The sequence below is a fragment of the Puntigrus tetrazona genome, chromosome 17, assembly GCF_018831695.1.
Source record: "Puntigrus tetrazona isolate hp1 chromosome 17, ASM1883169v1, whole genome shotgun sequence".
NCBI lineage: Eukaryota > Metazoa > Chordata > Actinopteri > Cypriniformes > Cyprinidae > Puntigrus > Puntigrus tetrazona.
In genome coordinates, this window is record NC_056715.1 from 5,904,613 (window position 1) to 5,976,701 (window position 72,089).

A 72,089-nucleotide genomic window follows, 5' to 3' on the forward strand; every position below is an offset into this window, starting at 1 on the left:
TTAGGAACTTTTTTTTACTTAAAACTTTTTAGGAACAACTTTTCAGTGCAGAATCAACCAAGCATAGCATGCCGGTTTTAGTTCAAAAAAGGTCTTTTCTGTTAATGAAATGGGTTTTGTAGTTTATTTTCATTCACCTCCTTTCCTTAATTAATAAGATTGCCTTGACTGTTTTACTTACATTGTTGTTGATTTTGATGTCATGTTTAGTAACTTCTTGTCTTGTGATGTCAGCCTGAGTGTTTTCCTCTACCCAAAATTGTCAGTACGCCAGTCGTTACCCTTGTGTTTCATGCACCACGTTTTGAAGTCTGTATGAGCTGATTTAAGGCATTTCATGGAAGTTTTTTGTTGTATTTTTCATGCGATGAGAAATTACAGAATACCACCATACAAAACATTCGGCATCAGAAATTTTATTTAGCATAGATCAATTAAATTGATCAAAAGTGACAGTAAATGCTTTTACAAAGTTAAATCTAAAAACTGTTTCAAATAAAAGCTGTATATAATCCTTAAAAAAAAAAACAATACATCTCTCAATCTCTGGTTTCTCAAAAGTATTAAGCAGCACAGTTGATTTCAACACTACTGATGAGGAAATTTCATATTTTCAATCCCGGGAATAAATTCAATTTAATTTTGACAATAGTGTAAGTTATTCTTTCAGTAGTTTAAGACAAGAGGAAACTTGAGAAATCATGTCAACGTGATTTCAACAGGTGAAACATGCTTCTGAATCATCATTCATGTTGATCCCAGAACAACATTCCAGTTCACCAATCAGAATTGAGGAACGTATTTACAGGAAATGTCGATTTTACAAGTTACATGCTGCTACATCCTTGTTATTCAACCGTTGTTTGCCTCTGATTTCAGGGATAAATTATGCCTATATTTGTGAAATCATAGTGACTGTGGCAAATAATGGCCCGCACATTACTATTACCTTCATTTTTAGGCCTATGTTCCATATTCTTTACAGTGTCTTGTATTAAATTGCTTTGTTAATACACATTTTACAGAAGTTCATATCTTCAGTTAGTTCACATAGGCCAGCAAAGGGAATCGTGGGTTAAAAGCAACCGTCCTCGTGAGAGAAGGGGAACTATGGTGACTGTGACACTCCCTCAGTTGTGTCCTTTGGCCTTCCTGTTAGCAACAAAAGAGGGGACTTGTCGAGTCAAACAGCAGGCTCTAATCATATACTCAATTAACAGAACTGGGGAGAGAGATAAGATGCCCTTTCCTTTGGATGAAAAAAAAGGTTAAACATTTATGAACAGATATAAATCAGTTAGCACCTGCGAGGCTCCAGGGGTGGCAGAGGCTTTGCCAGCGCCAGCCGGGCACTTGTAGGAGAGGGAGATCTCCTCTCTGGCCGCTGCCTGCCGTCCTCTTTCCTGTCCTGTGGAGTGCCCCCTCGCGTGGGTCTAATTATCCTCTTAAATTTATATCTGCAGCCACAGGAGGCCCCCCGGGATTAGACTGTGTGTGTTTAGCAAATTGATAAAGAGACTTGCTGTTTGGAGGAGACTGATATCCACTCCTATATGTGATCTCTCCACCTCGGCGAACACAAGCAAACAGTCTTTGACCGGCAAGACGTAAGGTTTGCTGAATACAAAGTGGCTTCCTGTGAGAGGACCGTCATTTTATGAAGAACGGGAACATCGTATGACGGTCTTTATGAAGATGGTGTTCTCCTGGGCCCCTGTTTTAAGACACCGCAACGTATCGTTATGTATGTCTCTTGAAACAGGACCTTCATTTAGAAGAATGATTGTCTGATGCGGTTGGAGACTGTTGGTTAGGTATTAATCTCAAACACGAAACCGTAAACAGACCTGGCAATGGGTTTGGAAGGGAACCAAGAAACATTTTAGCTTAAAACACACGGTTTCACTTCCTATTGGGAAATAAGCAAGGCTGAATGGATATCAGTTAATAACTTAAATTGTGGTCGTTTTGGTTGGATACAGACAAGTGAAACTTTCATAATGGAGTTCTTTAACTTTTAATTGGATATGAAAATGACGATGGCTCTTTCACGGACACAAGTTAAGGTTGACAGGGAAACGGTGATAAACCCATGCCACGATCCAATTATATACGATGTCATGAGGAAGTAAACAATGAAAACATGAACAACATTCTGTCACAGCTAAGGCTAAAATAAGGTAGTCTTTTGAGACATATGCTCTCTGGAAGTCTACTTCAAAAAGTCTTCATGTCGAGATGCAGGTCACGATAAGGCCTGGTCTGGTTTCATTGTGTTGAACTAATTGTGTGCCGACCGCAGCATGTTGACCACTATCAGGGCCAGAACCTCAAACCCCAAAACTATTAAGTGCGTTCCTGTGGTCATTAGAAATACCAATGACCACAGAATTAAAACATTAGAGATGGTAAGGAGACCCAGCCGCCTTGTGGGCTTTGATTGCATGCTTCTGCTCCAAAACATCAAATTATGATTTAACTTTAAATTAAACCTAAAAAAAACCCCCATTAAATATTAATGTTGATTAAAAAATTTTTTGTTTATAAACAATTAAAAAACTAAACGTTTTTAGAATCAGGATTAATATATTGATTTAACTGAATTAATATTTAACCAGGTATAAGGTTGGCGGTTTGATATGCTCCTTTTATGATGGTCATTTACAAAAGTATTTTTTATTAATTAGAAAATAGTGCAGAAATGATCCATCACCTTAATAATGTGAAGCATGAGCGCTTAGTAATGTAAACCTACATGCATTGATTTGTTTAGCATTTGCATTAATGTATTGGCCTCTTTGAAGCGCTTGCACAATTCTCCTCAAATTATGTGAATAAATGGCGAATGGAGGGAAAGAGCAGGGAGAGAGAGGGAGATAGAGAGAAAGAGGTCTGTAAATAAGCATCCTACATCCTGCTTTAACTGACTTTAGGTCCCTTTGTGGTGATTAGCTATCTCCCATGGGGCAAGTGAGTTAGCAGAAGCAAAAGCTTTCTAATGAGCTGAGCTCTCGCGCCCCTCATCCCCGTCCTCTATCCACACACTCGCACACACACAAACGCAGTCCCCGAAGAAGGGCCAGTGGCTGTCTGAGGGTCCCAGGAGTGAGCTCGCCCGCACCTGTTCTCCTCATAATCAGAACATTTCTCTACTTCATGTCCAGACCCAGCCAATTGTCCAAAGATTGCAGTTTTTTTCTTTTTTTCTTCCTTTCTTTTCCTTCTCTCTTTCTTTTCATGGCACTTTATATACCTGTTTAATAAAAATAAAATACGGAAACCTATATAAACCACTATTAGCCAGTAGATATTCACACAATGGAAATGAGAGGTTATAGTCTTTATAAGGAATCAGTATGCTTGTTTGATATTTTGTTAATACAGCAGTTCAATAAAAAAAAAAATTATATTCAATCATCCACAGTTGAGGCACATTTTTGCTAGTTACTTATGAACGAGGGATGATGAATGCAAATGAATGGCAACTGAATAGAACTTTAATGTGTAGTATTTCTAGTGTTTGGGTCAAAGTTCTGTGCTGGTGGCTAATTTCCAAGAAATAATGTGGCAGGGAAATGCTGCTGTTTGATGACCTACTCTAGTCCTGTCACTTGTTTAGTCCATAAATATTTAGATTTTTGAATGAATCAGTTAAATGAATGATTCAAGAACTCACTCATAAAGTAAGTTGTTATGCTCGAGAATGAACCGTTTTTGAAAGAATCTACTGAATCGCTTAATCGTTTTATTTGTAAATTATTTAACATGTTTAAATGAAACAATTGAATTCAGTAACTCACTTTTAACAAAGTAATTTGTTTCCACCTTCTGGCATAATGATATGTAACCTATAGATAGTCACTGAAAAAAATAAGTATAATAAAAATTATGTTATATAATTATTATATTATATTATATTTATATATTTGAGAGGATTTTGAAGTAAATATTTTATAAAAACTACTGTTAGAAAAACAGTATATTTGTCCAATGATATAATGCGGAATGATAAAATGACACATGTGAAAACTAATTCTTATTCTTAAGAAAAACTTTTTTTTCATTTTTGAATAGCACACGTTGTTTACAGCTCTTCCAGGGCTGAAGGCAACAACGGCCAAATATTTTGTGAGGCGGCACAAAGGGACGCAGAGACGCAAAGCATTGGCAGATGGAGAGAGGCATGATGAGGACCTCTGTGTCAGGCAAACAACCTCCATGCTGCACAATTCCCTCAGCAGTGCTTGACAAAGGCTGTACCTGCCTCCTGATTGTGCACATGTTCCGTCTCCCTGGGAGATCCTCCTCAGGGGCGGTGCGTGGACGGGAGAGCATTCCGAGCACAAGTGGGAACTGAGCATTTATACAGATGATTATCCAGACTGCAGTCAGAGAACAAATAAACAAAATACAGGTCGGTCTCAGGAGCCCGTGTTACTAGATCGCCCAACGCCCTCGTCTTTTCTGGTCCCTTGCACGGCGTTAGAAAGATGCCCCCTGTGGGACCAGATAGAGCGAGTGTCGAGCATATGCAAAGGCGAGCAGTCGCATCCTAAACTTTCCCATTATCGCTTTCGAAACTTTGCAAACATGTTGTCATCGCCACATTTTAATCCACATGTTTCGGAAGGCTCATAACACATCTGTCATAGCTGTGTGTTGCAGCATACTACAAGATAGTTGCTGCCATATGTACATATTCACATCTTGGGTGTAGGCTGGTATATTATATCATGTTTGAAATGGGTAAAATTATAATTCCTAAATTGATAGACCACTCTAATGTTTCATGTTTCATAACAATTCATCCATTTAAATAAATTTCCATTGACACCCATTGCCTTTTTTTTGTTCATGCAGAGGAAGATGTTACCAACATTTGTTACCAAGATTTAACCACACTTGTCTGGTTCTCATTGACGTTCGTCATTTTTGTCCATGTAATGAAAGTCAGTTGTTACCAACATTACCAAGATGTGTTTTACAAAAAAAGTAAGTCATAATGATTAGGAATGTTGTTTTTGGGTGGATTATCCCTTTAAAAGGCAAAGAAGTTCATGCAAGTGACTCGAATTGATGGAAGATAGCAGCTGGGCTTTGTTGTGCGAGTTCAAAAAAGCTTGTTATTGAAACGGCAGGTCCATTACAGTTCTCCGCCGCCGCGTTCTAGGGCACACGTTAAGTGGCGCTGGTCTGTGAGAGGTAAGTCTGATAAAAGGGCAATTGCTGCCTGCTAGCTGTCCATCACGGCTCAGAGTAAACAGGCCAGCATGGTGCAATAATCTGGGGAAGTGGCCCTGTTGCTCTCTGCATCCCTCTCTTGTTGTTTTCTCCTCTTTGGCCCACAGGGGGTGTTTAGACCAGGCCGCGTGACCCAGCAGCCTGGGGAGGGCCCTGGGAGGGGTTCCTGTGCCACAGGTGAGGCCTCTCTGCAATCTGCCCCTTTGCCCAGCAGGCCAATCAAGCCCGTAGTGCACGTAGCAACCTGCAGGCAGGGAGGGGCCCGAGAGGACCTTCTGTCCCTCTGAAAGCTCAGAGGAGCCTGTCACCACCTCGTTTAATTACCTCTGTGTTCTTCATTAATTCATGGGCATCTTAATGCCCTGCAGGCCGGAGAGAGAGAACGAGACAGGAGGAGGAGGAGGGGGTGTGGCGTGAGGGCGCTTCCAAAACAAAAACAATCCCTTCAGGAGCCACACCGGTCGCTTAGGACGCTCCGCTGGGACTTCCTGGGCGACTTTAGTTAAGACCTTCATAATCATCTCAATATTGTAAACAGGACTCGAGGGTCAGTGTTCAGGACCGGGGACATTTTGTTCCTGAGAGAAAGAAGCTAAACAAATCCCTCAAGTCCGGCCTTATGGCCAAATTACACCTGTGGTTGCTTCTATTAGGCATGTGGTAAGTGATTTGAGACGCTGAGAAGTGGCAGGAGTTAAAATGACCATAATGACACCAGAGATTTTGCCCTCAGCTTGAGACCACAGATAGTTGGAGATCTCAAAACAAGTGTATGTATTGAAAACATAATTAAATAAGTTTAATTGCTGCGTGAGTGAAATGAATGTAAGGAAAGATGTTTGTGAGTAATAAACCAATGCATTTTAATTATAGAAACGTGCTGCATTAGAGTTAATAATAATAATAATAATTATTAATATTATTGCTTATATATATATATATATATATATATATATTTTTTTTTACATTACATTTATTTTTTCCTTTTTATTGTTACTTTTCAAATGCATTTTATGCATGGATTTTATTGGTTCAGATTTCTATTTGGATCATAAAAATCATCACACATGACATTCTATGGTAATCTAAACCTAAAACATTCTTGAAATTAGTCCTATTTCCACCGTCATAAATTTCCATCACAGTATGTTATTGAACAAAATGCATAATTTGGCACATGCTAAAAATCAAATGCATGTATATACTTTATTGTGAATTGTTGGTTGACGATTGAAACTACCGTTTTTTTTTTTGCCTAGCCCAAACGTGGCCATGGTTGAACAAATATCTTGCAACTAAATATTTTTTTCTCCCTCTGCTACACCATGAACAAAAAGGTAAGGAATAAATCAAATAAACAAAGGCCCAAAGAAACCAAACACAGACGTCTGTTGTTGTATCATTATCTATTTTCAGTAATGGCTGGACGTCTGACTCTGTAGGTGCCGTATGAATCTCAGTATGAAAGCTCTTGACAGGTGTTCATCAGCCAACAATAGGCAGCTTTTGTATTCTATCTGATGTCATCAGAGTGTGTGTGGAGCTCACAGGGGCCGCTCCTGACACTCAGGTCCCAGGGAGTGGAAAGTTAATCCTGTGACAGATGTGTCTTCTCTCTCCTGGCTCCCGGTCATGCTGCAGCGGCAACATCGGCGCCCTCCAGCCCGCCTCCCTCTCTTTTGCTGTCTCTCTTTGCCTATAAATATATAGGAGAGGTAAATGTTCACTCAATGCTTGGTAGAGTCCCAAGAGTCAGGCGGCCATAAGCAGCGTAACGGCGAAACACCCCCCCCCTCCCACTTCCTCTCCCTTCCCTTCCGTGTCACATGATTTCTCGAGATTGACAGCCTCCCCAAAGAGTGAGAGCTGGAACAGATGGAATATGAATGGTTCAGTCGTGTATGAAAAAGGTGTCTGGGCAAAGGAGCGTCGATGGGGGAACTGCAATTGCAATTTAAGTGTGGCTAAATCTCTTTGTCTTCCTGTTCTCTGATCTCTCAGAAAACACACAGGAAGGTCTTAAATCAGTTCTGTGCACAACAAAACATTCCAAACAACTTACTAGATACGATATGGTGTGATATTGCACATTTTAGGCAACTAGATAGATCATTTATTTCCTTATTTTCCAGTCAAGTCTGAGGCATTCACATTTTTAAGAGCCGATTTTAAAGTTGGAACGCATTGTTTTATGCCTTCACATATTATATGTTTAAGCTCCAAACACAAAAGCGTTTTGGTTCAAATTAGGAGCTATGTTTCTATCCCATCACCCAAAAACAACTTCTCATTTAAAATGTAATGGAATGTTTCCGCATCATAAAAGTCAATCTGTGAAATTTCATTTCCATTCTTCTACTTTGTTGGCGTAAGTCATAAGGGTTAAGTTTTGTGGATTCGATTTCTTCCAATTAGAAATACAGCCAAATTCTCATTAGAATTATGGAGAAGTAAGATTGTATCTCCAACTATTTTCTCAACACAGTCAGCATGTACTTTGCTCATTAGTGACTGTCTCAATCATGTCTTTAATAGGCATATGGTTATTATGAGATGCCATTTCAAACCATGTTAAGCACAGCAAGGAAACCCATTAAAACATAAGTAGGGGGATTTTTCCCAATATGAGGTCATAAAGGGAAATGATAAGACGGAGGGTCTTGGTGAAAGTCATAACTCTTTCAAGACTTTTTCTGGGAATGTCTTTCCAGAAAGGACAAATTCAAAGCCTAGGCACTTTCGCTGTGCCAACAAGGGTCCTGTCACAGTTTGTCAGTACACGCATATATAAACATTAAATATGATTGATAAGCGTTTCTTCTGCTCTCCCAGGCTTCGATTCATCTTCTGGAGTCAGAGTAGGGTAAGAGCGTCTGTCTTGCCGGTCCCTCGACATCTATTTGCTTTTAAGCGCTAAGTCATTATCAACTAATACATGTAGATTGTGTTAGGAGCGAATGGTGTGCAGTGGAATGAGGGAAAAATTAGTGAAGTGTTATGGAGGACAGCAGATGTTAGGCTGGAGTTATTACAAGCTGAGATGATTAGCTGAAAAACATTACTTGACAAAGTGGTGGCATGCAGATGACAGCTGAAGTATTTTACGCTGGAAATTTGCAACATTTCTAGAGGCAAGACAAGCGGAGACCATCAATGCAGCACTGCCTTAAATGCGAAAAGCTGTAGTCGCTTTTGTCCTGATATCATTACTCTCTTGTTATTTGACCTCGTATTATGTTGATGTTTTCTAGGGTCGCTGTTGCTTACGTGAACTCTATAAAATCATTTCTGCACGATACGGCTCTGACATGACATGCCCAATTAGCTATGCGGAAAAAACTTCCTGTATTTACGCTGAACCCGAGCGAGCAGGTTTCTCCGCTTATCGTGTGACAGAGTTTACATATTAGGCGTGATTATGTTATGGTTGCCCAAGCAAAAAGATTCCCTTTACTGTCAATTACGAAATAGACAGAATGGAACAAAAAGGGGGAAATTTAAGCGTCTTCAACAACTTCCTGTAATTTCAATTTATTGAGAATGAAACAGAGGATAAAGATTTTGAAATTATAAGCTATTATGCGCCAGCGAGAGAGCAGGGCTGAGGGTGACTTCATAAAATACAGCTGACAAGCCTAAGCAAATTACCCAAGACCATTACAAAAATCACTTAATTGCTAACCATTCTGTCAGGTCAATTGACGCTAAATGAAAAAATAACAGAAAAGCGTTTATGCCGCGAAAGGCGGGCTCTGAGAATGAGGTGAACACTTAGGAAGGGGGAATGGGTGGAAATGCGCTGCGTAAAGTGCTGTCGTAGCTCTAGTCTTTTACAGAACAGCCAATTTACCTCATAGATTCTACTGCCTGGAAATATTCACAAGTATGACCCATTTTTAAAATGTATCTCTTTTTGTTTTAAACTATAATTATCTTGGATCTTTGCTCTTGCATATTATTTTAAGTGAAGTCAAATATGTTTATAATATATATATATATATATATATATATATATATATATATATATATATATATATATATATATATATATATATATATATATTTTTTTTTTTTTTTTAGTTTTGTTGTTTTTCTGTTATTACATACTCACCACCATGTCAGTTTTTGTTTGGTTTTCCTTCATGTGTGAAATGCAAAAGCAGCTTGGACATTCTGATAGATAACTCCTTTTTTTGTCGCTGTATGAATGTAAGATCAGTTTGGGGCAACTCGAGGGTGTGCAAATGATGACAGAATTTTCACTTCTGTGTGAACCATTAGTGCTTTATGTTCTGTACGTGTTTCGCCAATTCAGTTCAGTTGGTTTTCATTTTCCTTCTGTCCTGGCTCGCCGTTCAGCGCCTGCAATTCATCATGGCGTGAGTTCAGACGGATCTGAGAGGTATTATCGTACAATCACAACATGTTACCTACCACAGGATCTAAGGGAAAACGGTGTGATTGAAAACACGGCCCAGTCTAGAGCTTCTCCCCGATCTGCAGCGCATAATGAATAAGGAGCTGCTGATTAGTAGATAAAAAGTGATTAATAGCCGCACTGATTATCGAATCAGGCCCCTCACCGGAATAATCAGTTAATTGATCATTATTCTATGGGAGCCGTCAGTATCCGCCATGGTGGTGGTCTTCGGAGAGCGCTGAAATTGAAGTTTACTTACCCTGTCAACTGGAGAGGGAACAGAAGCTAAATGTTATCCTTTCGGTCAACAGTGTGTTTTTTTTTTTTTTTCCTTTTCCTTTCTTCATTTTTTTCCTCGTAGGTTCTCTAGTCATATAATATACAATAATATATAACCTAAAAGCCACTTTTACTAATTCTAAAGTTAGAAAAGATATTAGATTTTTTTTAATTAGATATATATTTTTAAGTTATATACATATGTTTGTGATATCTATTTAAAGATTTACTAGTTTGCCATTTTTATTAAATAATAAACTATGCTGTATAACAGCATAAACCAATATACAATATATAGTATTACAATATATTACAATATACATTTGTAAAAATCACTTTTAGAGCACAGAATTATATAATGACTGTTAGACATTACATTTTTAAGATATGTATCTGCCTAATAATATTTAATGGCTGTTATTCAGCTTTCACATTATAGACACATCTGTATTTACCTGCTTGTTTCTATTGCATGTATTTTGACCTGTATGATGAAAACTGAACAGGTATTTTGAAGTGATTAAGATAATGAGATCAGTCTGAAACTCTGCAGACAGATTTGCTAAGGAAGATGCACATCTTATCGGTCTATCCAGAATCCCTCCTGTATCGATGTCAGATTACACACCCTGCATGCTCTCCTGTTGTGCTGTGCTGTTCTGCTCTGCTCTGCTCTGTTCTACAAGAGAAATCACTAACTCCCAAGCGTACTTGCATGGACCTTTGGGAATCAACCATCGAGAGTGGAAAAGATTCCTCTAGAAATGTGTTAGAGATGCAAAGTACAGGGGATTTTACACAGTGTGGTCTAAAAGTCAGAAAGCTCATTCTATATCTATCTATAGCATCTAAAAAAAAGTTGTTGAATTTCGAATAAATACATAAATTAAAAGGTACAAATTTTCCATTAAATTAAGAAATGAATAAATAAAATGGAATTTTCACTATCCACCCTTTATTTTTCTTTGCCATATTTTTTTTTATCCTGCTGTAAATATGCATAGTGAAAAATCTGGCGTTGGTCCGGATCTGCCGGCCTCTGCTGTGGAGTACAAAGCGGGGAAATTATTTTATATCCATTACATTTATTTGTTTCATTTGGCCCATCTGACTGGATATTACAGTGTTGTTTATGTGTGCGAACGAGAGAGAGAAAGTGAGAGAGACTGTGTGCATTTGCGTGCTCTAGGGGTCTGTGCCATCCATAAATAGTTACAATGTCACAAAATTGCTGTTCAACTGTATGTTCCCTGATACATACGAGTGCTCAAAGTGGGCTATTAAGATTTCAAGAGGAAAAATACACTAATTGGTAAAACGCCGTTACCGCAAACCAGATACACTGTGAAAATCCTGGATACCGAGGGCCATTAATTAACCTTAGCGCAACGATTACTGCTTACATTAGAGAAGAACATGCAAGAGACGGTGGTTTTTTTTTTTATTTGGCTCTTCAGAGACCCTGGCGGAAGGCCCTGCCCCCGTGAGCTGCGATATGTTAACCGAGAAGCAACTAATTAGATGTCAAAAATTCATAAGGCCCCTCTTTAATATTGCATATCTATCCCGGTATGTCATTTGAAAACAAGGGACTGCACAAACAGAGCGACCGCAACACAAAACCCCAGCAGGGACGCTGACAGGAGAAGAAGGCCGAGGAACACGAGCGAGACGAGGAGGAACAGAGAAAGCGCGAGAGGGCTCAGAGAGGGAAGGAGATAAAAGAAGAGGAAACGGGAGGTACGGTGGAAAAAAAAAAAAGCAGGAAACAATCAAAGAAAGTTCCTTGATAAGCCCCAGAGAACGGCACCTGTGGAAAATGTAATCTTACAAATTCTAGCAGAGGAGGCGGTGGGGAAGCTCATGATAATGTGATTGTGGGCAGAGGAGGGGCGCTCGGAGCAAGCGAAGGCAAGCGGCCCGGGTCCGGCGGAGGGGGGGGAAGGCGAGGGGTTGGGGGCACGAGGGCCAGCCGAGAGGGGACTGACTTATCAAAGGCACTGGCAGGTAAATAGTCATTTACTATGCATGCACAATGAACGGTACACGGTGGCTTGACACAGGCGCCGGGGCGATAATGAAAGGCACTGCTATTGTGGCATCCGTCAAGGGACTCTTTTTAATATTGCTTCCCTCTCTCAAGTGACGGAGCGCTGATGCTTCTTGGCGCCAGCCTCCTCTTGTAAGTCACTTTGCATAAGATGAGACGGAGTTGAAGTGTGATGCATTATCGGAGCAGAGGGGCTGTGCAGAATGAGCTTTTTCCCTTTTCCTTTTTTCCTCCTTTTTTTACCTTTACCTCCGTATTAGTGGGTAAGGTTAGGATATGTCGCCCTTAGCCTTGCCACTTCCCTGCTAAAAGACAAATTAAACCAAAAAAATATGCATAATACAATACTATTCTTGTTTTTAAAACTATTATTACAAAACTGATACTGACAAAAAATGTTGTCTTTATGCTAAATTTTCTGTGAAAATACCAGTCAGTTCTATAGAAATAAATTAAACTACATTTTATAAATAAACATGGGATCTGCTATAAACATTACAATAAAGGTTTCTTTCATTGTACTATATTTTGTTTAATAATTGGGTATTACTATATAAATGTGATTAGGTGTATGCAATTAGTTTTTTTATTAAGTATCAGCTTTAAAAAATTAATTAAGCAATTAAAATCAATTGTTCAGTTTGAATCTGTTCTATATAGTGTATTTGTGTTGGAACTATGGTTACCATAGTAAATGTTTGCAAGGATAGACTTTGCAGAATTGTTAAAGGTGAGATGATGTTATTTGCATAAAGAAGAGCATCTGAATTAGACACGAGGATGACATTCTGATCAAAGATATTTCTAAATGAAAGGAAATCTGAGACTGAAACAAAGGGAGATAGGAAAGCAAAATAGTTCAGACAGTGACAGTTAGTAGGAGGGGGTGTTAATGAGGAACAGTCCTGCAGATTTTTACTGTAAGTGTGTCAGAAGATTGAACAGGCATTAAATGGAAGAATTCTCAGAATTCGTTGAGGTGAGGTTTTCAAAAAAAAAAGAAAGAAAAGTATGATTTAATTATTTTTGCTTCTTTATTTGGCAATGATTATGTCTGCTTGTCTCTAAAAATATATTTTGATGAAAATCTCACAATTAAAATGCATACCTACAATGCGTACGCAAGCATCAGGCCATAAGCTTTTGTGTCACAGACAGTAACTCTCTCCTTACACATCCTTTAACACAAAACCACACTGGTTGTGTCATGCATACCTGTATTCATTCCAATTTGAATTAAGTGACATGTTCTGATTCTTGGCCATCGAAGCAAAAAATTAGCTTGCTCTCCCTGTTAAAGGTCAAATTACTTAAGAAGGTCTGGAAATAAAGAGAGAGGGAGAGAATGAAAGGGAAATCATTTATGCACCCATGCACAAATATTTGAAGCTGCTACAAAAAGATTCCAGCATTGATGAGGAGAATATGACTGAGGTGAACTACTGAAGAATCTCAGATGAATCTATCAGGTTTACATTATTACCATTATTTATTATTATTATTATTATTATTATTATTATTAGTGCATATACTATGAGTAATTAAATATTAACTAATGTTTATGCATTAACAGATCTCAAATAAAAACGTATGTACATTTATAAAATATGATATAAATGATATTATTTTTCATATATATAAATAATAAAATCCTTGGTATTTGCTTCCAACTTTTCTTTTCTTTTCTTTTCTTTTCTTTTCTTTTCTTTTCTTTTCTTTTCTTTTCTTTTCTTCTTTTTTAAAGTTAGCAAATAAATACATGACAAACTCAGTCATGGTTTAATAGACATGGCTTCCATATTTGTTTATTTAGCAGATAATCAATCCTTCTGAGCATAAACTCTTATCTCTCTCTCTCTCTCTCTCTCTCCCTCTCTCTCTGGAAAAGCCACAAGATAAGGGAGATGTGAAACTTTGAATTTGTGCGCGATTAGCAGATTAAATCTCTCTGTCACTCTGTTTACCGCCCCCATCACATGCCCCTGTTTATCTTCGCAGGTCACAAGACTAAAAGCGGATTGTATTCTGCAAATTTAGTTTGTTGCCAAACTGGCACAGGAGAGTGATTTGTTCAAACAATCTTCTTTTCTACCTGGTTACAGAGAAGTGATAGCCAGCATTTTTTTTTTTTTTTTTTTTTTTTTTTTTTTTTTTTTTGCAGGAGCACAGTAGTCCAGTTAAGTGCTCATAAGATTCTGATTCCATTAATTTATTAATGTCTTTCTTTTAATGCAAATATTATTTATTTATTATTATTTTTTATATATATATATATATTTAAACGCATTGATTTGCCAGTGATCACCATTCATTTTATTTTATTTTATTTTATTTATTTATTTATTTTTAATTATAGCAAGTGCATCAACACTTTTGTGGGTGAAAAAAAGTCATAGGGGTTTTGTGATACCTAAGGGTGGGTATATGATGACAGCAGCCAACGATCTGCGGAAGGTGCAAACGGACTGACCAATTTTAGACACACAAATCAGCAGTCACTGCCACGGAAATCATCTTTTATTCCATCCCTCTCCCACACCTGAGCGTTTCCCTTACACCCATTTAATCGGACGCATTTCTGTTTCCTGTGCAGGAACTCAGCCCCATATAATTGACCTCATTAAAAGACAGCGAGCACATAATGAACGGCAATGCAAACAGCGGATCGGGCCTAGCTAAATAATTCAACAAACTGTCAGTCCCATGCGCCAAAGTGCTGTATGGCTTCACTTGAAGAGGTGTCGTAAGCGGCGCTGTCGAAACGCGCTCTGTCTGCCGGTGATACCGATGCGAGATGCTTTGGAATCCAGAAGTCCGTTACCCCCCTGCTCCATCCTCCGCCGCCGCCAGCCGTCCTCCCCCCCAATCAAACATCACGAGTCATCTTCCCACCTGTCACGGCTTAAGAGAGGGCCACTGCTTGCACTTCATTACCACTCTCTCACTTGGAGATTTCAAACAGATTTAAACTAATGAGGGAGCATTTAGAAACTCAGGGATGCCAATGTTGGAAGACGAAAGGGACCGGAGGGAGGGAGAGTTGCGTGTACACACACACACACACACACACACGCAGGGACTCTATACTTGCTTACACTCACTCTCTCACACACACACACACACACACACACAATCTCTCTGTGACTCTCTCTCTCACACACACAGCCCGGGATTGTCAGCGCAGGTGAACAAAGTGAATGGGAGATGTGGCTGACAATAAAGATTTCTTTTAACATCAGTGAGAGCAGGCTCTGGAGACAGGCAGCCAGGACAGATGCAGAAGACGGTGTTACTCTGAGGGCCACGGATGTTTCCCTGAGACCTGGAGATGCCAGCTCTAATGATGAGCCCAGGAAGTTGCAGGCAGGCAAGATGCCAGCCGCAAATCTATTATTTCATTCTGCTTTTTTAAAGAGGATCTTTAATAGACACCCTAAATTTCAGCGAGTGTCAAGGGCTGCTTAAAGTTTAATTCTCCCCCACTTCTTTCCCTATTAATAGGCCACACAGTAAGAAAACAACACATTATTTTTTAATATCGTGAAAAAAGAGAGCGGAAAAAAGTCTGCTTTTGAATAACAGTCACAATACGTTTCAATGCAAGCGCCATCTGCCACTTTCCGCTGATCTGCAAATAGTCCCCTGGAATTGTGACACTAATTTACCGCGGGTTTCCACCTCACTGTATATCCAGGCACTATTTTTTTTTTTTTTTTTTTTTATAGAAGGTGAGGAAGAGTTCTGAACCCAACTGAAAACGAGGTACAATATCTAATGAGACCGAATGAGGTGATTAAATGTGTAAGTTCAGGGAGTTTCAAACAGCATCTTGGGATGGGGTCACCATTCTAGAGACTGGGCTTTTTCTTCTTGTTCGTGTGACGGATACTGTTTTTCGTGGCAATTAGCACACGGCGTTCTTAACCGTTTGAATGATTGCGGCGTTTGATTTCTATTTTACATAAGTGGACCTAACGCTGCAGTTGGGAGCAGACATCTCCATTCGCCTTCCAGCACTCATTTGCTTGGTCTGTGCCTTTCTCTGTATAATTAGTAATTAACACATTCTTTTGTGTAGGCCTCTCTTTATTTATGGCCGTGAGCTTGCCAAATCCCACATTCCTCCGCCAGGATCAGATTAATGCCGGAGTAGGAGGAACTCAGAGAACAGGCCAACCTCCAGTCAGTAGTGCTTACACTCCAGAACAGGCACAGGACACCTGATTAAAAAAAAAAAAAAGTGTATGCGACTTTTATTGAAATTATACCTGTGAAAGAATCAGTGCATGAACTTGTTTAAGAGGCAGACACGTCATTAGTGCTTTTGTGTGCATTGACTGTGATTTAATGAAAACGTTTTTTTATGTCTGTAGAACTTTTAATTTATGCACAATTATCAGACATCAAGATATTTGATCATTTATAACCAGAGTTGCTAACTTTTCAACCACTGTTTTTTTTTTCTTCAAAGTTTAAGAGTTTGTATAAATAAAGGTACAAAAGCTGTGACTGCGGCGGTATCTTTTCAAAAGGTACACTTTTGTACCTATTAGAATCTAATACGTACCAAAATGGACCCTTCAGATACAAACTTGTACCTTTTGAAAATCCCAATGACACCTTTTGTACCTTTATTTCAGAGAATGTTCGTATATATGTATATTTAATCGTACCTGCTGATGCCAGACAGAAAATGCCACATAGCGCTAATCCATAAAATGCAAGTGTAGTGGATTTGCAAGTCAAATATTTCAGTAAAATATGTTTATTATGCTATTGAGGTGGTGTATTTACATTTTTGGTAGTTTTGATTTTTTTCAAGAATCACAAATCTGTTAATGTGGTTAGTTAAGGTTCACAGCAGAATATTGAGCCGTGGCACGGTGGTTAATATAGATGCCGAATAATGGTGCATGTGTAAATGCATGTAAATGTTTTCTGAATATAAGCTGTGTGTGTGTGTGTGTGTGTGTGTGTGTGTATATATATATATATATATATATATATATACACCACATATTCAGAGACATATTTATATTCATATAATTTATTTTATATATATAAATGTAACATAACATAGTTTTCCTAAATATAGTCTATAAAATCTATAAATATGTGTGTGTGTGTGTATAAATGTGTATGTGTGTGTTTATATATTCATATAAACAGTACACACGCATTATGTACACAAAAAGTTTTATTTCGGATGTGATTAATCGTGGCCCAGCAGACATTTTTTTAATATAATTTACAATTATTTATGTACATATGTATAAATATTATACATATTTATATAAACAAGAATTTATAGAAATACATATATATTTCTGGTACTGAACAAAAGAGAATGTAGTCAGATCGAGAAAAACATTCCTTCTTTTCTCACTGCAGCCACAAGAGGATGATGACACGTTCATAAATTTTACCATCATGTTATTTTAAGCGTTGCTGCACCGTGGCTGTCATTAAATCTCACTAACGTAGCTCATCTTCCAAACGTGTACCTTTTATGGCAGTTCTAGTCAGTCACAGACTCCAAATGCATCACAAAAGCGCGCAGAGCAGGTGCGGCAGTGGCAAGCGCTTCACAGACGGACTAATTCACTCATCACATAACATGAGCTAATCCTCTTCTTCCTTCTCTGCCTCATCTTTCCTTCCACAAAAAAGTGGGAAATAGTGCCACAGTAAACAAACAAACAAAAACGCATATTTGTGTTTTACCGCAAATTACAGCCAAATCCAATCTGGGTACGCCCACACCTGGAAAGTGGCGGTTAAAGTTTTTTTTTTTTTCCCCTTTTCTTACACTTCCAGACTTTTTGTTTTTTCTAACAGATGTGATCTGGCCTTCAGATATTCAGGATATTTTCGCCACGTCCTTGTTTAATAGACTGTCATTTCGTGCCTCGCTTCCATTGTTCCCGTTGACCCTTTATTTCGTTTATTTAATTAACTGCATTTAAAAAAGTACCCGTGGAGACGCAGGATAAATCTGATCATTTTCTCACTCCCAAGAACCGTGTCATTGCGTGTGCAGTGCAGTGGGGGTGCTTTCACACGGCTCTAAACGCCAGGCGGCTGCAGAACAGCTGAAGTCGAGAACGTTGGCCTGGAAAACAGGATGCTAGCCTGCAGAGAGACGGGCGGATAGCGGACGAGCCGTGATTATCGCAGTCGTTAATGCTGTCACCTTTAAAAAACACCTCTCTTCGGCGGTGGGTAACAAATACAGGTGTTTAATTTTGAAATTAAGCCAGTGTGAAAGTTCATAAGTGTGCTAATGGGGGTCTGCTTAAAGGAGAAGATGAGACTTGGGCATTTTAGAGAGTTCTGAGAAACACAGTCTTGTTAAACCCTGGCGCTAAAAGGACACTAATAACATACCTACACAATTTGCCTTTAGTTATGCAGCGTGGTCACACATTTTATGATATTCATCATAAGATCTGGGTGCGATGTGTTGGCCTAAGGCCATCTGCATCGTAAAGGGCATCCTTAAATGAACTTATAGATGCATATATAAACATGCGTGTATGGGCATGCACTTTTTCTGGCACGTCCAAACAAAGTTTTGATTAGGATTTATTGTATGGAAGATTGCACCTGAGCGGTGTGTTTTGTGTGTGAGTCGGTCCTGGAGGGGATGGTGCTCAGACTCTGGGAGGTCCGTGGACCCGGCGTGTTTGTGGGGTGTGGAGAACAGAGCTGTCATTGCTCCAGATTTATGTCGTTCAATAAGGATCCTGAAACTTTGAGCCAAGTTAAGTCACTACATAATTAAAACCTTGCTGTGGAATCTCTCTGAAGTCGAGCAGGAGCTGTTCGCCGCAGTGTCAGAAGGAGCCGTGTACACTTGTGTGCCGCACACAGTCTAGAAGGAAAAAATAGTGAGAAGGCACTTTCCATGAATAGGCAACAAAATAGTACCTTAAAAAGTGAAAGACAAAAAAATGGATCAGTATCGAGAGGGTAATACATTATATGACCTGTTTTATTTGGTATTCTTGCAATGAGTATTGCATTTTTTGCAATATATAAAAAAATTATATATATGATGTAATATATATTTATTAGGATGTTTATTATTAACGAAACCCTTATGAACAAATAAAATGCTGAATTATGAATTCTATAATATTAATATTATTAGTTAAATAAATAAAACTTATTTTAAGATTTTTTTAAGTGTGTGTGTGTGTGTAGTATCCGATAATTCTTTTCATGCTAGGTTTTTTTTCTAATAAATCTTATCAAATCATTTTTAACAATGGAAGAAGTGGAATTTTTAAAAACGTATTCTCCACATATTCTAAACTATGCCACTTTCGTGACATAAGTAAGACAGAAAAAGAAAACAGAAAGAGGAAACGTCAAGTTCAAGGTCCAAGTCTTTACGTAATCTGTTCATGCTAACATAAAAATAGACCTTTTATTCTTTTTATGTCTTGCGCTTTTTCCAGTATTCAATTAGGACATTTCTTTGAAAAAAAAAGTCCACATCTTTGACCTGTTATAAGTGGTCAGAAAGAGTCATTTTCCAAGTCCCAAGATGCAATCTTTTCCCTATAAAGCTCAGACTAATCTGCAGCTCATGGAGTGTCATAAGAAACATCTGGATGACAGCAGTGAAACTCCATCCAGAGGTTCAACTCTCATTCTAGCGCCCCACAAACACACAGCCACAAGAAGCCACTGGCAATCTTCATCACAACAGCCATGCAATGGGCCTCAGCTCGAGAAACAATCCCGCTTCATCTGTATGAAAAAAGTCTGATTTCCTTCATGAGCGCTCAACTTTGATGCAGCTTTTTCAGACCACGGCGGTTTGAGGATTAATCATAATAAAGATTTGTTTTTTCTCTGGTGTTCTGGTCGATGATTTTCAAATTGCTGTCAACGTTCACAGCGAGCAGTTTTTCAGGCCTGTGGGCGAGTCGAAATTGAAGCGGTTTGCGACGTCATTGGCCCAGGTCCTGACTCGGTGAGAAGTGTCATGTCTATCAGCCTGTCTCTCTCTCTCTTTCCCATTCTGCATCTCTGGATCGTGAGGTTAAGTTCTGTTCTGAGGCCAAGTATTTTAGCCAACAGGCACATGCTAAAAGATTTATGGAATACGACTGTGCCAAGGGTGAGTTTCTCAATTTTCCCCAAACAGCGTCTTTTTCGGCTCTCAGACAGTGTTTACATGCACCAGTCAGCAAGATAATAACTCGGTCTGCACTAAACATAACATTTATGTGGGAGCAACCACCTCTGAAATGCATTTTGACAGTTTTGATGGTCGTTCATTTAGTTACGGCAATGATTTGTTTGGGGTTTTTTTATTGTGCAAATTAATAGTCACATAATAATAGTCATCTTTGACTACCCCACATTAAAATTACTGATATGAAACCTGCAACTTATAATAGCGTTCTCGATGTTATTGATATTGGAATGTGAAACAACATTTGAACTAAAACTCATTACTGAGCAATGATAATGATATTATCTAAATTGCCAATCATAGTGGGAGATTATCAAAAAAAAAATCCTGCATTTGCAGTTAAAGTGTTTTGGCGTGTGAGCACAGCAAGGGTAAAGATTTTCTATAATCGTAAAGATGACTTGTGTGACTGTAGCACTTTTTTTGTATTCCTGGATGGTAACGCGCATATGTTTTTGCGAAGGTGATACGTGAAAGCAGAGGTCATGAAACAGACGTTTTTCAGGGACCGTCGCATGATTGCGAGAGTCAGCTCGAATGTTTAACTCCTCAGAGTGACACTTTGTTTGCTGAGATGTAGCATGCCTATTATATATTTAAAGGACCTTTTGAAATGATTATGAGCTTTTGGCCCACGAGCTTCACAGAAGACAACAACAACAGCAAAAAAAAAGAAGCACGTCTCTAGAGCAAAACAAAGAGAACACACACACGGGTTCCTTGAAGAAACGCGAGATAAAAAGAGTGGGGGGATATTTTTGTTGCCGTTGTTTTGTGCCATCGGTTCCTCCTTTTTGTCGGCAAAATTGAGACTCAAAGAATATTTGAAGTCCGGATGTGATGTACAATGGCGCTATGTATCGGCTCTTGGAAAGGGTAACAGAGCGGCGGGAGCGTTTGAAGTTGCCTGTGAAGAGTGAACGGGGCTATATACTTCGCAATAATAATGAATTATAAACACAGGGAGGAGTTGGAAGACATCAGGGGCCTGTCTGTACTCTAGAAGATGCTCTTCACTGATCACAGGACAGTAATGCACTGCAGTTAAACAGATCAGGGATAGTTAGTGCGAAAGATTGTGAAAGGTCACAAAGATTTGACTGCTGTGAACTGGATGACACTTTAAAACATTAGTAAAATACATGAGTTAACGTGAACTTCTAAAGCATTTAAAGAGATAGCTCACCCAAAAATGAAAATCCTGTCATTAATTAGTCACCCTCATGTTGTTCCAAACCCATAAGAACTCAAATTAAGGCATTTTTGAAGAAATTTGAGAGCTCTCTGATCCTGCATAGACATCATGGGTCCTACCACAGGTCCGTGTTACATCAGAACTACGAGAACAAAAATAACGACAACAATAACAATTCTTAATTTTTTTGTACAAAAAGTATTCCCATAAAATAACGGTTGATCCGATAAAATTTATTTTGGATGAACTATCCCTTTAAATTGAGCAAATTTCAACGTTTACTAATATATTATTGAAATAATATAAGTTACCATAAACTAACAATGCGCAATTGTATTTGTATGAATTAACAAATTACTGCAACCATTTTTAAATGAAATAATAATAAATACTGAAAAATGTATTGATTATATTTATTTATTATTAGTTATTGCTTTCACCATAGCATGTTATCAACTGTGTTTACCAACAAACTGTAGCTATCTAGGTCATCTAATACTGGTGACCAACCATACTGCTGTTGAAAACTGTTACAGCTGTTTCTCACTGAGGGAATGGAATGTTTAATTTCTTTATTTAAACATAATCAAGTTATTTTTCTCTTGATCTTCCTATTTTCTTTGACTTGAAAGGACATCAACACCCACACGACATCTACGTACATTTCTTTATACTAAATAATGAATGGCTTGCAATAATGTATGAAATCGCAATGTTTGTTAGCTTTCTTAACCAGTGCTCAAACGCGTTTGAAAATTAAGAAGCAGTGTGCATTCCATGATCTCCATAATTAGAAGTCTCTCATAAAATGGAAGCACTTTCTTGTAATGTCCTGACTTAAGAACTTAAGCGTTGTATTGACAAAAGATGACAAAAGCATTGCTCGGACCAGATGTCCCACAATGCACTGCGGGCTGGCAATAATTCAGGGCAGGACTAAACAGCTGGCTCTCTGACAGCAGAGCTGCCAAGAGCTGGCAACAAGAGACTTAGAGGAAAGCAGCAGGCTGCTAACCCCGCTCACATTTTTAATTAGACCCACACACCCATGTCTTTGAGTCATCGTAAATATACGGATGACATGTGGAGCGTCATTTGTTCAAAAATATTTGCTTACAAAATACTATCTGGATTCTCTTTACGTTTAGCTTGCAAAATTTCTGAGGAGCGAGACAAACATCAGAATTTATCAACGTTGGGAAAATGGGTGTAGTTCAAGAAGAGCGTAGCAGCGCAATAAATGTCCATTAAAAACTTATTTACAATTGGGGCTTGGTAATGCATCTTCAGCGAATCCCTGAGGGAACTTTGTTTTGAGGTCAGTGTTTCAGAGGGTGATATTGTGTTTGCTATTTTGAATTGACGAACACCATGAATTGCAATTCCCCTTAAATCACTTCAGCCTATACTTTGATGCGGTTTTGCAGAAAACTTCACATTTTAATATTTTTTTTTTTCACATCTGAAGGCCTTATGTAACAGCTCTTATATTGAAAATGGATGGATGGATGGATAAACAGAGTGAAACGGAATGTAAGATGTGCTCATCGCGAACATAAAACAGATAAAACGTGAGGAAAAAAAAATCTTTGAGAACAGCTCATGACACTTGAGATTTTGTATCTGATGACAGACTCCAAAAACTGATTAATTTTCTCTTGGCCTAAATTTCACACTGTTGCAAAATCTGATTTATTTGGAGTTTTATTTTCCTCAGGACAAATTAAAGTCAGCACTTCACATAATTCAGAAGACTGATCTTCAGGGGAGAGGAAAAAAGGAAAAAATTACGCCGTGCATGACTGTGGCTGCAGTCGTCTCCCAATTGGCTAAATGAAGTCCCCAGTCCCTCGCTCTCTGGAGAGGTCACATACGACTCCGCTCAGGAGAGAGACCTAACCTTAGAGAACGGAGGATGGCTTGCAGTGAAATATGGGCCATCTGTGGCCATCGCTTACAGGGGGACGTGACCCTTAAGCAGGAGGCACTTGGCACATCTGCCCAGGTTTGTCAGATCAGTGCAGTTTCGCAGGATGGACAGTCTCTTCCTGCTGAGAGCATCTGGGCCTAGGGGATACATCAGACCACTGGACCAGAGAGGAGAAAGAGCATGCTGACCACACACACACACACACAAACGTTGTGACTGTTCATAATTCATCATTCCTTCATGGTGCAATGTCACTATAAACGGTCTCCTATGGGAAAACCTTTATGAAATCAAAATTTGAGTTTTAGGTTTTTTAGTTTGTGTGTGTCAGCTTATAGACCATCTCTAGAGTAAATTCACTTTTAGCAAACAAAAAGAAAAAAAAGTGGCTATATGAAAATGCATTTGTAACAGTGTACTTTTTATAATTACTTTGCAGTCTGTAGTGAATGAGATGAGATGAAAGAGGCTGTGCACTGTAAATCAAGTCTGATTCAAAAAACACTCTTTTGAACCAGTTTTTGTATTAAATCAAACACAAACGGTGCAACCAATGCAGTCTGATTCGCAAAACAAAAATCACCATTATAAACTGGTTCTTTTTCTTTCTAGTGAATCATAACAATAGCACAGCCTGAGATGCCCAATTCACAAAAAAAAGAAGAATGAAAGGGATCTTTTTGAATCAAACAAACAGTGCAGCCAGTGTAAAATGATTAACAAATTACCCTATGAACTAGTTATTTTTTGTTGTAAATCAATCAAATCAAATAACAATTATGAGGCATATTTTGTGATTACATATATATATATATGGAATCTGATACATACAAAAAAAAATCCTATTTTAACAGAGATTGTTTTTGAGCCAGCTCTTTTTAGTGAATCAAATACATAAAGCATGTGCATGTAGTCCAATTCATGATTTGTATGTTCCACTTCTTTTTGTGAATCAAATACATACAGTACATCATTTTGTGAAAAAAAAAATCTTTTTGCGAATCAAATGCATAAAGCATGGCCACAGATGCCTCTTATGAACAAGTTCCTTTACATGTACAACACAACCATCTGATTTATGAAATTATGACTCTTATGGACTAGTTTTAGAAATGAACAGTTCCAAAAAATGTAGTTTGTTTTGATTCAGTATAAAATGGTTTGAATAGTTTCTACCATTAGCAACATTTCATTTCATATATGCGAACATAAAATTAGACAACACTAAACAAAAATGACAAATAACTCGAACTAACAAAGAACATATTGTATCTAACGTATGAACTCATTTCACATAACTCACAGGCTCAAGCCTGGTGAGAATGCCACAAAGCATGCTGGGTAATCAGTAACACTTCCATTTCATCAGAACTTTTGAATAACCAAAATGTTATCTACCAGTAGACTGACCTGGGTTTGTGATAACTGTAGAACCCTTGATCGTATCAATAAGCCTATTAACCTATTGGCTTCCTGTTTATACAGAAAGGATTCAACACATGATTTGCTTTTGTATTTGCTGCAGTTCAAGGAGATCAATTATTTAAAAGAACTTTCTTTATGGCTTCTTTCTCCGCTTAATAAGGGGAAGATTTATGTTTTTGTTGTGTGGCATTCATTTTGCTGAGGGATCAGATGATTGCGGCTCTCTGTGAGACTGAAGTTGAGTTTGCGTGGGCCTGTCATGGCAAGAACAGACCTCTGAGGTCTTTGGCATGGGGCCCAGGCTGAGAGAGGGCCACTCGAGGGGGGGCCGCTGGTGGACGGGGAGTGGGCTGAGCACAGACAGAGCTCCAGGGCAGGTGTTAAAATAAGCACCCTGGATCTTTTGGTGCTGATCCCTGTAAAAACAAGCCCCGTCTGCCAGGCTGCAGTCAACCCAACAAGGTGCTAACACATGGGCTGGTTGCTGTGAGACAGCATTGGCTGTTTACGGGATCTCTGCTCCTCAAACTGCTCAAATCCAACGATTTATTCTGTGCTTTTGCGGAGTCGCTGTCCACACTTGCAGGAGAATTCCACCTCCCTTTTCAGCCCAATTGTCTTGTTTGGTTTTTGTCAGACAACAGGAAGTTGTCAGAAGATGCGTTGTGCTAAAGGTGAGAGCATGAGTTGTCAGAGGGGTCTTCAGGGTCAACGTCAGCTTTGCAGGAATTAATTATGCATGCAGAAATGAAACGTAACACAATCTCTGCAGGGGTTTTGACACAGGATGTGGGTTCATGCTTTACAGGTAGTATGCGGAGAAGATAACCTGTAGCGAAAGCATGTTCAGACATAGTATTTAATAATGTTTTGAGTATGTATATAATGTATATGGTTTTCATTTTTATTTTTATATTTAATTGTATTAGTTAGTTGTATATATATATATATATATATATATATATATATATAATGTACAGTGGTGTGAAAAAGTGTTGGCCCCCTTTTTTTTTTTTTTTTTGCACGTTTGCACACACTTTAATGTTTCGTATCATCAAACAAATGTAAATATTAATCAAATCAAAATCAAGATAACACAAGTAAACACACCATGCTGTTTCTAAATGAAGGTTATTATACCAACATGGCCCTGTGTGAAATTTTTTTGCTACACATCATGTTGAGATTCGAAGAAATTCAGGAACAAGTGAAAAAAGGATGTAATTGAGATCTATCAGTCTGGAAAAGGTTATAAAGCCATTTGTAAAGCTTTAGGACTCCAGCAAACCACAGTGAAAGCCATTATCTACAAATGGCGAAAACATAGAACAGTGGTGTGGCTTCCCCGACATGTGGCAGGCCGACCAAAATTACCCCAAGAGCATAGCGACGACTCATTCAAGAGGTCACAAAAGACCCCACAACAATATCCAAAGAACTGCAGGCCACAGTTAAGGCCAGCGTTCATGACTCCACCATAAGAAAGAGACTTGGCTTGCATGGCAGAGTTCCAAGATGAAAACCACTGTGGAGCAAAAAGAACATAAGTCTCAGTTTTACCAGAAAACATCTTGATGAACTTTGGAAGGTGTGTGTCCCATTACATCTGGCATAAAAGTAACACAGCCTTTCAGAAAAAGAACATCATACCAACAGTAAGATATGATGGTGGTAGTGGTGTGTGAGTCTGGGGCTGTTTTGCTGCTTTAGGACCTGGAGGATTTGCTGTGATAAATCCTAAAGGACAATGTCCGGCCATCTGTTTGTGATCTCAAGCTGAAGCGAACTTGGGTTCTGCAACAGAACAATGATCCAAAACACAACAGCAAGTTGTGGAATGGCTGAAGAAAAACAAAATGAAGACTTTGTAGTAGCCTAGTCAAAGTCCTGACCTGAATCTTATTAGATGCGGTGGCATGACCTTAAAAAGGAGGTTCATCCTGGAAAACCCTCAAATGTGACTGAAATACAACAATTCTGCAAAGATGAGTGGGTCAAAATTCCCTCACAGCGCTGTACAGGGCCTTGCACAGACCTGTTTTTTTTATTTACTACCACATTACTGTAGTTCACAACAAAACCCGCCCGACTGATAATCAAAACTAGCCCAATTGCGTCACGAGGGTGGGTAAAATGGTCTTTTTTTGTGGGGTAAATTCACACTCCAGGGGCTTATTATCACATTAACATTCGGACATGGAAAACAGCGCTTGGCAACATTGCATTCTGTCCAGATAAAGGGGGTGGAGTTATTTACTGACCGTTTGAACGAATTCAAGTCAGATTTTAGTCATAAGCATTTTCTAAATGTTTGAAGATAGAAAAATAGATAGAAAAATTAGAGGGTGATTAATAGCATTGATTTACTGAATGAAACAAAAAACACCAGCGCAATTTAAGGAGTTCATTTTTTGGCAGTAGCAATTGCTACGCCACTCATTTTATTATCTAAGCAGAAAATAATCCAAACACATTGACCTAAACATTCACGTAAAAAGTTCAGATCGTGATCAACTTGTAGCTTGAATACAGTGTAAAAATAGCTCCCATAAGAAACAATAAAATCCACATGTGCCTGCAATGTTTTAATTCGTACTGTTAAAAGCTCTGACGTCAAGCTCCTTTGATAAAGCTTCTGTATGCATATTTCAGCTCATGATCACTGGGTCATGTTTAAACCTTTTTAACATTGCTATGGCCCAGGCTAATCGGATGGTATAAAATATTCACGCTTAAAATCTCCTAGAGGTGTCTTATCTGTGCGGACTGATAATCATCTTAGCTGTGGACATTATGAGTTTAACTACCTTACTTTGATTGTAACCTCTGAGGTGCTGGTTATTCTGGGGGCCCGGCGGATGAGGAGGGTCAGAGGTCATGCAGATTAGGTCTTTGAATTGGAGATTTATCTGAGAAGAAGGCTTATGTCTGTATGGATGTAATTCACTTCCCTGAGGCTTCTTTATTGCAGTGATCTGCCAGCTGTATATGCAGTTCTCTTAAATTTAAATTGATAAAATCTTGGAAAATCTAAAGCAAAAATTCTAGACAATAAATTGATTGTCATACTTTGCTGCTGGGTTCAAATCAGCGTTTGATATGATATATCTGATATATCAGCTGATATTTGATAGTTTTCATTTATTAAAGTTACTTGTTTGCCTAAATAATGCCAGAAGTAAAATGTTATTTTGTCAATGCTGAAAAGCACAGACAAACATGAACTCTGTATTTATTAGTTCATTGTTTTTAACAGTTCTTACTAATAATACATTTAAATAATTGCATTCATTTTATTTTTTGTTCATATTTTCAATAGTTTTTTTGTGAAAATTCAGTAGTATTACAGAATCAAGTTTGTAGTAAAATTATAAATCTGTTTTTATATTTTGTTTATTAATTTTCAGATGTTTTATTTCCAATTTATTACATATTCTGGCATATAAAATACAAAGCACCTGTGTCTCTAGATCAAAAATGATTCCTTAGCAGCGTAATCATTTCTTTTTGTTAACAGAGATGTTCTTCACTTGCTCGTACTTTTAACATTTTTGGTAGAGAGGAAGTCCTCATCACAAAGCAGCATGTGTTCATTTAGTAATTTTCCTCCTTATCTTTAAACAGGGGCCATATTTCCATGCTGAGGTCTCTGCTGCTGTAAAGAGTTTGGAAAGGCATTTATGGCCGTTATCACTTTGAAATGGCAAGGAAGTGACAAAATGACTGGGCAAACAAGAAACCATAATTAACCACAGAGGAGAGTCGCTCTGCATCCCATAAAGTGTTCATGCATTTGCTTGCACACACACAAGAATATACGCAAATAACACACACGAGCATGCACAATCACAAAAGAGAAGGAAACCTTCGCTGGCACAAGGTTTTAATACGAAGGAGCTATAATAGCGTCTGGAAAAATTAACTTTTAAATCCACTGCTTTTTATGTTTGCCCACATGCTCAACAGGCCTCTTACTTTTTTTTTTTTTTTTTTTTTTTTTTTTTTTACTGCCAGCTTGTTAAATGTCTTCTGGCAGAAGGGTGGCTCTGGACCCTGGCCACACTTCAGCTGCTCTTGAGCAGGCCGGTCCCTAGAGATGCGGGACTGGGCCTGTGGCCCTGCACCATGTTAGACTGGAATGATGAAGGAAGTGGCCACTACCTTCATCAGTCTCGAAAGGAACAGATCATAAACCCACTAACTCAAGCTGGCTGAGAGCACTATGACATACCACTTAAATGATTATTAAAAGAATATTAAACCTTATAAATGGCAGATTAAATTGACACTTATTAGAATGAAAAGGGCAGTTAAGAGAACAAAGAAAAAAAATACTGAAAACTCATAATTTCTCATTTTGTGTAAAAATATATTTTGGTGTCAGTGTATTTCTCACTGTATTTCAAATAAATGCTGTCATGTTGAACTATATTTTTATTAGTGAACCATGAAAAACAGCACAGCTGTATTAAATGTTGGTAAAAATATATATATTCTTGAGCACCTAATCAGCATATTAGAACGATTTCTGAAGGATCATGTGAAACGAAACGTCTGGAAAATTTAGCTTTGCTATCAAAGGAATGACTTAGATTAAAAAACCCCACAAATTTAAATGTATAGTTCCATCAAATGCATGTCACATTTATGTGTACATACACACATAAACACTTTTACACACAGCTGTCACAATGAACTCATCCAAGCTACCACCTTCATTGTGATTATGGTGAGAACATTGGCATGGGGCACAGCTAATAGCCATTTAGCTGATTTAAATGAGGAAATATTGGAAGAAAGTTGGTGGTGGAGTGCTTTCATGCAGACTGCCAGGACTAGCTGGAGAAGAGACTTGTTTCCATTTCCAGAATTAGACTAAAATTATTCTAAATCATTCGGGAGGAGCGGCAGAACAACCCTCTTTAGTTTTTTTGGATGCATTAACAATGTTTGCAATCACTTTGTTGGCTACATCAAAATGTTGGGACTGCCAAAGATTAGCCATATAAATTGCTTAATTGATCCATTCACTTTTTAACTGATTCTTGATTAAGTGAAAAAGCCTCAAGCATGACAAGACACATACAGGAAGTGTACCGCTGCCATATCTTTGTTTACCTGGCTTTTTTAACGTGGACTACCTGTTGACCTCTGTTGTTCTTAGATTAAGAAAATTACTTTTTAATAATAATATTCTGTATTGTTAGCAAGATTTTATGTTCCACTTTAAGAAGGTCACCAGGAGGAGGTCTTGTTGGATGCAGTTGCCTTTTACAGACAATTTCAGTTTGTAATTTTATGTTTGTAATTAGCGGTCCTAGTACCGAGCCTTGCTGTACTCCACACAGGGTTTGTTTTTCCCCTCCATTTATATCACCTGATAAAGTGTGGATTCCTTATCACTGTCACTTCTAACCACACCTCTTAGGTGGAATCTGTATGATCACACTGACTGACACCGCTAGCTGGATGAGAACAAAACGAACTATATTAAGCTGGAATCATAGCATTATTGTTTTCTATAGTTCTGCTTTACAGCCGAATTGCATTTTACAGCGACGTCACTGGCTCTGAACTGATTGAATAAACATTAATCATATTCTGAAGCTGAATAACAACATTACAACATAACAACTGTAAGCTGTATAACTGCTTATAGAATTTAATTTGCTTCAAATTCACACTGAACTCTATAATTGATTCTGCTATTTTTCCTGTTTATGAAGCTATTTTGAAACAATTTATACCGTATAAAATTCTACAGAAATAAAAGTGACTTTTTTTTAAACACCTAACTAGCTTGCCATTTTAAAATATACACAGAGCGTGAGAGGCAGATATTTTGATGATAAAGATTAGACACTATTGTACTAAAAACAGACCAAGCAGTAGACTTTCTTCTTCTGATACTAACAGATGCAAATACATGATTAGTTTATTTCCCAACATGCCACCCATGACACATACACCCAACCACCAGCAGAATGCGTAATGACCAGGTTCTTGATTCCCGCTCGTAAGGCATTCCACACGGCACACTCAACAATAAACATCTCTCTGAATTCAGTCCAGGCAGAAATCCTTAATTGCGGTGCATGTTCAGAAGCGATCGTTAGCAATTTTCTCAAGATAATAAATAATCAAATCATGCAGTGCGGCATTTTCTTTCTCGCACTCAAGCAAATGTGAAAGTGTTCTCTTGGGATGTGACCTCCATACATGACAGCAGGGAAGATTCTGGGCTTGTGTGGAGAAAGTTCCAGAAACTCTGAGCCGGTAGTGCGTGACATGCCCGGGCCTCCCACAGCCGAGCTGGGTCAGACTGGGCTCGATTCCTCCCGCCCGACCTTACTACTAAATTCCAGGGTGATAATGCTGCACTCTCCCTGGTCTGGAGCTCATTATGTCTGTGGCCTGCCAAGCCCGTCACTACAGGATCCAGGGAGCAAAGTCTCAGAGCTGCCTTTGTTGGTCGACCCATGAGTGTGGAGTCAGCAGATCTGCCTCCTCCTCTCCAGAGATCAGCAGGAGAAGTGGAACACACTGAGGGTAGCCAGATGCCATTTTCAAACTCAGTTTTAGAGGTGCTTCAAGGGAACACCGAATGCCTTGGTGGCGCAACGCCAGTCCACAACTGGTACTCGCGCCCTGTATTTGGTGTTTTTCAAATAGCTTCAGATAGCCCTGCTGTTTCATCCACAAGATGAACTATGGTTCTCAGTTTAATGGGCTGTTCGTGAGTAATCTTGTGTTGGATGTACTCTCATGAATTCTTGAAGAAAGTAATAAATACACACACAAACATACACACATTACTTGTAACATATTACTTATATATTACTGATAATATAATACAATTTTATATAATTTGTTTTTGTTTTATTACATTTTTGTAAATGTTGTCATTAATAAGTTTTTATTTCAGTTTTAGGTATTAGAATATATAAAGGTAAACTAAATGAAACACCTTGCCAACTAGCTAAAACAAATTTAAATAAAATAAAAGATTTATTTTATTTTATTTAAGAAATATAAAATTAAAAAGTAATTTCTACTAATTTCTAATAATTACAATGGTTTTTGCCGTTGTGAGGTTATATTTCACAATAAAAATAAATAATAATAATAAAAAAAAAAAAAAAAAAAAAAAAAAAAATATATATATATATATATATATATATATATATATATATATATATATATATATATATATATATATATATACACACACACACACACACAATATTTTTTGCTATTTTACGTCAGTGTCAGGAAAAATATACTTTTTTGCCTGATTTCCAAACTTTATTCATGGCTCAGTATTCATTAACCCATTTTGTACATTTCCTTTTATTACAAAATGGGCAGTGCAAAGGCAATTTTCCATAGCACAGCATAAGATCAGATAATCTGTCAGACAAGGCCGTGACTCCTGCAACACTTTGAGCATGTCTGCTTTGCTGGTACAAACCCCATGGCGTCAGCATTGTCAGGACACACATTTGATTGAATCCCACTGGAAACAGCATTCTTTTTGTTGTTGGAAAGGGAAGGTCAGGGTCCGGTGTTCAGTAAAGCTCTGTCCCTCCGAGCCCTTATCTGTGTCTATCAATGTCCACTGTCAATGTCTTCCTCCAGAGCTTCATCCCCCAGCGATGCTGAACGTCCACCACCTGGTACACAAGCAGACACAACCCCTCTAAAATATAACCTGAAACTAAATGGTGCTAAACAAATAGCCCTCTGCCTATGAGTTGACTTTGGTCTGGTCACTACTAACCATCAGCACAATCCACTCCAGTCTTTTTTTGGTTTGTCTGTTTGACAGCGAGGGCATATCGGCAACAAAAGTCATTGAGCGTACTCTTGCAAGTTTAGAACTCTGACAGTGACATAGTGAATGTAAAGAATTTATTGATGCATACCCTTTGCTGACAGGTCTCATTTGATATATTGACATATAGGCATTTGCCACTTAATTATGAAAAAATGAAGCAATTTTTAAAAAGTAATTAAAGTTATATACACTACTGCTTAAAAGTTTGAGATTATTTTTTTATTATTTATTTATTTATTTGTTAATTGTAATTGTAATAATATTTATTTGTTATTGTCTTATTTCTCAGAATATTTAAAATAAACAATTTAATAAAAAATACAGTAAAACATTGTACTCACATTGTACTTGTGCATGCACACTTTAAAATGTGTATATTTAATTTATTCTTGCGAATCCACATCTGAATTTTCAGTAGTCATTAATCAAATTTCTGGTGTCACATGATTCTCCAAATTTTCTTTTTTCTAGGATTCATTGATTAATGGAAAGTTAAAAAAGAATGTGATTTATTCAAAATATGTATTTTTTCCATAACAATCTGAATGCCATTACTGTCAGGTTTTATCAATTTAATGCAGCTCTGCCAAAGAAAGGTAATAATTTTATTTATTAAAATAAAATAAAATAAAATGTGTCTCTAACATTCAATATAACTTAATTAAAAATCTGTCTTACAACAAAATGCGACATATGTGCATATTCAAAGATCAAATACACTGTAAAACATATGACAGCATATGTGGATGTATTAAAAACATGCCATCGCCTCACACACATCAGCCCGATTAGTCTCGCCAAACCATACGGCCCACTTTCGGATAAAAGAAAACCAACTCAGGTAACACTTATGGAAACTTGTGAGAGATGTGCACCCTTAGCCGCCATGCAATGCACATGCCTAACAGAGCCGCACACTGCTGGCACACAAGCTGATTATCTCCTTTTGAATATTCAAAATAAATTTCACTCTCCGCTTTTTTGGCAACTGGCAGCGCGAGGAGAAAAGTGCTCGCTAATGAGAGGATAGTCAGTGAGAGGCTATAAATATTTTCACAGCTTATTTGGACATGCCTGCCCAGTGGATATGAAGGCAGTGCTTTGATGAGGTGAAGTAGTCTGTTTGAACAAGTCATTTGGCACCGTGTACACGCTGGTGCAGGGAACTCTAATTCTGCAGATCACACCTGTGGTGTGAATGTTATGATGCACCTTCAAGTGGAATGACTAACAGACTCAAATTGACCCCAATTTAGGCTTAATTCTTGGATGGCAACAGCAAAGGTGCCATTTTAGACAGGGCTAATGGGCCATTTTAAAGCCACAGACCATAATTAAACCCTTTTTTAATTATTTTACGGCAATTATGTTTAAAAAAAAAACATATGTTTGGGCATTAAATGTTGTGCATTTAATCTCAACTTGCCACAAACCCATGACTGGGGTTAGTTCATCAAAATATAGACTACCGCTGAACTGGATACAAGGACACCTCTTTGTTTCTTTGTCCCTGGCTAACTCTCTAATGAGCGTTTATATTACAGCTTGCAACAAATGTCATCTGAGAGGACAATACCACATGCTGAGATTACAGTGAGAAGCAGAGAGCAGAAATTTCCAGCGATGACTTTGGTACGCGAAAATATACATGTAATTAGTTGGACCTCGGTGACATGGACGTTGTAACCTTTCTGCTGGACAAGCAAAAGCTACTTTGCATGCTGAGCTCTCACAGGCTGTCCAAACTAGCTGTTAGCCTAGTAATTAGTGACTGTGCCGTTGTCACAGACATGTATTACAGCCTAAAGAACAGGGAATGGTAGTCTTTTTAGGAATGACATATAGCCTATATATTGCTATTTTGGGTGCAGCTGTCAGATTTAGTGAGTCCAGTACCATTTACTATAGAAGCATTTTACTTGGAGTCAAACTAATTTGGTTGCATAAAAGGGATTTTACAAAACAGAAAAACTATAGCAGTAAAAAAAAAAAGCATTGTTTGTTTAATTTTAGATTTTTTTAAAGAAACATGTTCAACAAGGATAGATTATTTTGATTAAAAGTGACAATAAAGATGTTTAAAATGGTACAAAACTATTTATTTGGTATTTAAGTACTTAATAACGCATTTAAAAGAAAAAAAGAGTGTGCAAAAAGCTGCTTTTTTTCAAAACTTTGAAGAAAAAAAAAAAAGAAAAACAAATTGCATAGTGTTCACTTGTATACAGAAAAAGTACACAATATGTCACTGGAATTCCAGATTGGAAGACAAAAACGATCCTAATTGAACAAGAACTTTTGAAACTAACATATAAAACCACTGTGACATCTAGCCCCAGTCTACCTATATAATTTACCATAAATCCAATTTTCACATAAAACCACCAATTTACACAAATCATTCGGACTGTTTACATGCAAACCTTCAAGATTGATTCCACGTTGGCACCACATGACATTACTTGGACAAGCGAGGCTAACTAAACATTTGTCAGCCTTCATTTGCCCAGGGTAAAGCGACCAAACCTGGAGTTAATGACCCAGCCATGTCATTTCATTTACTAAAATTAAAATATGGCCAGAAATTGTGGCCCACACACACTCGCACATTTACGCTTGCTCCCCCACATGGCAGAAAAGCACAAGCGCCCATTAATACAAGCCTCATTGTAATGCCACGACAGTTTCTTGGCTGCTGCTTCAGCGTGCTTGACAGTCGTGGTCACCCCATACCAGACCTCACCTATACTCGGGGCGAAGATAAATCCCGTGTGATTGATTGGAGTAGCTTTATATTCATTCATTAGCCAAGGCCCTGTCAGACAAGCCCTGGCAGGTACCTTCATCCTAGTGTGGTCTCAGGCTCAGAATCCTGAGCTTATTAATGACATTTTAGACATTAATATTGCAGGGATTAGGGATATCCTATCTCCTTTGTTCCTCTGACAAACCTTATACAGTTTTTTTTTTCAACTCCGGCTCGCTCTCGCTCCGCTTCTATCTCGCCCGCGGTCGACCCCCCTTCGGGTTCTGTCCTTCCTACCGTTTCTCCTTTTGCCACTATTTTTGGTCCCTGTCATTTACTCTTTCTCTAACTGTCCTTTTCCTTCTCGCCTTTGAGGACAGGTCTAGTAATACGGTTTGAGCGGTGTGAAAAGGACCTATCGTCATGCACATTATTACACTTTTATCCTCGTCTCCACGGCAGCATTTCCGAGTTTCTTTCCCCTGTGCTCTTAATGCGCCGCAGATACCCGGGAGCATCCGCTGCGCCCAATCCGGTGACGGAAAAGGGTAGGAGGTGGATCTCCAGTGCCGCGCTGCTGACATATCCCAGATCAACGCAGGTCTACCTCTGCCTCCCCGTTTCTCATTTTGCCCTGTACTGTCGGATAATGTCTCTACAAGATGGCATTTTGAGGCTCTCCGAGTCGAGACGTGTCGACGCGAGCTGTCTGATCCTGTGGCCATATGCAGGGGGAAAGACGGAAGGCCAGCGAATGTGGAGAGCGAAGCAACCCGTGGGTCTGATGTTGACATTTCTCAAACTCGCGGGACTGGCGATGCGACCGGATCTAGTGCTCTGTTTATGCGAGACGGGAGCACAAACCTGCCTCTAAAACACTTCGGGCCCATCAGACACGGTGCCAAATGTCGAAGGCGAGACAATGCACGGCCCCTTTACCTTTATGCACAATTACAGAATTGGACGGTTGACTGTTCTTATCTCACTTTTTCAACCTGTAAAAGGAGCCGTCGTGCCTTTGAAGCCTTACTTTCTTCAGTCTTCCCCAAGAGTTTGAGGTTTTTTTTGTGTGTCTCAGAGGGTTTGGAAGTGAGTTTCTTACCCTAATAGTGAGTCTTTGAGTGAGTTCCAAGGAGCTAAGACCACATGTGACAACACTACGTCCCTCTTGAGGAAAGACAGGCCTGATGTAGCCGGCCCTCCTTATGGCGAGCACTTTGCCAATGGCGCGTTTATTAGCGTTAAAAACTCCTCAACTTCACAGCCAAAGATTAGTGGCTTTTTTCCAGGTATTCCTCCTTCTTGTCCATATGGAAACGCTTCGCTTCATCCCAGAATCCTCCCTCCTCCCGACCGTATTCTCGTATCCCTTTATAGATTACGGGCATGGCGACTTCAAAATGGCTTCAGATCCAAACGCTCGCATTGTAGCTGGAATGTCTGGCTGTCTGTGGGTGTATAGTGGGTAGGCAGTGTCATGTGAGCCTTCCCCTGAACTCAGCAGGCACTCTTATATGCATGAGACTACTAGTAGAGGTGGAAATAAAGCGCTGTCCGTTAAGCTGAGGGCGTATACAGTGTTTTGGCAGAGTACAAACCCTTATATGCTGCAAACAAGTGTTGCATGTCTGTTTTGTTCTTTCTTTGTTTCCTTTCTTCTAGTTCCTGCTGCTGAAGAGACGAGTGGGTGCGTCCTTCTAGGGAAGAAGTAACTGGGTGCTGCTGAGGAGAAAGTCTGTAATACCTGGAGAAAGATGCACAAGGTATTTACCTAGGGATTGACTCTGTCATAAATTACTTATTATAGTAAAAATGCATGGTATTTATTAATCATTTGTGTCCATAAAGTGCAAACATGAGCACAACTTTTTTCTTTATATATATATATATATATATATATATATATATATATATATATATATATATATATATATATATATATATATATATATAAAATTCATTAATATACGTTTTATCATTTAAAAACACATAAAAAATTATGCATTATGACACATTATGACACATAAAAAAATGCAATAGACATACATTATGAGTATCAAGATTAAATTGATTATAAGTGACAGTAAAGACATTTGATACAAGAGATTTGAAATGCTGTTCTTTTGGATTTTCTATTAATTTTCTATTAATTAATATTAATCTATTTAACTACATTAAAACAAAACTGTCACGTTCTAAAATGTTATTATTTCATTATTTTCAAATATTTTACTATACTTTTGATAAAAAAAAAGAATGTATATATAAGAGTTGTATATATGTATATACCAACTCAGTTACATCATGCACAGAGCTTCATGTAGTCGCTGAAGTTTCAAAATAGTGTCCAATCACAGAGTCACTACAATGAATAATTCGATACATTACACATGCAGAGTATTTACATCAGGTTCTCGGAGGATGTAATCATAACTCTGTGAGCAAAGGTTAGCATCCAGATAATAAGGATTTAATTCCCAGGTATGTAGGATGGATGCACTTTTCTTCACCCCCTCTACTGGCAGCTTGAGTGCTGTACACCATGCATTAGATATATTTGCTCTGAAACCTCACTACACTGAGGAACATTAAATGAAACCTCCTTCGCTGAAGCTATAAAATGTCTCAAGGCCAACCCCAATAAATAACACACTTACCCTCACCTCAGGCCTATTAATTACCTGGGATGCGCTTTACCACAACTACCTTCGTGCTGACTAGCTAATGCTTCCCCTTTGACCAGGACTGGAGCCTCAAATGTCTCTGTGGGGACAAGCTCTAATTAATCCACTGTTACTGTTGTAATGGTGCCTTCCAGAGGGAGACCGCAGTAAAGCTCAGAAATATTATTTCACTCATACATTGTAAACAACAATCCATCTCTGGGGAAGTGGAAGGGCTGGTGTTTGAGGGTTGAAGGGGTAAACGGGGCAAGACGTTGGGGAAAAGTGACACTGGCGCAGTTGTAGTCACTTACTATGAGCAAAACTGTATTGTTTAAGCTACTGTTTTTAGTGTGAAAGCACTGTCAAAACAGGTCATAATTCACAGAATGGCAACCAAAAACAAACCCTATTTTTCTGTTTTGGTCTCTAAGAATGTTCACATTTAAGGAGACTTCGGAAATTTATACTGATGTTATACTGAAATATATTTACCTTTACAATGACATTTAGTAGTTTAGCAGATGCCTATATCCAAAATGACTTACAAGTGAGACAAATGGAAGCAATCAGAATCAACAAAATAGCAATGATATGCAAGAGCTATAACATGTCTATAACATTATAATATATATATATATATATATATATATATTTTAAATAAAAACTGATTAAAATAGTAGAATAAAATAGTATAAACAGAAATAAATAAATAGAATAACAACAATAAAATTATTATTATTACTACTACTTTATTTGTCTAGCAGTATAGCACTAAAAAGTGCTTCAAATGCTTTGTAATTAAAAACTAAAAAATAAATTAAAAATATATATATAAAGGAATTCACCAATAAATTCTCAGGTATTAGTGAATACCATATACTAAGGTTCAGATAAAACGTCTAGCTCTAGCTATCAGCTCATGTTAATGACACACAAGACAATAGTACAGTGTCAAAACATACCATGCGGATATAGAGGAAGGTGGGAGAATCAAACTCAAAATTTGGACCAAACAATAGAAAACAGCTGAAGTATGAATAGAGTCACCAATGTGGTCAAGATTTCTAGTGGCGTGTTTGAGTGACTTATCCTTCGAGAGGAATTCTGATTTCTCGTCTCTTTGGTTCAAGACTCAAATTGTCTTCTCATCCCTTTGTGCGCAAGAGACAAAGGCAGAACATGGCAGCTCCTGTCTGTAATTTTCTGTCCATTAAGCACAACAATAGTGAATAAGGCGAATGCTCTCCGGTTCTGGCTCTCTGCTTCTCAGAGACCTTGGTGCAAGCCAACATCCAATAACAATCAACAGCTGTGTCTATGAACAAACGCCGTTCTCTGTCCTCCGAGCCCCAGAGGGAAAGAATGCATCTACACTGCCTCGCCGACCTTCAGGAAGAATGGCTTTCTGAAAGAATTATATGTCGTATGCATGGACAGCCATCCATACGTTTAAGAATATCAAGCCCTAAAAATGGTCTCCAGTGGCTCGGCCAAGGTTACAACTGAAGACGACAATCTTGTAAAAACAAGTGCTTAAACAACACTTGTTTGAAATCAATAAAACATGGTCTAAAGCTAACATTTGCCACTTCTGCCAATAGATAGTGACTTGAGGATATTTGCAGTGAGAAATATTTTTACAGCCCTGTAAAACTTTGTGCACATTATTTTGTTTTAAAAACAAAAAAAACAAAAAAAAAATAATAATAATACATATAATATTTATCATTATTATTATTACTTAATTATTATTAAAATGGTGATATTTAAAAGCAATTTATTAAATTTTTTAGAATTTGATTTAATAATATTGCATGAAATTAGAAAATTAGTACGAATACTGTTACTAATAATTTATGTGCTTTAGCTTTAAATTTCTATTTTGACTATATATCCTTGTGAAAATATTGTATATATATATATATATATATATATATATATATATATATATATATATATATATATATATATATATATATAATTTATTTTAAGGATGTTTACATTTATAATAATAATAATAATAATAATAATAATAATCATTATTATTATTATTATTATTATTCTGCAGAATAATAGTGGAATTATATTACTAAAGTTTTTCAGGAAATAGCATAGTCTTTGCAATTTGATCATTACACTAAACCACGTTGTGTGTTATCAGGCATTATTAGAATTAATTTTAAAAAGTTATGGGCCAACTGGCAGGCAACAGTGTTTCATACACTCGCCAACACTGAGTTTTACCCACATTTGGCACTTAGTGAGTGTTAGTTTTAGGCCCTGGTCACAAATCATACATGCAGTTTAGGTGATCTTTATCAGATACAGTTCCACAATAATCAATAAATCATTGTATAGCTCCAACACCAACTGCATTATTTACTGCGATCAGGAAATAAGGGTTTTGAGCACAAACGCAAGGTCACTAGTGGGCTAAAGGAAACAAAACGTGCAAAGAGGCCCTATGGGAGCCCAGGAGGTGATTGTTGACCGTAGCTCTATGGCCGCCTGACAGGACTTGGCCATAAACAACCACAACAACACAAATTCAGACAGAGGAAAGGTGGCACGCAGACAGCAGCAGCTGTGGGTTGACAAAAAACTGCGTTTAACCGTTTGACTGAGCACAACATACAGCCGTACTGCGGTCACACACACACTTTAAACCCCCTAGACTCTCTCCAGCAAAGCCACACGCGGCCCGGCATCCCTCATTTCCCCTGTGGGTGCAGGACAGTGGCCCAGGATCACAGGAGGCCCCTGCAGCTGGAAGGCAGAAAGGCCTTAGAGGAGCCAACGAGAGAGAGAGACTGGAGTAATCCCTAGAGTAGAGGCTTTTGGGTATTATTTTGCTCTGGTGTGTTCAGCTTGGCCAGACTGTCTCATGTATAGCCTGAAGCAGCTCGGGGCAGGGGGGTTGTAGTCAAATGGGCCTCATGTTCTTTTGAGCATGAAAGATGAAAAAAAAAAAGCCACATCTGTGGTGGCCATTTATCGATGAGACGTAAACAAGAGGGAGGGAAAGGAGACAGAGAAAATAGTTCATTCACCCTTCTAAAGAAGAAAGTGGTACGTCTATTAATATTTAAAAAGTTGATTTTGTTCTAATCTTTTATATTTCATTTAATTAAATGTGCACTCAAGAAGTGAGAAATATATGTAACAGATATGTAAGTGTAAAATATAAAAAAACATTCCTTATTTTTTGATCGTCTGAAGAATACAGTTGTGCTGCCTTCAACATATTCATTATGCACTTTTATTTATTTATTAATATTTCATTCATTAATTGATTGCCTTTGACACTAATATGTTATTGTAATTAGCATGTTGTTTTATTATAAGATATAATGTTTTGTGTATGCGTATATAAAACGCACACAGTTATTTACAATTATTAGTTTATTTATTTTTACATACAACAACCATGCCAATAAATGAAACTGAATTAAGGGAAAGGAGTCTTTCCTTTAAAAATGAACAGAATTTAATATCTTTTAGTCTCCGTCTGCATTTTTGCTTAATCAGGCACAGTCGTGTTTGAATCTGACAATTACATATTAAAACTTCACCTGCGAGTAGGAAGGATCGTCTCACCTCTGATATGGAAACAACTCCTAAGGTGTGAGAGTCAAATGGTGAGTGACAAGTTAGCCGCCTTTGCAGCCAAAGGTGTTAGCAAATTATGAGAGGGGCTGTAACAGTGGGCCAGCTCAATGTGCTAAGTGCACTCAAATGGACTCACTCACGGACTAATGATGAGGCCACAAGCCTGGCTGTCTGTACGAGATCACACCTATCAAAGAAACCATGTTACCAAAAAAAAAAAAAAAAACACAATGGGGAAGTATTAAAGAATTTTATCGAAAGGTCAATTCAAACACGGCGTAGGAAAATACAATAACAACAAACATCAGTGACGTAACTGCATTTGAGGAGTGTTCTTAAAGGGAAAGCGCGCGCTGCTTTTTTTCTTTAATGAGTAAGAATGTAAAAACAGCAGCATGAAGTTATTACGTATCACTTTTTATGTATTTAACCATATCCTTGGTGAATCACAGAATCCTGAAAAAGTATCACAGAGCCCAAAAATATTAAGCAGCACAACTATGGTTGTAAATCAGCATATTGGAACGATTTCTAAATTAATTATATTTTAAAGTATATTAAAACATAAGCATTTTTTGTAATATTTAACAAAATTAGTTGCTGTATATTTGATCAAATATATACAGCCTCCGATAGTGTAAGAGAAATCTTTCAACACATTAAAAATCTTACTGATCCCAAACTTTTGAACAGCACTGTATATTGAATCTACTAGATCTGTGAATGCAGTAAATTCGGAGTAATTTATATAAAATATACCTTCCCAAAAACTCACTTTGTAAACATGAGTTTTGATAGTTAAACGGGTATGTTAATGCATTCCAATCATTTGTAAATAGGGCACATGCACTATCATTCATGATTAACATAATCTCCACCCATGAATTCCAGCAACTGTATGTGAATTATAGGTACAGCAATGCTGTGGGATCTTCTGGTTCCCCTTTCCAGGTTTTGTTCCAATTCCAATTTAAATAAATGCAAAATACACTAATTGGCCATATGCCTAAGAAATATCATTTAATTATGTTAAGCTTGCTGACAAATACTACCGGTGCTGCAAATAATAGTCATCTGTAATAAGAAAAAAAAAAAAAGAAAATCTGACTACACGGCTGTTTGCAATAATTTTTTAAGCAATGAAATGTATTTCCATATGTAAGTCATTGGTTAACTAGTTAAACATCAGTTAAGAGAATACACAATATTCTCTATTTCTTCTATCTGCGTGTAGTTAAAAGTAATTATAGTTTATTCTCATATCGAAACACTTTCATTGATCTGATATCAGGAAAACTTTCTAACTAATTTACACAAACATTCTGCCTTTTCATGAATAAGACCCACTATCTGGAAAACGTAAAAAAAAAAATAAAATAATCATAATGTATTTTCACAAAATGGTATTTTCCATATATATATATATATATATATATATATATATATATATATATATATATATATATATATATATATATATATATATATATATTTTTTTTTTTTTTTTTTTTTATATATATTATTTTTATTTTATTAAGGTAAGTGGTTTGGAACAATTTATTGTAACTACATTTATATAATAATAAACAAAAAATAAAGTTAGTTCATTGAAAAGTAGTTAAAAATAAATTAACTGCAACCACTTATCTTAAAAAAACTTATTTTTTTTCAGTGCAGAGTTTTGCAAACGGCACGTTTGCAGAAAGATATATTTTCACTGCTTCATAGTGTCACCCATACACACTTATCAGACTTGTTTGAATGAATGTCTGTCCTTCACATTAAATTAAACTCAGCTATTCTGAATAAAGGTCTGGCAGCTGTGTTTCATGCACAAGAAAGAAGAATTCGTGCTAGGCTTTATAGCATGAGCTGAGGTGGAGGTGAAAATCGCCAGGGCCTCTGTGAATGTGTATGTGGAAAAAGAGGAGGGGTAGAGGTGAGATGACTGGTGAGATGACAGTCAAAACAGCAGATTTCACCTATTAAGGTCGCAGGTAGGAGGGCTGAAGGGTGCAATTGATATCATTGTCACTAATCATAGAAGAGATCAAATGACTCCTCAAGCTCCTGTCTAATTTGGACTTTCTTTCACGATCCCAAGACATAAATATTCCATTTAACTCACCGTTGGAAGCTTTACGTTCAGACAAAAACATTATGTGTGAGTGGCTGCTCAGTGTGGGGTGGATATTGTGAGACTCCAAGCATCTGTGCAGCACCCTCCACATTACACATGTAGAAACTCATATCGTTAAATTAAGCTCTTGGCTCAAGTCCAGCACAAAGCAGCGAGAACAAAGAATTACGCTCGTCCGCTCAGAGAACGAGAGGCACAGCTCTGAAAGTGACCAGATTTCTGAAATGAGAAGCAGGGATGGTAGTATTTCATACATGCTTGAAATCTCCAATGTTAGTATAATATAATACAAAAGCAACAACCCTATACTCATCCCAAATTTGCTTAATGGGGTTGAGGTCTGGACTTTGTGGGGGCAAGTTTATCATTTTCAATTTAACAGCAGATTCCTTTCATCGCAGGTAGTTCCGGCAATAGTTAGTGTTATTGTATTGTAGTGGACAGTTCAACAAAAAACCTGAAACCTCTTAAATATGCCAAGTGTTCTAACACTTTTGGCCACCATTGTGTGTGTGTGTGTGTGTGTGTGTGTACATAATACATTGATTTACATAATTTATAAATATGCACCAGATACGCATAATTAATTTGTCATTCAAATGTTATCGAAATGATTGTTTTAATGACATCTATATTGATCGATATAAATAGTCAAGTTAACTAAATGTGTGCAAAATATCAAGAAAATCAAAAAATAATGTATAATTTAATTGTAAAAATAATTAAAAAAATTACTGCTTGGAATTCTAATGCTAGTAAATCTCACAAAAAAATGACAAAGAAAGTACATTTTAGAAAAAAATTATAATAATAAAAATAATAATAATAACATATTCCTATAATGTTTATTTATGACTTACGAGATAATATTTGTTATTTAATACATATTAGGCTGTTAGTGTATACATGAATGAACATACATACATATACATATTCACAGTTGTTTTTTTAAACGGAGTAAACAAAATAAAAACCAGAACTTTCCACTGGACAGGACTATCTGGGACAAGTTCATTCACCTTATGGAAGGCAGCAATATAAAAAACATATTGAAGTTATTTTGATAGAATTTCACATGTGGCGCATGGCCTCTGTGGCGTCATATTTGTGGTTTGATTGGGTGTCTCCTCTTCTGAGAGGTCTGGAGAGCGGAGTTTGCTCTGGTCTGTGTTCGAGGCAGGCGTGAAGATGCCTCTATTGATGAGAACAGTAGCTCCAGGGGGCTCCTCTAATCTTTCCAGGCCATCCAATTAGTGTTTGTCCGATTAAAAGCTGCCCCCCATGTTTTTTGTCAAAGGGGGGGGCCTGTGCGCAGTCACCTGGGCCTGGCGGACAGCTGCCGATGATGAATTGTTCATTTGTTCTCCTGTAGCTGGGGAGGGCCCCCAGGCCATTACACAGCCCAGCATATGCACCGCAATTTTAAGCAGGAGCCGTGGCAGACCCATCTCAGATTCAGATCAGAGCCGGGGTCAGCGGGGTCACCTCTCAAGCCATTTCAAGGAGGACGTTGGCTGCTGGGCTTTTAGCCTGGGAAACAGTCACAGAGGTGATAGTGGCTGAAATTATTGCAGATTAAGATCACAAGAGAGAACATGAACTGCATTACACGATGGAGAACCTTGTCGTGATTTGACATCAGCAAAATAGAGAGGACATGGCGCTATACATTGGTCGCATTTCTGCCTGTACATGTGATTTAATTCGGAAGAAAACTATTTTTTTACCTTTTTGAAGCACAGAGATGTCAGTCAAACCAGCCGGAAATTTCTTTCTTCTACACTCAATTCATCATCCAGACAATTGGTCTGACCTTTGACCTCCTCTCTTACTGTGGTCAGTCAAGTCCAAGTTAGCAACAGCAGACATAGAAAAAACAGCCATGGTAATCAATAACATGATTATTTAAAGAAATGCAGCATTATGAATAATTTAATTATTATTTAGATAATCACTTGTTAGAAAGAAACCTGAAATTTATAATGAACAAAATCATTAATCAGTCATTAGTATGGAGTACATATATTTTTACATTGAAATAGAATATTATTGTCTTAAACTATTAAAAATTAGTTTTAAGATTTTTTGTTGTTGTTGTTGAAACTAAGCTGAAATATTGATATTCGGAGAAAGCTTTCAAAATTTCAAAAAGAATAAATAAACTAAAACTGAAATGGCTGAAATATTAAAAAAAAGTAAAATAGCTAAAATTAAGAAAGAAAGAAAGAAATGTTAGATACTTTCTTAAAAGCTTGAAATTAATTGGAATTTCCCCTTTCTTAGGTTGGTTCATGTGTCAGTGTCCTTTGAAATAATATAAAATAAAAGCATTAAATTAATTGGAATTTTCCTTTTCTGAGGTTGCTGCATGTGTCAGTGTCCTTTGAAATAAATAAAATAAATAAATTAAATAATAGCATTTACTGTATATACTCACAAAAGCATGAAAGGGATTTTAATTTTCTATTTCCTGCTTTCAACATCTGTAATTTAACTTTTTTTTTAATTGAAACTGAATATTCAAAGAGAAATAATGCCGGATAGGCAAGTTCACGCATAAAGATTTGAATGGTCTTTAGATTACAGATGGAGGAAAATGTTAGGTTATAATATTATTGGTTAATATAAATGTTCCCTTCACACATAGATTGAGTCAATCCAAAGATATAGAAACGTATTACTTTTTGATTAGACATTACGAAAACATCTTTTTTTTCCTTTTCAATTACGCACAGATGAATTGTGCACCAGGAACATTTATTAGTAAATGGGGTCAGCTTTGATTTCACATTGTCTTTCAAGGAATGCATGTGGCTTAATGAATATGACAACACAGTAGTCAGAGTAGCAAAATAGTAAGAGAAAGCAAGAGAACAGCTAATGTGAGAACTGCTGAATTTCCATACCTGATCTGTTCGTGCAGTTGTCAAGAGGTTAGGGTGAAGGCCAATCTAGCTAGAGAGGAGCATGGATTAAAGTCTTTGAGATATGGATCTCTGGGCTCTCTGACTCTGAGTACTGGGCTTAAGTATCATATCCGTGGACAGACAGATCAATACTCAGCCTTTCTTTTCCTCCTCCTTCAAGGAGATTTTGGTAGTTCTTTCATGGGGTTCTCCTCTCTGCCCTAATGACACAGAGGGAGCAGGATCGTTTAGACTTCCCTTCGATCCCAGCACTCTTGATGGACTACGACGAAGCTACTTGCTCACATATGTCGTCAAGCATCCAAGTATATACATCATTCTCTGTTTGCTGAAGTCTGGCTCAGTTAAACCTACAGAGATCTTTAACAATAAAGACAATACATTTTACAAATCATAAAAGCCGAGTCAGACACAAGAAAGGAATGTTGAAAATAATCAAAAGTCATCAAATAGTCCTCTCACAGTGTTTTTTTATTTTTTTGTCGAAAAGAGACAAAAGTGAGAAAATGAAATTTTTTTTTCTATTTCTGATGGCTTCATATCGTAAGTTAGAAGCACAACAAAGATGTGAAAACTGGTCAAAAGTCATCATTTTTTTGTCTGAAATCCAGATCAGTCCTAGTTCAAACCTTTCTTAGCGACCTTTAGTAATGTCAGAGGCCTTTTTGATCACAGAGTGAAAACAACATGAATCAAAACGATCGATTGACCCTCCAAGCCGAACAGAGGAGTGTGTCCTAGAAACAATGGGGTTCATGACACCATGGTGTTGTTCAATACTGCTGTAATACTGCGTTCAGAGAGTAGGAGAAACTTGCTTCAAAGCCACTGTGTTTGTTAATGCTTGTGTATCATGTATGATTAACTACTAATGTTCTGTTGCTCTGGTAGACATATCCACAGCTGTTGAGTTCATTCAGATATTTCACATCCCAACAATAAACTCATATTTATACTCTGATGTAGTTGTTTTTTTGCGGTGTCACTTTTCCTTTAAAAGTAGAGGAAAAGGTCAAGGTTTAGCTGCTTGGCATGGATCGGTTAGCCCCTGCTGGAAATTGTTGTAATTACACACTTAGTAAAATAAAAAAAAACTTAGTACACAGTCTATTCAAATTTAATTTTCAAAATATTTTTTTATAAATTTATATTTTCTAAAAATAAAATACAATTTTATTGCATAAAATGGATTTTAAATATTCTTTAAGTGGTGCATGTGTCCATCTACATTAACAAAACAAAATAAAATTAAATAAAATTAAATTGCATGACATATTTCAATTTGCCCTTTCTTGGGGTGGTGCATGTGTCAGTATTAATGTGAACATTTCACCTTAAAAAACACTGTTTAGGGTTTCCAGTGGGTTTCAGACACACTTTCATTTGTCTTGATATATTAATTTTTGACAGAGCACAAGAACAAGAGAGGAAAATTCACACAAAGTCCCTTTCATTGTATGATGCTCTGGGCCACCATAGAAATTTAATTTCATGCTGTGAGTCAAAGATGCTCCTTGGCAGCCAGTTCAGGAGACACAAGGATGAGAGAGAGAGAAAGAGAGCGAGAGAGAGATCAGTCTGATAATATTTCTTTCTCTGCTCTCACTGACCTAATTGGAGCCAAATGGTCTCTTTGGCTATAATGCAAAGATCATTAACCGTCTTTCTTGGCCAGTTCTATTTACTTAGAAGGCAATTTAAACTTTCTAATTAATCAACACCAACCGTATGATGTCACTTGAGATGCATTCTGTTCTTACCATATCAGAGCAGAGAACAGCTGCTTTAAATAGACACATTCAGGGACGGATCTCGCTGCCATACAGATCACAATGCTTTCATTAGTTTGTCATTTTGAATTTCCAGCCATGGCCGCCAAGAGGCTATTGCTGACACATTCTTGTAAATTGTAAAAAGATGCATTGGGCTCTTTTACTGGGTTGCCAGGCCTATCTTGGCGAGTCAGGCATGCTTATAGTGCCAGGAATTAAGTACAACTGCCCCGACAACTAAGCCTAGACTTAGGCTGCTCTAAGTCTATGGTAAAAACAGAAAAAGATGATTTTTGGATATCAGCAGTAAAATTTAGATGTTGAACTGTTCTACTTTGAAAAGTAGGCTAAGAAATGACAATGACTACTTTGAATTTAATCTGAAAATTCACTACTAGAATACTGTGTATTCTAACAGTTTGTGGACAGTTTCTCCATGTTTCACATACAAGGCTTGAGCCTAGTCCTAGACTTTCAGAAACTTTCACTGATTGATTTTAAAGGTCCCATATTGTACACCTTTTTGGAGTTTTATTTTAGGTGTTAATGTCCTTAAGAATATACTTTTGTGGTATAAATAACAAAACCATCTCAATATGTTTTTGCAGCTCCTATTTCAGGAGCTCTGTCGAAAACAGGTTGATTTTAGCCTGTCTAATTACTATTTATGAGCCTCTCTACTGATTGGCCTGCTCTTTCAAAGTAATGCAGATTTAGCTGCATAAGGAGCTTAAAATATCACACTTCTTGAGATGTCGGGTGCCAGAATCAACATAATACAGCCTCAAATTAGAAATATGATTGTAAATACGTCAACAGCTGTGGTACAACACTATAAAATGAGTGGACTGGATGGAAACAATCGTCAAAAATGCTTGAGTTTGCACACTTCTTATCAAAAAGGTTATCAAAAGGTTCAAAGGTTCTTTTCTTGTTATGGGAGCATCTAAAGTTTTATTGCATCTCACGACTATGACGTTTATGAAATAATGTCTGTGTGCATGTGTGTAAAACAAAAAACTGACGATTAATATAGAATCATGTGTTATTGCATCAGCATTAGTAATTATTAATCCTGTCAGATCGTCCAACCTTGTTAAATTCTTAAAATGTTTATAAAATTAATTAAATGTTCTAATTGACCTATCCTATGCTATTTTGTAACGCATCCTGCTGTGTAGTGACTTGCTTTTGTCTGTGGAATGATTTGCTTTTGTTATATAATAATTTGCTTTTGTGAAGCTGCTTTGGAACAATAGCCATTGTAAAAAGCACTATACAAATAAACTTGAATTGAATTGAATTGAATCCTCACGTGACCCTTCCTTAGTCTAATACCTGTCTGCAAAACCAAGCCTTTATGTAGCCTTTATGTAGTTTATGTAACCAAGTTTAGAAAATTAGAATTTTAGAAAATTAGAAATTTAGAACACACACACACACACACATACACACACACACATATATATAGTCTATTATTTTATTCTAGATGAATGACAGACAGAAATATTAAAGTACATTACTAAAACAACCCTGCTAACATTAGATATCTTTACTTATGGACCAAGATTTATTTAGAGGATAGGGTTCATATCCAGTTTTAGTGGCTTACAGAATTGAGACTGTTCTGCTGTGTTTGTTTGCTGTGGTTTCTAAAGCACTGATTCTGTGGCAAAACCACTTTGTTGCTTTGATTGCAAATGATGTGTTCTAAATTAGCGTGTCCAAAGCTATGAATTTTTTTTGCTCCAAACTTATCACTGAGCAGGGAAAAGGATGTTTTATTTAGCAGTCTGAGAAACAAAAAGCCGAAATATCAAAGTCTAAGGCCTCAAACTGCATCTGTTTCCCCTCTTGTTAACATCAGGAAAAAAAAAAAAGCCACTACATACTGTTTCATTTCACGCTCATTTCCTTAAAGTTCGATTTTGGATGCATCTCTAGTTCTGGCACAGCAATATTATCTGGCAGATTGTTGTGCAAAGCTTTGCGATCATTTCACAACTAAACATGGGCAAATTGGTACTATTAACTGAATTTTTAGCCTACTGGCACTTTGAGGTCAAAGAAATCAAACGTTAAGCTCCGGAAACACTCATTATTAAAGGCATGCCTCATTCTGTTCTGTTACCTCTCGTTTTCTTCATTATGACCTTTCTAAGTCTGGCTTTGACTACAATAGATCTCAGTTTACCAGCATGCCTGCACCTCCTGATGGCTTGCATCTCAGTCTTCAGTAATTTATGCGTACAGATAGCAAATCAATTTAAATGTGCCCCTACCAACCTTGAAACTGACAGCAGTCGATTCATCTGGTTCAAACTTTAGCTCTGAACTCAACTGTTGCAAGCCAGGTTTAAACTCGATTTGCCCACGTGAACTAACCACTAGGTCACATAATCAACTTAAAAGTAATTCTTAGTTAAAGTATAGTTCACCCAAAATGATAAATGATAAAAACAAACCAAAAAGACATAAAAAAAAAAACTGACAAAAGAGCTGAGGAAATAAGCCTTCCATAACATTTGGCTGAGATACAACTGTTTAAAATTTGCCATCTACTGGTGCAAAAAATCTAAATATTGAAAACAAATCACTTTTAAATTTGTCCACATGAAGTCCTTAGCAATTTTTTAATAATCAAAAATTCAAAGTTTTGATATATTTATGGTAGAACATTTATAAAATTTATTCTTGAAATGTGATCTTTGTATATTCGGAATATTCTGATGATATAGTAATGCAACTTAAGATCGATTTTGGGGTCCAGGGACACAATTATGTTTCACAGAAAAAATATAGTCATAGTGAAACAGGGTTATTAACTATACCTAAACCTAAAACTTACCGGCAACCAACCAACCAATCATAATTAAGCAGACAAACAAATAAATGAATGTTACTTCCATAAATTAAAATACAATACAATAAAATAAAGAAAATAACAATTTAAATTAAGCTATAGTTCAAAATAAACATTTATCATTTTCACAGTTTAACATGATGTACTAAAAAAACTAATATGTGAATAAAACCTAAATGAAATGATGAGGAAAAGAAAAACAAACAAAAAAAAACCTATATTATCTCATCCATACCAAAATTACACTGTTGGAGTTTTTATTTTGGAATTCAAACAAACTATCCCTTTTAAGAACAGTTGTATGCCACTGTTCCTCACGAAAGGTCTTTGAATACACATAGGCACAGAGCTTGGAGAGCAAATTGCGATAATCCTTCTTTTATCTCGATGAAAGTATTCCTAATCGCTTTTCTCCTTTTGTAAACGTATATGACTCTCTGCAGCAGTTTGTGAGATATCATTAATGAAGTCAACATTTATAGGCATCGCTCGGAGACTTCCAGACATCCAGCATACGGCTGATTGCTCCTTTACCCCCCCTCCCAGTAGCGCTTACGCATTAAGTTCAGTCACATACCCTGCCGAACCCTATATGTGCTTCAAAGAGTCAAAGTCTAATTTAGTATCAGCAAATTAAGTGGAATATAATAACTTAATTAACAGCCGGAGAGCATAATCAATTTGGGAGCACGCCGCTAACTGGTATTACATAATGGGACGTCTTTATTGCACAGTTCAATTTCTATCCGGTCTTACAGTGCACACACACCCCTGGTGGTGCGAGTCGCTGCAGACTTTGGTATATATATAGTCGCTGCAGACTTTGAATATATATATATACGTATTTTAGGGGCCGTGGCGGCTGCACAGATTGAATTTCTTTTATTCCACTTAAAACAAACTTTGGCTGTAAGCATTACAGAGCCAGCCAATCAAAGGCTTGTCGGGGGATTAGTTCCATGCGTATATATCCATTATAAAAATGTGTTAAATATTGAGAAAATGAGCAGCTGCTGCTTGGCCAACAAAGTTTTCGAGTGCCGTGTGAGAAAAAAGGGGTCGGTGGAATGAGATCGACAGGGGTGTATGGCAGCCATTATCTGTGTCTGATTAAAAGCACAACTCCCTCTTCAAACCGGTACACCAATTCCACTATATCCACACACACACACACACACACTCCATCTCTAACCTCACACACCTCCTCCAAGCCACAAACCACAGACATTTCTCAAGTCTCTGTGTCCTATTTAGTCTTATACTCGCTCATAACTTTTGTGGTCTTAGCAGTTTGCATATGAAGGGAAAATAAAGTAAGGAACCAACGACAGAAGAGGAGAGGAACGCTGATTGCTGCCGATCCCAAAAAGAAAAGTTATTGCGATGGAGTGTTACAATACTTCCATAACTGCCGTTGGAAGCTCGATTAAAAATAGTGTGAGCAGAAGGTTGTGGGTGTTCCGTGTGCTTGTGTGAAAATGTGGTAAAATCGGTCTCTCTCTCGAACTGTCTCTTTCCCTGGCTGTCTGAGTCTCCATTCGTTCATTCGAATTCTGGCTAACGTTCTGTTGCCTGAGATGTGCATGGCGCTAATTCAGCAGTGTTGCAATCTTTGTACTATGACAATGAATTTAGGGTGTTGATTCTTGACAGCTGTCACCGGGATGCCAAAAAAACATTGCACAAGATGTATTTTTGTTTTTGTTTTCCGTCCCGTGATTTTTCCTTTCACACCAGTAACCTCGCCACAATCGCAAACCCACATAGGTCTGTGATAGCGGGAGAAAGCAATCTCAATGGCAGTGGTTGGACTGGCGCATGACTCAATGTAAATGGGAACAGGAGATGAAAATGCCATGTGACATCAACCTGGAATTAACGTCATAGATATATTTAGGTAGAATCCATTTTCGGCCACTTCAGATTCTGTCAAAGTGTCATTATTTCACAGTAGAAATCAGTGAGTTTTCCAAAATACTACAAAATTAAATTAAATTAAATTAAATTAAATTAAATTAAATTATGCAAATTAATTTTAAATTGCAATCAAGGTTTTTTGGTTTCAGCTTTCTGTGGTTACAGCACAACTAGGAGATAATGGAGAAATACTGGTAGACTGGTTTGTTTGGCATTTAGCCACTGCTGGTAAATTGTGTAACTACATTATTTAAAACCCCAAAAATGTATATTTCTCCATAGGTTCTCCATTGATGGTTCATCCACTAACACAGGCTACTCATTTACTTTTGGGAAGTGATTTTAAATAGCCACTTCTTATTAATCTAAACCATCCATACTAGAATATATTTAGACAACAATCTACCTATGTCTATGTTATCTTGATAACTTTGCAACTGACTCTGTGACTCTGTGAAATCCCACAGTGCTAAGAGTATCAACAACACGAATGGTGAAAAATATGTACCATTCGTAACCACTTCAAAAGGCGGCCTCTTACTCCTTCAGACGTCACCAGTCAGCCCATACACCAATGTAGTAACGCCACCCACAGTGTTTCATTTCAGACTTTTTTCTTCTTTTTTTTTTTTTTTTGGCAAAATTTGTGCTATTTTGTCACAACATTCTAGCCACTTCCTGTGAGCAAGTATTAACAGGAAGAGTTTACAGAAGCTTTCTACGTTACATCAAATTTTCCCCTGCAGATCAAATACCCCATGAAGTTCATGGGTGTTTGTGATGAGGAAAGTATCACCTTCAGTAGGCCAAGTTTCTTTTAAAAACCCCTAATTGCAAGATGTAACTGAGAGGTTGTTAGTCTTTTTGCCACAAGGTCTGTTAAAACAGTGATACAATTAAACGTTCTGTACATTAGTGATGCGTATAAATTGGTGAAAATCCACCTACATGTAATTAGTTTGAGAAGAGCTACCAAAAATAAGCATAATGTTCATGTTATATTTTTAACGCTTTATTTTCCCATTTATCATCACTTTTGATGATCGGCAGCTTTCTAAAGTTTTCTAAACTTCAGTGTTTTTTCTATAAATCTAGCCTTTCTGGTGTCTAAATGGCATTGAGAGAAAAAAAAAGTTGAATGTACACGTAGAAAAAACATAGGAGAATAACTGGGAATAGCCACTTTTACATGAAATTGTACTCTCAGATTTGGACTGTTCACCATTCATGCAAGCACAGAGATTGCACTCTTGCATGCCGTATATAGATAAGGACTGTAGAGGTGAGTCAGAATTGGAGAGAATGTGAAAAGGAAACAAGCGCTGAAAGAAGACATTGGTATTTTGAAGAAAAGCAAAACAGGAAATCAAATATCACTGAATGGTAAAACGATAATGCTTTCGATATCATTGCAAAATAAAAGACTGAGCAGATACAGAATTCCATATTAATTTCCACCGGCTCATTTTAACCAGTTGCGTGAGCTGCTCATTTTGTATTATGGACAAGAGTTGGAGCTAAGAATGCTGTAATTCAGAGCCACAGGTCAAATTTCTCTTGGAGCCAGAGAAACCCGTGCCCGTCGGGATGGTACTTAACTGTTTGACTGAAGTGCTGAAGTCAAGCTGGAATATTAGAATAACAAAGGCTGAGATGTCTGATTTGAGAGGGACGAGGTTTGCGGGTTCATATGAGTGAAATCCAGCGATACAGGCTGGAGATTAGAGAAGTCAAAAGTGATCATGTGTAATTGGTTATCTCACCTCTAGCACCTCGGAAGGAATTATCCCCTGTAAGCCTCCTTAGACTCTTTAGTGGACTTCCACTGGAGAGGAGGAAAGTTTGCAGGCTTTGAAAAGGCAATCTTAAAAATCTTAAGAGTTACCTGCTCCCACCGTGATGAAAGGCGAGATACCCTGACAGCAGCCACAACTCAGGTGCACACGTTTTAATATTCACCCTCTCTTCCAGCACAAGTTGACGCACCCAAGAAAGAAAAAAAAAAAAAACGTGGACTGTACTGTGGGAAACTGGCGCCGTGCAATTATTTCCAACTTTTCGTGAACTCTCCGTGTAGGAAAACAGCAAGCGGGAAGGGTCCTTTTGAAGTGATCATCGGAGCTTAATTTGGATGTTTATTTTGTCCATTAGTTTCCAGTCTTGGGTCTTATTGAATTGTTAATCCTGAGGCGATGAGATACACAAAGAGAGTGATCTGAATTATGGTATCAGAACGACTTAATGAAATGAGTGTTGTGTGCCTCATTTAATCAATATTGGAGTATCTGCCAATTAGCACTATTATTTCACTGGCAAGCGAAAATCAGGACCCTGCTAATTTATCAACGACTCCATCTTTCTTACTGGTAGCATTACATATGTGATAACAATGGTTAATTTTTGATTTTCCTGCTTTAAATTATAAGGGGGAGGCTAGATTCTAATTAAGCTCCATTGGAAGTGTTGATGAGGTTTAACTAGCAAAATTAATTAAAAGTTTTGTAAAGATTAGAATCATGACGTTTCGAGTATTTAATCAAAATGCATTTTGCAATTAATTAAATCCTCATTTGCATGTGTATGTTAATTTGTGGGAATAATTTGAATCACATCAGCACATTCCATGTCCTATATCTTCGCGAAATAGACGCCGAAGCTCGCGAGTATCCGCACGTACAAAGACGGCACCACAGGTATGCGATATCTAAGATACGTGCTCTAGTAATCTGTTTCGTAGTCCTCAACCTGCTCGCAAACTGCAGATTAGCCCCAAAACATCCAATTTCCAGTCAATTCCCATTTCCACACTTATCTTTCAATCCTCTTAATTGAAGATATAGAGTGTTCATATATTTTGTGAATTAGTGAAAGAATACTCTTAACTTAAGTCGGATTATGATTTATGAAATCCCCTTTACTATGAGACGCTTCTGAAAAAAAAAAAAAAAAAAAAAAAAATCAGCCGCAGAAAATGGAGCAAAAATCATTTGGGCTTTGCATCAACACAAACTTCACATTTTCTCTTTCGGGCCTCGGAAGAAGCGGGACTACAGAAATCAATTAAGCTGATTCACTTTACGAAGCTTTTTAGGGTCGGATTGAAAGTGAGTCCCTGTTCACGGACAAAGAACATTGCTTAATTTGGCCCTCGCCCACTGGTTGATGGCTACTTTAAGAGCAATGTGATGTATTACCTCAGGCCTCCTCCCAGGTCCCACGAACATTTGCACTAAAAACCCTTTCAGACAAAGGATATCTGGTGAAATTCATATTGCATAAATGTACTGCAAGTGAAATTCATATCTATTTTACATCCTGTCTTGCGTGTGACGATAATCAACCTCAAAAATCAACTCAGCAAGCAGCTGTCATGAATCATTAATTAACTAAATAATTAACAAATATAGCGAACAGATAAATGGTTCAACGATACACAAATGTGTCCATAAAAAGAAAATTCTTTTAAAAAGAGGGAAAATATAAAGTTTTTAAATGTATTTTCAAAAATTTCCTTTACTAACATTTTAAAAGTAACATTTTAATCATAAGATTGGGTAGTCAAAACATAACATTTTCAGATTTAAATAAACATGAGCATCGTTGACCCGAAGCGCAAAATGTCACGGTCTTTGCAACCGTTCTGTTTTGCAAACTTTGCTTCTCATTGCACAACCAAGTATCTGCAAACAATTTCCAAGAGTCCTGAAGCATCAGCAGAAAATAAACTGAGTAAGTGGATTTATTATAATATTCGCACCAGACATAACTCAACTGAGGTGTGGATGTGAATGTCAGACGGTCTTTCATACGTCTTTCTGTCAGGTCAAACTACAGAGTGTCAGCACTCGCAGGTACAGAAATAACGGGACTGAACAAAAGAGAAATCTATAGGTGCGTGTGAGTATGGCGATTCCAGGACAAGGAGAACCCCCTGATGGCCTGAACATATTTTATTTTGATCAGAAAATGCTGCATCACTGAGATTTGGCATTCGATCGCGTGGATTCCTGATGGATCATAACTTAATCAGAGCAGGAATCACATCCTACGTGACATAATACGCCATTTGCGAATGCGCTTTCACCTAATGAAATCTGAAGAATGTTTGGCACCATGAGAGAGAGCTGGCGTTAAGCTCTGGCAACAACCTCCAGTCACAATATCATTGCCATATAACACCAGTTACTTGCTCGTAAAAGAGAGAGAGAGAGAGAGCAGAGAGAATATTCCTAAACATATCATATAAGCTGTTCCAAACCATGTACAGTTGTCACACAGAGAAGATCTCAATAACTTGACAAACTTAAAGTCAAGTTTAATTACACGCATGCTTGTTTTCTCTAGAAGTGGTTAAACAGCTAGTTTAAAATGGCTGCAAATCAAGATAATTTTGTTCATTTTGTCCTCCAAGCAAAAATTCCTAAATCTTTTTTTTTTTGATGAATGCAGTTGAGTAAACAAGTGTTCCATTAAAGTCTGGTTGGACCAGGTTGACCATTTTTAACTGGTTGTGTTATGTGTTGTGCTTAAATGTAAATATAATTTGCGTCTACATATAAATGTCTTTACAAAACAACAATGCATGCACTACTATTCAGACATTAATAAATATATCACTGTATTCATAAATGATGAATTTAAGTTCATGTTAGTTCATCTAAATGAACAGCAGAGACATTTAAAAATCAATAAATAATTTTATATCAAATAAATGCTTTTCTTTTGAGTCAAGAAAACAAAATTGCCATTGTTTTCAACAATGACAATAATAAGACGTATTTCTTGAGCAATACATCAGCATATTAGAATGATTTATGAAGGATCACATGAGACTGAAGACTAGAATAATGACAGCTCAGATAGATTATTCAAAAAGAAATGTTTTAAATTGAATTATTATTAAATAAAATTATCTTTAAAACGCTACACGTCAAATAAATAATTACAATGTTCATATAATTCCTATAAATGTAATAATAATTAATATTAATTAATATAATGATTAATAATGTCCTAAATAATGATTGGATTTGATTAACTGCAAAGCATTTTAAACCCATAAAACCCCTTTTGTTTAACTACATGTGTATATATTTTATTTCTGACGTTTCGCATTTGTCTGCAAAAAAACCCCCAAAATGAAAGGTGATGCTGACAGCGGCTAAATTTGGAAGGTGTGCTGTTATCTCCGTGTTCAATAAACATTTGATCTTGGCTATACTCTATGAATAAAGACATAAAGTAAGTCCTTGATTTTGCCTCTCATCTTTTGAAGTGTCCACTTTTCATTTCAGTTCTTTTCATCGACATTCTATGTTTAAACAAAACACCCTGCTTATACAGACACACACATACACACCCACAAACACAAAAAGAGAGAGCCACTACAGCGACTGGCAAGGAATCAAAGATTAAAAGTTTGTCCACTTTGTCAATGTCATCATACTGCCCTCTTTTGTCAGTTTGCATCTTGGAGAGCAGAGAGGGCTGCATCTCTTCTGCCTGCTTTTTTTTGTACCAGCATTTAATGCTTGAATGGATGAATTCTCATGTTTAGACCAACATGGGATTGTCTCGGCTTACTCTATACATTTATATATTTATTTAAGTGTGCAAACGTGCATGCTGGGGAAATTCTTGAGTGAGCAGGAGACAGGAGGGGTGAGAAAAGAGAAGTGACGAAAGGCAGAATAACACAGCAGGACTTAAAAAGCAGTTTACATAATCTTGTTGCCTGTATGCAAAAGACATACATTAGGTTTCTCTGAATTTTAAAATTGCAGATTTAACTAGACTACATTTATAGTTTGTTTGTTTGTTTGTTTTATTCTTCCAGTAGAAGATTGAGGAAATTTTCTTTAAAAAATAATAAAAAGTACTTTTTAAAAAAATGCATATACAAAACAGATATTTTATGTTTTCACTTTTATTAGAACTGAAAAATTGTTTGTAATTTAAGCTTTGCTTTAACTCTGGCAAAAGGACAATGACAACATTTGAACATGAATTTTGAGAACTGCAGAAAACGGACTTACACTCTTCTCTGGTTAGTTCTGAATTATGATTTTTTTTTTCATATGAATGTCCTGTGAAGGTGTTTGTATAGTAAAGATTTCATCTGAGGAGTAGGGCTCTCCTAGTGGATAGGCCAGGAACAGCACTAAATAAGAGAAATATGGAGAAATATGATTTATAAATAATATTTAACAAATAAATAATAATGTAATAATAATATGTATATATATATATATATATATAAATATATATATATATATATATATATAATTTAACTTTTTTTATTTCTTTCCTGAAAGTTACTACATTTTTGAGGCCACGGACATGACTGTTACTACCTGTGACTCTCTCATCTCTAGAGATGGTCACAGGTTCATGCAATGTTAAAAATCCTCTTACTGGTCATTGGCGCCTGGTAATGTCTCATACAACCATAATGCCATCAAATCACTTGTCTTATCCATTTATAAAAGCAATAGCTCATGTGGCTATTGGATTTAAAATGCTAGCGATTTCAATCATATTTTGACCTCTCGATCTGTCCTGTAATCACTTCATCACCTGTCTATATTGGGACAAGTCCACCAGGATCACAATCTGTGCGAATATGACCATCATCACGAAGACAGCAAGATAAATAAATAAATAAATAAATAGGACAGAGCAGCTCTAATAGCATGGTTTTTTTTTCCTCACGGACGTGGAATTCAGCCAAAGATACACCGCAGTCACATGTCATACAGAGTGTACGGTATTAGCGAGAGATTGTTTCTAAAGGTATGGGGCAAATCACACTAAAGGACTCAGGTAGAGATGGCTATTTCACCTGATCTAAATGTCCCGCGCATGGCAGCAGGCATGTAATACAGCAGAGGAGGAAGCAGCTTTCCCGCAGAGCGGAGCGGGTACTTTGAGCCAGTGTGTGCTTGACAACAGTACACTACTCAGACAAAAAGATTCTCCCTCCGCTGTCAAGATAACGTATTGGGCCCTTTGTAACACTGTGGGCTATTATACAAGTGATGTGGACTCCCCTTTGTTTATAGCACTTCAAACACACAAAGAAAAAGGAGGGGGACATGGCAGAACTGGATGCCACAGTTGTTTTAACATTACCAACATTGACAGACGGAGACTGAGGAGTCTTAAGACTGTCATTCAGGGCTATTTCACCGGCCTCAATCAAGATCCTCGGCATCAAAGTATAAAACAATGTATTTTTAAGCAATTAATCAATCCGTCAAAACAGGAGAGGCATTTAAAAGCAAGCGCTTGTCCCGTATGAAGTTTACCAGCACTATATATATATATATATTCAAAAATTTGAGGTCTGTAAAATGCTTAATGCGTTTGTTAGGTTCAGTAAAAACAGTTACATTTTGAACTATTAAGACAATTTAAGAAAAATGTTTTCTATTTGAATGTAATAATTTAAATGAACTGTAATGGCAAAGGTGAATTTTCAGCAATTACTCCAGCCTTCAGCATCACGTTGCATTTCTTATTATCAAAGTTGAAAACATTTTTTTATTTGAAATAGAAATCTTCTATATTTCATATACTGACAGTATATTACTGTCACATTTGATTACTGTAATATAAAAGCCCATCTCTGATATAAAAAATTAAAAAGGTAATTGCTCATAATTCTGACTTTTTGTCTATTAACCCTGTTCATTATTAAAGTAATTACCTTTTTTTCTTGCAATTGCAAGATTATATTTCACAGTTCCAATTTTTGTCAATTCTTTCAATTCTGACAATTTTGAATTATGAGAAAAAAATCTATACTGTGAGATTTAAAAGCAAAATTGCAAGAAAAAAAAGAACTGTAAGATTTGTTACAATTATGTTATCCATATTTTTTTAATCCTGTGTCAGAAACATGCTTTCACAATTTTTTGTTTTAGTTCGACCCCAAACCTCAGTGTATTAATATTAACTAGCAGAGATAGTGAATAAGATACTAAAATATCAAACACGAAAGTCTTAACGGTTCTGCGTGTTTTTTTGTTAAAAAGAGCCCCCATGAACACACAGTTGTACATACGAGGGCAAACTCAAATGCACTAGAGATCAGAGAGATGACATTTGTGGCTGGAAAAAATAGAGTTCTTTCTTTCTTCATACTGTTTGCACGTGACGCTGACCTTTAACACACTGTTATTAACAGTGGAGATGTTGGGTGTCATTTACATGATTAGAGACTGCTACATTGTTTCAGCTTTGAATTCTTTCAGCATTGTATCGCTCTACATTTCATTACTTAATTTCTAATACCATACATTTTCCAGAGAGGGAATTTTTATCCGAGGCCAGCACAAAGTTGGACTTGCCTTACACAAATTTTATACACTTTGTATAAAAAAACAATATAAACATTGTTTATAACAATATAAGAAAATATTTGGTACTTGTATGCTTTTAAATTCACATTTTATGGCTTTGAAAGCTTGCTTTTTACATGCTATGCAAAACAGGCATCCTTTCTCATTCATTTCAGTGGGACTGTCGGTTCTTTCCTATTCATCTGAATGAAGACACACCGATATTCTACCTTTCTTTTCCGCGAAAACAAGTTATGAGCAGATAACGGTCTGGCAGAGTGCGATCAGCTCTCAACCTGCGTAGTAATGCAAAACATGGTTATCCAAGATTGTCAGGAATGGGTTTTTAAATCATGGACTATTTGCAGCGTTGTTACATTATATGACTATTAGCCTGCTGATTGCTACATTGATAAAATGGCAGTGTATAACGTGGATAAAATCTTCCCTGCTGTGATTCATCAAGCACGCACAGCTCATATACATTCTTATAGTCTCTCTCACTCTCTCTTAGTCTCGTTTTCACTCGCTCTCATCCCCTGTGTCTTTTTCATGTTTAAATATCCATTAGTATGGAAGGTCAGAACGTGTTTCTTGACAACAGTAAATGAATTACATAGAAATTGATTTACAATTTACAATATACCGTGCAAGACTCGAGAACACCATATACAAATCATCAAGGAGATATTTCAGATCATATTTCAGGTATATACCAGGATGTATGATATAAATACTTTTTTGTGCTGGTGAAATTAATTTGCAGTGATATGTTTTCAAATGAATACAGTACCATTGTAATACTGCATTTTAATCCTTTTGTTGTCATTTTAATGGTTACAATTTCATACCACAGAAACCTAGGTGTTGCAGCACGGAATAAAAATGAATATATTTTATATTGTGACAGCAATGTTTTTTGTTAGTTTTTTTGTCTCAGTGTTTTTAAAAACGTGTGTTTTTAAATTAATATATTTCTTCGTATTTGATATTTCGCATTTGCTCTCACAAAATTCAAGCTTACATAAAAAAAAGTAAAAAAATTAATTAAAATCCTAGATTTAAAGTGTGAACTTTTAAACCCCACCATATATACAAACATATCAGTTTTCCCAATGAAAATCGCTTGCTAATTACTTTCCAAAAGTTCTCTTCTCTATTCAGAAAGTAAAATGAAAGTACAATTTCCATTCAAGCAGCTCTCATTCATTTCGATTTGTTCCTGAAAGCTTGGAATCAGAAAGAACACAGTATCCTTTTGTAGTGAAAGAACTACATTGATCATACATTGTCATAAAATCACTTACTTGTCAAGGTAATTGCCTCAAAAGTTTCACTTACATTGGTGATCTTTTCTTCGACACACTGTGACAAAAAAAAAACATTGTTGTCACAATATAAAATATATTCATTTTCATTCCGTGCTGCAACACTTAGGTTTCTGTGGTATGAAATTGTAACCATTAAAATGACAACAAAAGGATTAAAATGCAGTATTACAATTGTACTGTATTACAGTATTACAAAAAAAGACCGCTAAAACGATTGATAAGAGCTATACACAACCTGAAACCCATTTAGATGAAGAACAGCATTGAGGGGGGAAAAAAGAAAATAAAAGTATACTGCTGATATGTGCTGAAAATAAAAGAAAAATGTGGATCCGCGTTCAAAAACATTTATTCCGTTATGGAACAGTTTACCCTAAAATACAAATCTGCTGAACATTTACTCATCATCAGGCAATCGGAGATTTAAATGACTTTGTTTCTTCATTAAAATCACTTTCTCTTCACCGCAGTGATTGTGTGCTGTCAGAATAAAAATCCAAAAACTTTCAAATAATCCACAAGCAACGTAAGCTAACATGTTTACAACTGTTTTACGCTTGAAAATGATCGCTTGATCTTAGCAATTTTCTTTCCTGATTTGAGATGGATTTTTCACCGAAGAAAGCAATATTATGAATAGAGGACTGAAGTTAAAAGTTACTGACATTACATGTGGATTATTTTGCCGCTGGAACTCTCATTGTCGCGGCGCCCATTCACCGCAAAGCGTCTATCGGTGAGAATGCTAAAATTCTCCACAGCCGTTCCAATTGAAATCTTAAATGGGCTGAGTGTGAGTAAATTTTCATTTTAATTTTTTGGTGAACTATTCCATTAAAGAGCCGTTGACATGGGGCGGACAACTGGAAATATCGCTACAATACGAAATATGCTGATACGGCACTTGTACGGTAAAAAATGGACCAATCTGAGAGAAATAAAATCAGACATTTGATAACTATACGGCCATTGTTCCACTTAATGTACAGATCTGCTTAAGTGAGAGCCAGTGAGGCACTGCTGAGAGTCGCTATGCTACGCTACTAAAGGCTATAATTAGTAGTATTCTCACATATCTTGAGAACATATTAGAGACGAAAAGTCACTTGTAAAGACCCACTTGAATAGCACTCAAAATTTGTCTCTGTATGAGCAATTTAATAGCTCATTTGAAGCTGTTAACCCAGGTTAACATTACATGTGCATTTCATCATGCACTGCATTAAACTCAACTTGTAAGGGCAAGGATTCCTTTCAGGAAAACCTTTGACAAATACAATATAACATCTTCGCTTGGTGATACGAGGTAGAGAGGTAGAATATAAACATAAAATCAATTGTGTCGCACTTATGCATGTTTAGCTTGAAAACGCAGTGAATAGCCCTAACAGAACAGCACTGTAAATGTGCGCAGCACTGAAAGTGTGTGAGAGGCTAACATTTACAAATGAACTTCTTTCTTGGCACTTAAAAAGTCGCAACATAACTAAGCAAAAATAAGACCTCCATAATGAAGTGCTTCTGTACCATCTGTAATGAAAAAATGTAATGAAAAAGTTTGAGTTAAATCAACAACAACTTGCTGGCAACAAATAATGTTTCGCCGGCAAATTAAAAATTCTTTAAAATCACTTTATTATATGTGTATGTCACTTTAATATATAACAACCAGCTTACAGTAATGTACAGCTTACACACAGTAAGCATAAGGATCATTCGTTACAGGTTAAATCTAGACTGAAATATCGAGGCCTTGCCTGTTTAAAAATGTAATATTGTTAAATATAACGAAATATTATTATATTGTAATATATAATGTAAATATTAATGAATGTAATACACATTCACAGCAACATTTAAATCATAAAAACATAAAATAATTTACAGTGCGATCACAAATCAAAAAGGCAGGAATATGAAGAAAAAAAAAATAAAAACTTCAAAATGCGGTTTGTCCTTATTAAATAAATGCTCAATGCTGGGTTTCATTTACCCTGTGTTAGACTTCCATCTGTCTACCCTTAAAAAACACCACCTCCTCTGTTCACACGACAGGTGTGTGTGTATGTGTGTTTTCCAGCCCGCCACAGCAAAAGCAGCACCTCACAAACCCACGGCGTCCAACTAAACCCCATGAATTATAAGCCCCCATTGTCTCTCCTTCCACCCCTGCGTTCACAGTGCTAGTCAAACACATTTTCATTCTCATTAAAGAGATCACTAGTGACAACCCCACAAGTGCCTGCCTCACATTTAATACACAGAATATATGAGTTTCTTCAGCTACACACACATTATGTCCCAGGGGTTGATTCTTATTAAAACTTAAGTTTTAACTTTTTTTTTCTTTTCATTATGTATATTAAGTCATTTCAAACTTTGTTTTTTACCATGCCTTTATAGTTACACTTTTCAAATGCATTATCAATAACACTGCACTTCTACCCTTACTCCAGACCCTGACTTTCAATCTTTAAAAATCTGTCACAAAAATATGATATTTTTAAAATCTTGGAAATAAAAAAGTCAAGTATCATTAATCATTTTAATAATAATAATTATAATAATAAAAACACATTCTATGCAATTTAAGAAATAAAAAAAATCTAAGTACAGTAATATTTTATCATTATATAAAAACAATCAAATTCAAAGTTATAATTTTCAATCTAATGAATGATTATTTGCAAAAAATGTGATTTTTTTTAACTGTGTAGCGTTTTGGATGCATAAATTGCAAGCTCTTTTACAAGTCAAAATATGCAGTATGCTATTTTGTACCGAAAATATATAACATAACCTATAATAATAGAAAAATATTGAAGGTATAATAAATAGTGACTTTTAAAATGTAATTTTAAAGAAAACACAGGGCCAAAAGTGCTCACAGTTGAAGCTCATGTATGTCTTTACAAAACAGTGCAAACTGTAATGATATTGATCTCATCTTTTTAAATCTTATTATACCCACTGTGAATTATTATTGCACATGTGACGAATTCAATCGGATTTGCACAACTGGTTTTATTGGAGTATGCATATCTGATATTGTTGTAATTGCATTTAATCCTGCGAATATTGAGCATACTGTACTTTTTTTTTCTCTTTTGCACAGCGTTGCCCCAACCACACTGCAGCTGCATGCGTGTAGATCACAAGAACAGGTCAAATGTGCAAGCAAGCTCCTCGCTTGCACCAAAACTAACATTATACCAGGAAAGGCGGTTTATTTTATAAAAGACAAGATAAGCCCCATTCTCTCTCTCTCTCTCTCTCTCTCTCTCTCTCTCTCTCTCCCTCTCTCTTTCTCACTGACACAAATCAGCACAGTTAGAATAAACTGCATAAGTTATCAGCTCCTTGGAAAGCAAAAGGGAGCCAAAAAAAAAAGGAAAAGACTTCTATCACTTAATGAAAAATAGCTTCCCTTTTGGACAGAACTTCATAGGCTGCAATCAAGCCATGGCCCCCTCTTCTTGACGTGCAATCGAGGCAAATCAAGTCAGCATCTATTAATAATATTTCCCTGGCTTCTTTCATTCCACTGCATGTCCTACGACTGTCAGGGCGCGTGATGGAGCACTGCCTTTATCTCTGCTCAGGCCTGCTCTGTCACTGTGATAAACAATTCTAACAAGAATCAGAATAAAGATCTTCCCAGTAGACTCCAGGAGATAGAGGCCCTTTTTTCTCATTTTCTAGACGGCAAAATTTAATCTAGTGGCTGGGCCCTTTTTCTCCCCTCCCTCTTTTCGCTGCCTTTTTTTTCCAGCGTCACATTCAAAGAGATGCAAATTTATCAGAGCTGGGACCTGATCGACTGGAAGCACTGCGTGAATGTCAAAGCGGAGGCTTTGGAAGCGAAGACACCTCCGTCTTAGCAGGGCTGGCTAATGAGCTGAGGCTGGGCTGGGGCAGGTTGCGCTGCCCCGTGAATCCGGACGACTGGCCCCTGTCCTCCTCCTGTAAGACAGAAAGAGAAAGCCACGTTTGATTGACCGTAATGACTGGCAGTGCGTATTTTTCTTCATAAACTTGGATGTTTAGCAAACCACTGTCTGTCTTTCTCTCATATTTTCATTTTAGTTTTTGCAACAACACAAAAACTATATATATATATATATATATATATATATATATATATATATATATATATATATATATATATATATATATATGTGTGTGTGTGTGTGTGTGTGTGTGTGTGTGTGTGTGTGTGTGTGTGTACATGTATAGGCAATAGCTATATATTAATATATAATAATAATATATATATTAATGAAGGCTATTCTTTTATTTCATAAATGGCTTCAATTTTGTGTCATGTACACAGTTGCTGCAACAGGAAATCTCTTTCTTTTTTTGTAGCGCACTATACTGTATAAAACCACATGACTTCCTTTGCCTCTTCTCTCTGCTTTTAGTCAAAAGCAATGTGTGATAAGCAAGCTCATCGACGCATTCTGTCACACGTACTCCCATCATACCTGCAACCTGACAGTAAAGACATTATAATAGGCCTTTGGGTGACCAGAATAAGAGGCAGGTGCTCTGAGCACAGGATATCTGGCCCATCAGGGATAACATAACCTGACAGCTGGGAAACCCAGCACTCACGGGGGGTGAAAATGCATTGATCAGCTTAACACTGTGAAAATCTGTGAATGCGAGAGACTAGAGTGGAGAGTAACAGCTCGAAGACAATAAATAACATTTTTTTTTGTTGTTGCTTTTTCTCAGAAGGACCCACAAGTGCTGTCTGTAATAAGGAAAATTATGTTTGCAGTCCATTAAAAAGGAAAAAGAACATTATTAAAATAGTTTTTCACCATTTTTAGCCCAATTCTGCTGTTTATTTTAGAATCCATCAACACGCCACATCTTAAAAAGCAAAGTAAATATAATAAATAATTTAAGACTGCATATGCACTCAAAAGAGGTTCTTACTTTTAACACACTCCTCTTTTTCGCACTCGCACACGACTCCATACAGACTTATACAGATACACATCATCAGTTCACTTCCTGTGATGGAGTACGGTTGTTTTTATCCTCCTCCCTCCTTTTCGGGAAAAAAAAAGAAGGGAAACCCACTCGGCAAGGCGGAGTCCTGATACATATTCAACCTAAAGTAACCCAACATGATAGAATGATACTTTATCTTGAGGGACGCATCCGCGTCTTTGGTGAGGGTGGGTCTAAAAAAGGAAAAAGTGGGTGAGATTGATTAGCTGCGAGCATGCTGTTGGCAGGGGTGGTACAGGCGGCAGTCTCTGGGAAGGGGGGGCGGTGGATGAAAGGCTACTCACTGTATCGGACAGGTGAGGGATGACACCTGGGGGAGAATCGGTAAATAAAAGCAAAAGCGGGTAATCCGTTTGGAAGCAGGACGAGTGGGTTCTGTGGGTGGGAGGGGGTGCCAAGTGAGAAGGTCTGGAGCACTGGGACTATAGAAGTTCTGTCGTCATGAGGTTCCTGCCCACACCTTTCCCTCTAACCCCCTCTGTGACAGCTTCACGCTCCAGATCAGCAGCCGTGGGAGACCAGCATCTAATCCATCCTCGCTGCAGCCTTATACATTTTTAATTGTGCTCGCGAGAGAGCTGGGATGAGGGACAGAGATTGAGCGCGATGTCTGGAGTGGTATTAGAGAGGCAGGGCTTCTCAAACATCTGCCCCGCCCATCCCAATAAAGTTAACAGAGGGCTATGCAAATGAGTTTGCACCCCTCGCTGGCCCGCTTTGATTGACGCACAGAGCTTCTCTTATCATCTCTCATAATACTGACAGTGGACCAAACCTTGAAGCTTGAATGCATAGCAGGCTGAATGGAAATGTAAAGGCTTTATTTCAGCACATGATAGCTGACCTTGGAGAAATTAACTTCTGTGGCACAATGTTGCAGGAAAGAGGAGATTATAAGGAAATTATTTGTATAAACTGCTTCTTAATGACATAAAGGAATAGGTACAGTACGACCATCATTTACTCGTCCGTATCATTTCAAACCTACGTGACTTATTTCTTCTGAGAACACAAAAGGAGAAAACTGCGCCAGTTGCTTTTTTTTTTTTTGTCACGCAGCAACAATGAGGTTTTCGAGCTTAAAAAAAAGATGCAATCCATATGACTCACACACTACATTCCAAGTCATATGACCGCAATTATGTTACCAATTTTTACTTTTCCAAATTTTTTACTATTTCTCATGATTGCACCTAGCAGAACTATGGTGGGATTTTCAGTGAATAGCAAGTCGAATTTTGGCCTTGTATGGCTCCCAAATAATAGGGATATATCAAAAAAGTTGTATGAATCACTTTTATGGTGCGTTTGTCTCCTTCTTTAAGCTCGGAAGTCTCTGTTCATTGAAATTGCATGAAGAAGAGCAAACTTATTTCATAACAATAACAAATTTCATTTTCAGCTTATTTCCTTTTGTGTTAGTTTGAAGAAAGTAGTCATGGGTTTGGAACAGCATGAAGGTGAGAAAATAAAACTGTGGGTGAACCATTCCTTAAACATCCTAACACTGCCTTTTCCTTGTATTTTGCATTGCAACAATAGCCTATCTTTGTAGAATCATGCCAAAGAACATATGACAATGTTTCTCCATCTAAGAAGTTTCTAAAGCGGCTTTTCTGAATATGTCTTTTTGTCTTTATGGTGACTCACATACTACACTATAATCAGACATGCTCTTTACCTATTGATGCATTTGCATATAACAAAAAGAAGCCATTACATGAATTATTCTGAGAAACTGAATGGGAAATTTGAAGGTTGTTTTCATCCAATGAAACGACTATATATTTATTTATACATTTCCACAATTATTCATTCATAATCCTATTACACCGGCATGATACCGAAGCTCATTTCTGTGTTCAGAATTTTTATATAGATTTTCCTGATATTTATTTCAGCCACACTTCATTATAACCATGATTAGATAGAGTACAGGTTTCCAGAGCACTGACATTTTTATTAGGACCAAGAATTGGGAGGGGTGTTGGGGGGGTAATTCCTCTGGCATCTGCCACATCAAGATCTGAGGACAAAAGTCTCCCAAAATTGCCATTCTCCATGCATATTAAAGAAACTTGTCATCCAGACATCACGGAAAGCTACAAAAGATAAGAGGCACAATCCCTTTGGGGCAGCATTTCTTGCCATCAGAATGGCAAAATTATAACCATAAAAATGTCCAATTTAGTGGAAAATGCTTGATTTTAGTATGTTTTGCATAAAAGCCAGTGCATTTAAATTGCCCATGCCAAAAAAAAAGACAAATTGGCAATCCATGTTGAGTCAGAATTGACACTAACGCTATAACAAAGGGAATATGCATTACAGTGGACTGTAGAGAGGCACTCTACCTTCTGAAAGGTAGAGTCCATTGAGACTGTAAATTAGGATGGAGAAACGGGAGATGCACTCCTCGCCGAGAGTTAATGTGTGGCGCATATGCTGCTTGAAAGAAATTACGCTTGTTCCTTTTCATATGTGCGGTCTGTCGTAATGTTAGGATGTACACAATCGTGACGTGATGTGAATTGAACACGCCATTCTTGAAGCGTAACCTGCAGTTTGCATGTCCTTTATAAACGGGAATCACGTACATCATGCGATGGCAATCCACCAGAGTACATTCTTAAGATACGTTTTAAAGTGCATAGCCGCTTTGAGGTTCACTTCGGGTTGCATCTCATTTACCCTCTGCACGATAAACATACTTTCTGCTATAATAGCACACTTATGTGAAGTCGTAATAAATTCATTCATGCTAACTAAAACTATTAACACTCATTTTCAGTAATTAAAATTAAAAATGAAATATTAGACACCAAAAAAAAAAGTAAAAAATCTCTAAAACGGAAATAGAAATTGCTGAAATACTTAAACTTAAAACCTATTAAAAAAATAAACACTAATAGTTGTAATATTAGTATACAATTTGCACTAAAATAAAACCTAAGTAAAATAATAATGATAATAATAACATTTCTTGTTTTCTTTACTGGAAAAATGTATAAACTCTAGTTGTTACCTCAAGTGTCTATTTCTGATACTGTGGTATCAACTGTTAAAAAAGACCCCATCTTTATAAAACCCTGCAGGACACAGAATTAATTTATATTTTACACTGCAACATAGATACCTTAAAATAAAGTATAACCAAAAAACCTTTTTAAACACGTTTTCCAAACTGTCTGCCATCGGCCTGTAGAATGGATAGTCCTGTCCCCAAACTCTATTGGTTAAACCTGTGTTGCTGGGTCAATCTGGTCAAAACCTACAGAACAACCACAACATCATTCTACAAATGAGCTACTTTTAGTTGCTTCTACATACAGTATCAACCAAGGGGTAAGTATTTTATCACTGAAAAAGTTCTTGGTTCAGCTTTGAGGTTAAAAACTGCTGTTTTAGGAGTTGGAAGTTAGTGCAAGCTTTGTTCTTTCAACCCAGAGGTGCACTAAACAATTATTTCAGTTATATTCAGAGCAATCAAAGCATACGTCTTTGCATTCCCTCCTTTGCAGTTTTGCTAACCAAGCATTCACACATCTTAACAGTGATTTAGAAGCAACACATCAGCTCGCTCTTAAAGACACAATCAGACTTGTTTCCACAGTCGACAGCCGATTTTACTGACGTGTGCTCAGCAACCTCTAGAAAACTTTCTTTAGTCGCCTCAGGTGAAGCACCTTCATTTCTCACTTTGTCTGTGTAATTTATGGAAATATCTGAGTGTTCTCTCCGAGGCGAAAGCGGATTTCCTGAAAGATAAGTGCAAAATTCCACAATGCCGGTCTACCAAGTGGGTAAACACGGGAGTGAGAAAATAACACCTCGGGAATGGTCTATGGATCAACATTCTCCAAAATATGATTTCCTAAATCCTTTATAAATTATAATAACACTGATAAGCTTTCGGCTTAAGTGATCCATGGAATCACTGGCTTGAGAGTTTAACACCAGTACCTGAAGAGGTAATTCTGATGCAAATGAGACGGAAGACTTCCTAATAAATGCCACTGGGTGGTGAATAAGGTCCAGGTGGGAGTGTTATTTATACAGTTTGGGTAAAGACTTGCATCAGAGATTGAGAAGAAACGGATTGTTGCTAAGTTGAGCCATGGCTTAATGTATTGTGAGAGGTTTTGCTCGGTTTCTCTCCGGTATC